The sequence below is a fragment of the Helianthus annuus genome, chromosome 15 (assembly GCF_002127325.2).
Source record: "Helianthus annuus cultivar XRQ/B chromosome 15, HanXRQr2.0-SUNRISE, whole genome shotgun sequence".
In the NCBI taxonomy this organism is placed as follows: Eukaryota; Viridiplantae; Streptophyta; class Magnoliopsida; order Asterales; family Asteraceae; genus Helianthus; species Helianthus annuus.
The window spans coordinates 2,760,026-2,832,114 of NC_035447.2; the positions used below are offsets into that span (position 1 = coordinate 2,760,026).

General features: G+C 36.6%; 2 protein-coding genes and 1 long non-coding RNA gene across 3 annotated transcripts; all 3 read right to left on the minus strand.

Moving 5' to 3' along the window:
* Positions 1-18,817: 18,817 nt before the first annotated feature.
* LOC110910058 (transcription factor MYB12) lies at positions 18,818-25,210 on the minus strand. The gene is made up of 3 exons (XM_022154779.2): positions 25,039-25,210; positions 24,812-24,941; positions 18,818-19,594 (listed from the first exon to the last, which is right to left on the minus strand). The coding sequence occupies exons 1-3, from the start codon at positions 25,169-25,171 to the stop codon at positions 18,964-18,966; spliced, it is 894 nt and encodes a 297-aa protein (XP_022010471.1). The 5' UTR covers positions 25,172-25,210; the 3' UTR covers positions 18,818-18,963.
* A 21,431-nt stretch (positions 25,211-46,641) lies between these two features.
* LOC110910059 (serine/threonine-protein kinase rio2) lies at positions 46,642-55,503 on the minus strand. The gene is made up of 14 exons (XM_022154780.2): positions 55,346-55,503; positions 54,912-55,049; positions 54,775-54,821; positions 54,024-54,094; positions 53,265-53,378; positions 53,010-53,185; positions 50,691-50,779; positions 50,494-50,611; positions 50,283-50,356; positions 49,717-49,764; positions 49,146-49,308; positions 48,511-48,648; positions 47,619-47,708; positions 46,642-47,024 (listed from the first exon to the last, which is right to left on the minus strand). The coding sequence occupies exons 2-14, from the start codon at positions 54,993-54,995 to the stop codon at positions 46,848-46,850; spliced, it is 1,389 nt and encodes a 462-aa protein (XP_022010472.1). The 5' UTR covers positions 54,996-55,049; positions 55,346-55,503; the 3' UTR covers positions 46,642-46,847.
* Positions 55,504-56,362: 859 nt separating this feature from the next.
* Positions 56,363-59,061, minus strand: LOC110913121. The gene is made up of 3 exons (XR_002578381.2): positions 58,950-59,061; positions 57,880-57,963; positions 56,363-56,405 (listed from the first exon to the last, which is right to left on the minus strand). It is a non-coding gene; the product is annotated as an uncharacterized LOC110913121 (long non-coding RNA).
* Positions 59,062-72,089: the final 13,028 nt, after the last annotated feature.

Consider the following 72,089-nt stretch of genomic DNA (forward strand, 5'->3'; position numbering starts at 1 on the left):
TTTGTGTCACACCCCGATTTCCACGTGTCTCACCGGTGGGCCCGGTGGGGGATTACCGTGACGATGTTGGCAACAATATAGTCAAACCACACAATTATATAATGCACAGCGGAAGCTTAAAGATAAATATATAAACTTCAACCTCTGGTTGTAATATCAATGTATTACAGAAGTTGAATAAATCCACAGCGGATCGTAAATAAACATAAAGTATTGTTCCATCAGATACTGCAATCAAGCTTGCGAGACTTATCACGACGCTAGGGAGCTAATACCAGCCAATTTACGTTTAGGTACCTGCACTTAATCTTTTTGGGGAAAATACGTCAGTTTACACTGGTAAATACATTCAACTGACACATTTGAAAATGTTTATTAAAATTGATTTGAATGCACAAGGCACAAACTCTTTTATAACTTGGGAAAATTATAATAAAATCTTGTGAACGTTTTACATGTTCTTTTATGCGTTCAGTAGCCCGGGTCGTGCCGGGTTAAAGATTTATAGACACACCACGTTTGCGTAAAACCGTAGTATAAAAACCAACGGCTACGTCTTTTAATTTAATGTCGACACTTTATACCGGGTGTACGCCTACACCGGGATGTCGATGGTCGTGGCCATTTCGTAAAATGATGCCAAGGATATCCGGGACAACGGTCATTAAACCCCCCAAAGGCTTATAAGCAACAAAACTGTTTAAATGAGCCGATCATATTTAATCAATTAACCACCTAAGCGATGGAATTATATAATGCTCAATCAAGCGGTATTAATATACCGTAACCCAAGCCCATATAGGGGAAATAAGTTAAAGTATTTACCTTTGCAAGTATATTTCCTTAATCGGATTAAATCACCGATAGCTTTTACTGGGGCTCCTAATCTGGAACGAAGGTTTTAATTAACCTCTTAGAATCCTAACAAGTCGTTATAATGGCCGTAGCCTAGACCGGTTGGTTCCGTTATATATAGATATGGTTTTAATCGCGTGAAAGGCGAAAACCGAGAATGGAGTGTGATTCTGACCCAACAAGTTCAGAGACTTGTTTTATACGGGTTTATGGTTCACACTCTGGATTTTGGGGTTCAAATAATATAGTTTGACCCGTATCGGCTAATTTATGAAAACTAGTTTCATAAGCCGAACCGTGCGCGCAATAGGCGAAACGGTTAACTATGAGAGTCGTACGCTTATTTCCTAAGTCAATATGCCTTAATTGGGTTGTGGTATCAGTAGGATACCTTCCGTGACGCCCGTAACGAGTTTAAGTTAATATTATGCCCCGTAGGGGCTTTTCGGTCATTTTAAAGACTTTAAAAAAAGGTTTTTCGAGTTCTACAGGAAATCTGAGTTTCCCGAACAGCTTATAAAGCTTAAAACACTTTATTTATTATTTAAAACCAGTAGCAACTGGAATCGGGTCAAAAGACCTTGTAGAACTCATGTTTTGGCCGAAAAGGGCATATTCGGTATTTACCGAACCGTAGCCATAACCGCAGGTTATGAGCGAGGTAAAAATTATTAAAAATCTTTAAAATTCCCAAAATATTATTTTAATACAGTGGGTAAAAGTTTTGGTGACGAAATTTTGGTTTAGATAGGTGTTATGCTAATTGCGCCGTTTATTACAAAAGTTTATTTAAATTGCGCTAATTAGCATAACTCTCATTCTAGACCTCGGATTGACGTGAAACTTTAAGGACATGCTTATAATTTAATAAGCAAGGTTTTGGTCCGTTCACGTGTCCGAAATACTCGTTTTAATTTCAAAAGGCCGTTACGGTCAACTTTTAGGCGAATGACGGAATTGCGCAAAAAACTCGGGTAACTCATGAACCGATCACAGAGGTTTATACCGACATGTGACCTGGTCCTAAGAGAGTCCTAAGGCATATCTATACCTCACTAAAACGGGTCAGAACTGAAGTCAAAGCAAAAGTCAAACTTTCGCGACATACGGCTCCGAACCGGTTCAATATAGCAAATGGTCGATTCAAACGAGCGCAAACAAGTTTATATACTTAATATCATGTTTTATAAGTGTCAAAACAGGTTTCATAACATATACATTACAGATTATGCATAAATCGCTAAAATAGCTTTCTGTTGACTTTTTAACCGCACGTTTGACTCGATATTTGACATAGTTAGAGTGGTGATCAGGGGGAACCTTTTTAGAGGTTTATTACCCACATAAATACCAACTCATAACCACTTTTGATCCGTCATAAGACTGAACCATTTGCAAGTTATTGTAACGACAACCGTTAGTTACGACGGTTGTGTTTATGAGCTATAACTATGGAAATGCAGGACCAAAATGAGTATGAACGACTTACAGCAGTTGTATCTTGCTTAGAGAGCAGAGATGGATGCTAGAGAGCTCTTGAAATGATCAGATGAATGTGTTTTGTGTTGTGTGAATGTTATGCACATAATGTGGCTATTTATAGCCAAAGAAAGCTCTCTAGATCACTACACAACAACCTACACTGATCATGATGATGGGTAGATGTCTCCTGAGTGATATGGGTCGAGTAGGGGGCGCCCATGCCTCATTTATTGGAGATTGATCGTTCATAATGCTCAAAAGTCAAGAAAACACCAACTTTCTGCATCTGGGCACTTTACGCGACCCGCATGGGAGTTCCCATGCACTTTTACGCGGGTCGCCTGAGTTTAAGAAATCAGACGCGTAATTGAGGTGGCTCGCGGCCCGCCTCAACTTAAGCTTAAACTTTACGCGGGTCGCGAGAGGTTTGTTTTTCAGATTTTTAAAATCTTTTGTCATGATTACGAAATCCGGGTAATTAATAACGAAATCTTTCGTAATGATTTACCTGACCTTTCGGGTTTGAAGGGGTAACTTTGCGGTTTGGCCCTCAGTTATTTACCGATAGGGGCCTCGTGTTATTTACCCGCGCTATTAAGTCCCCGGTTAGTTAATTTAATTATTTGGAAAGCCTTAACTTTCACTGTTGACGCTATTAACCCTTCTCATACGAATTTGAGTATAACTCTTTCGTTTTAAGACGGAACTTCGCGGAATTTATACGATATATTCTAGTGAGCGTATAATACTGTTACGAAGCCTTGGGAACGTTAAAGGGTCACTCAGAGGTATAATTAAACATGTTGACACAGTTAACCCCTGTAGTTCGTAATCTCTCACTTTCTTCCGCGTTTCGCTTCCGTACGATTTATGATTTATTCGTTTGAAGGTTCAAGCATTATTTAGGGTTACTATAAAGTATATTTACCCTTGTTGACATTTATAACCCTCGAATTTATATACTTTCAAGGTTTGTCAAAATCAGTCCTTTATTTAATATCAATGCCACGTGTAAACAAATGACGCGTGTTAACACATTATTGGACACAAAAATTCGAGGTGTTACATCCTCACCCCCTTAAAATAAATCTCGACCCGAGATTTACTCAAATAAATAGGGGTACTTTTCTTTCATTGTTTCTTCGACTTCCCACGTATATTCGGGACCTCTACGAGCATCCCATTTGACTTTTACAATCGGTACGTGCTTTCTGCGAAGCTTCTTTACCTGTCGATCCTCAATCGACAAAGGTTTTTCTATAAACTTTAAGCTCTCATCTATATGCACATCTGTGTGTGGAATCACCAACGATTCATCGGCGAAGCACTTTTTGAGATTGCAGATGTGGAACACGTTGTGAATTCCATTGAGCTCTTCAGGCAAGTTCAGTTTATAGGCAACTGATCCGACCCGTTCAATGACCTCAAAAGGTCCTATGTATCTCGGACTCAGTTTGCCTTTCTTGCCGAAACGCATCACCCCCTTCCAGGGTGACACCTTTAGCAATACCTTTTCACCCACTTCGAAGTGAAAGTCCTTACGCTTTGGATCAGCGTAGCTCTTCTGCCTATCGCGGGCAGCCTTGAGACGTTCCCGGATCTGAACAATCTTGTCCGTTGTCTGGAAAACAATCTCTGGTCCTGATAATTGGACCTCTCCTACTTCCGCCCAACAAACAGGCGATCTGCATTTCCTACCATATAATGCCTCGAAAGGCGCAGCCTTTATGCTGGTGTGGTAGCTATTATTGTAGGAGAACTCGATTAGGGGTAGGTTCTTATCCCAGTTACCACCTAAATCGATCGCACATGCACGAAGCATGTCTTCTAGCGTTTGGATAGTACGCTCACTTTGACCGTCCGTCTGTGGATGGTAAGCCGTACTAAAGTTTAAACGCGTGCCCAAAGATTGCTGGAAACTCTTCCAGAAGTGTGATGTGTATCTAGTATCCCTGTCGGAGATAATAGACACAGGTATGCCGTGTAAGGCTACAATCTTATCAACATAAAGTTGGGCTAACATATCGGAGCTATACGTCTCCTTGATGGGTAGAAAATGAGCTGATTTAGTCAGCCTATCGACTATGACCCATATTGTATCGTTTCCTTTCCTGGTTTTGGGTAACTTGGTTATGAAATCCATAGTTACGCATTCCCACTTCCACTCGGGAAGTTCAGGTTGTTGTAGCAAGCCAGACGGCTTTTGGTGCTCGGCTTTGACTTGAGCACAAGTCAAGCACTTTGCTACATGGGCGGCTACAGACTTTTTCAAGCCTATCCACCAATAATTTGCCTTTAAGTCTTGGTACATCTTGTCAGCACCAGGATGGACTGAGTATTTGGAACTATGGGCTTCCTGGAGAACAACATCTCGTAGTCCTCCATAAATCGGAACCCATATACGTCCGTTCAATCTAAGGATTCCATCCTTGCTAAGAGTCAACTGCTCCTCAGTTACTCCTAACTTTTCATTAGGATAATTAGCTTCCAACACAGCCTCTCGCTGTGCAGCCAAAATCCTTTCAATTAAATTGTTCTTGACCTCAATGCTCTTGGCATTGATTCGAATAGGTTTTACCCTTTCTTTTCTGCTCAAAGCATCGGCGACTACATTCGCCTTGCCGGGATGGTACCTGATCTCGCATTCATAGTCATTCAGGGTCTCAATCCAACGGCGCTGCCTCATGTTCAACTCTTTTTGGTTGAACAGGTGCTGGAGGCTTTTGTGATTAGAATAAATCACAAATTTAATACCATAAAGGTAGTGCCTCCACAACTTCAGTGCAAACACAACGGCACCCAGCTCCAAATCATGGGTGGTGTAATTCTTTTCGTGCACCTTTAATTGCCTTGAAGCATAGGCAATCACCTTGCCCTTCTGCATAAGCACACACCCCATGCCCGTGTGTGATGCATCGCAGTAAACTACGAATTCATCTGTACCTTCTGGCAATGTCAGCACAGGTGCGTTGCTTAGCTTTTGCTTCAGTATTTCGAAGGACTCTTGCTGCTTTGGGCCCCAAATGTACTTTTCTTTCTTCTTGGTCAAGGAAGTCAAGGGCGCAGCAATCCTCGAAAAATTTTCAATAAACCTCCGGTAGTATCCTGCTAACCCCAGGAAACTACGAATTTCGGTAGGCGTCTTTGGCTCTTGCCAGTTTATGACCGCCTCTACCTTAGCGGGATCCACTTGGATACCACGCTCACTCACAACGTGTCCTAAAAATTGAACCTCTCGTAACCAGAATTCACATTTCGAGAATTTGGCGTAGAGTTTCTCACGCTGTAGTAATTCGAGAATGCAACGGAGGTGCTTCTCGTGGTCAGCTTGATTCTTGGAATAGATAAGGATATCGTCGATGAAGACTATGACGAATTTGTCCAAGTACGGCTTGCAAACGCGATTCATGAGATCCATGAACGCAGCCGGTGCATTTGTGAGCCCAAAAGGCATCACTAGGAACTCGTAATGACCATAGCGAGTCCTAAATGCTGTCTTATGTACATCTTCATCTCTGACCCTTAGTTGATGATAGCCCGACCTTAAGTCGATCTTTGAGAAGTAGCTTGCTCCTTGCAGCTGATCGAATAGATCATCGATCCTTGGTAAAGGATATCTATTCTTTATGGTAACTTTATTCAGCTCACGGTAATCAATGCACAACCGCATTGATCCGTCCTTCTTCTTTACAAATAGGACTGGTGCTCCCCAGGGAGATGAACTGGGTCTGATAAAACCTTTCGCCAGCAGTTCATCCAACTGGGTCCTCAGTTCTTTCATTTCCGTCGGAGCTAATCTGTAAGGTGCTCTTTCTATCGGAGCCGCTCCAGGTATGATGTCTATTCTGAACTCCACTTGTCTATCTGGTGGCAAACCAGGTAGTTCTTCGGGAAAAACCTCGGGGTATTCAGAAATGACAGGAAGATCCTCGAACTTCGGCTTAGGTTCTTCAATTATAACCTGAGCCATGTAAATTACACAGCCTCTGTTCAAACACCTTGAAGCTTTCAGCATAGATACGTCTTCGGGCAATCCGTAATGCGTATCACCTCGAATGGTAAGAGATTCACCACTCGGAGTCTTTAAGACTATCTGCCTTTTGCCGCAAATGATTTGGGCCTGATTACGGGATAACCAGTCCATGCCTAGCACAATGTCAAAACCCGCTAATTTGAAGGGAAGTAGAGATAAAGGAAAAGAATGGTTCCTAATGGACATTTCACATCCTTCTAGAACAGTGGATACGGTTTCTATCGTGCCGTCTGCTAACTCTACTTCGTATTTCACGTCAAGGGTTTTGATTGGCATATTTAGTAGTTGGCAAAATTTCTGGTCTACGAAGGACTTATCAGCGCCAGAATCGAATAGTACTCTTGCAAATATATTATTTACGAGAAAAGTACCTGTAAGCACATTGTCGTCCTTAACCGCTTCCTTTGCATCCATGCGAAAAACTCTCGCATTTGACTTTTTTGTCTCTTCCGCCTTCTTGGCATACTTAGGGCAATTACTCTTTATGTGCCCCTTTTCGTTACAACCATAGCAGGTTGCATCCTTTATCTTTTTGCACTCCACGGTCTTATGATCCTTGGACTTGCATAGCCCACAGGATGGAGTCTTTTGTTGCGACTGTGAACCAGACGCAAACCTACACTTCCCGGAGTGAGGTTTCTTGCAGACCTTGCAGTGAGGTCTTCCATCAGCTTGCCCCTACTTCTTTGCCTCCGACCCTCTCTTGCCCTCACCGTTTCCACAGTGCTTTTTCCAAGACTTTCGTGAGGTATCATCCTCACGTTTTCGCTTTTCAGCCTCCTTGCTCCTTTGTGCCCTCAGACGGACAACATCAAGTGTAAGAGACAAGGAGAGGTCAGTAACTGACCTGAAGGTCGTCGGCCTAGAGGCCTTCACACTGGCTTTGATCGCCGGCTCTAAGCCCCCAATAAAGCGGGCAATTCTTCGAGGTTCTGGTGTCACAAGATATGGCACCAGGCGTGACATGGTGTTAAAGCTTGTCAGATATGCTTGACAATCCAGGTTTGTCATCACTAGTGAGACAAAATCCGCCTCAATCTTCTCAACCTCATGTTGAGGGCAGTAGTTTTCTTTAATGAGAGCAATAAATTCCTCCCATGTCATCTTGTACAAAGCAGACTTACCAGATGCCTGCACCAACGCCCTCCACCATGCCAGGGCCTCGCCCTTGAATGACTGTGACACATACTTCACCACATCCCTCGCTGCACACCCGCTGATGTCCACTATAGTGTCCATTTCATCTAGCCAGGTGATACAATCAACAGCACCTTTCTCCCCTGTAAATTCCCGGGGCTTACATGATACAAAGTATTTGTAGGTGCAACCCTTAGCACTGGATGCATCAGTATATTCTCTATCGCGATGAACGCTGTGCTCAGTGGACGAGTGTTTGTCGTCATCTTTCTTGGGTTCAGAGGGTGGTTTGGAGTGTGTCTTTGGTTTAGAGGGTGGCTTTGACACGGTTCTGCCTTGGGACTCAGTATATTGACGATCAATAGCTGCCTGAACAGCATTGTCAATCAGAGCCTTCAGTTGTGCGCCTGTCAAATGCACTGGCGTATTGTCATAGTCATCTTCATTTGTGTGGCTGTTCTCTCCATTGGGATCCGCCATTGTAACTCGAATCTGTTACAGAAGATAACAAAATTTTATTCAGGAGATTATTATATAATTGTCTTTTATGACAATTTGTCAACCATGGTACAAAGACCATATTTGGTTAACTTTTTATTTCATTACATACTAGGATTTGAATATATCCTATTTCAGCTATATAAATAGTATTGGCGGCATAAAGCCTAATCATGATGATGTTTTATAATATTAGCCGAGATTTCAGAGAATCAAAGGCATAGAGGTTTGAACCGTAGTTCTCTTACCTCTTTCTGACAGAGAGTCATAGACCACCACTATCTTTTGTCTTTATAAGACAATTACTACGGCCCATAGGCACTACACCTCTAATGGATGTTTTAATATGGTTGGCCCGTAGGCACTACATCTCTTAATGGATGTTTTTATAATACTGGCCCGTAGGCACTACATCACTAATGGATGTTTTAATATGGTTGGCCCGTAGGCACTACATCTCTAATGGATGTTTTAATAATACTGGCCCGTAGGCACTACATCACTAATGGATGTTTTAATAATATTGGCCCGTAGGCACTACATCACTAACGGATGTTTTAATAATATTGGCCCGTAGGCATTACATCACTAATGGATGTTTTAATAATACTGATCACCTTCATTGGTGATTTAACCCACGATTTATAAATCATTCAGTTGGGTTTTGAAATCCTTAAAGGATTATTGTATAAGAATGACGTGCGTGATTTTAACGAATCACATCTGCCATGATTGTTAACATGCGTACAGAGGTTAACAGGGAATCAGAATCTTTTCAATTAGGTCATACCATCTTGACTGGATCTTAAAAGACACCAAGCTAGGTTTCACCTTTCAAGATTCTTTATTTAGGCAGATCAATATAAAAGGAATGGTTTTGATTTATTTTATACATATTAAAACAAAACTCATAACATACATTCCAAAATCTCAAATACAATTACATATTGCCCTAAACGGGTCTTTCAAATAGTACATACATCCATAGAGGTTTTAAAAATAAGTGACAAGTTCACGCAGGGACTAATACAAGATAGATGTCCATGCAAGGACTAAAGATAAGTCCACGTAGGGACTGAAATACGATAAGTTGTCCACACAGAGACTTATTTCAAAGTAGAAATTACATTAGTACAACTATTAAGGGCTAATGGTCACGTTTCTTCTTTTTGCCCTTTAGTAGGTTCGCCAAGCCTTTGAGAAATCCTCGGTGGCTTTTCTTCTCTTCCTCGAACTCTCTCTCCACACGATCTAGTCGATGGAGTATTTCTTCCTGTTCAGGAGGAGAGAAACGTGGTTGCGGCGCTTGATGTGGAACTGGAGGTCTGGGAGGTATTGGATACCCATGAGCTGAGTAGTCCGGTGGTCCCATGTTTCCATGTGCTCCGTCAGGGTAGCGCGCATTATATCTTGCCGACACCACATATGGGTCGCGCTCATAGCCGTAGTTGTATTGTGCTTGTGACGGTTCGAACGGGTTGTAAGCCGTTGGTCCCGTGTAAGCAGGTATGGGTTGGTCATACCTAAATGGTGGCGAATTTTGTGCAGCTGGTGCGGAGTTCGCCTCCTGTATAGGACTTGAAGGTCCTTCTTCTTGTAGTGGCGGATAGTGGCTACTACTAGAATGTCGAGGAGTGCTGAAGTGAATACCCCCTCCTCCTCGTGTAGACATACGAGCATTTGTCCTCCTACGCCTTGGCGGATCAGGTATTACTGGTTGCGCCGGTGGCGGAGGTGGTGGCGTAACTGCCTCAAAGCGTGAATCCTCAGAGGGATCCTGTGGATGTCGCGGTTGTTGAGTTGTCTGTTGAGGTGGCGTGTAGTACCACTCATGTCGGTCAAATAACGCTTGGAAACTGTCTGGTCCTTGATAGGGCGTTCCATGGAAGGATGACCCATCAGAGACTTCTATCGGATGCGTGGGCGTACCACGAGCTGGTTCAGTAGGATCCTCATCTTCCTCCATGGGATCTTCAGAAAAGTGGTCTTGTGGCCCTAGTGGGACAAATCCTGAAGGTTCCTGTATGTAGTCAGCCGGATTAAACTGACCTATGTAGTATGGAGTAGGGTCGTCATAATTCCGGGTCGATACCGAACGTTGTAGAGGTATGAAGGAAGGTTGTGGGTTGTTGGGATCATTTTCTGAGTTTGGTCCAAAGGAGTGCCGGTAGGATGGCGTTGAGCTGTGCGAAGTGGAATGCCTCGCGGGTTCGTAGAGATCTCTTCGTCGTTGTGGTTCTTCGCTCCTTGTCATCGAAAGATGTCTTGTACCAGATGGTCCAGCTTCGTTATCGTGATGTGTCACGATTTCTCCTCGGCCTCTTCTTCCCCTTCCTCTTCCTCGGAATATAACGGGTGGCATTTTCCTGCTCCAAAACTTATTAAAAATTGAATTGAAAATAAAGACAAAAAGGAGTATTAATCCGAATTTGTCCTAAGTTCTTGTCTAGACTCAAGTATGTGCAATTGTGCCATTGAGATTAAACACAATAGGATAGTGTTTAATTCACTCAATGTTGGCTCTGATACCAACCTGTCACACCCCGATTTCCACGTGTCTCACCGGTGGGCCCGGTGGGGGATTACCGTGACGATGTTGGCAACAATATAGTCAAACCACACAATTATATAATGCACAGCGGAAGCTTAAAGATAAATATATAAACTTCAACCTCTGGTTGTAATATCAATGTATTACAGAAGTTGAATAAATCCACAGCGGATCGTAAATAAACATAAAGTATTGTTCCATCAGATACTGCAATCAAGCTTGCGAGACTTATCACGACGCTAGGGAGCTAATACCAGCCAATTTACGTTTAGGTACCTGCACTTAATCTTTTTGGGGAAAATACGTCAGTTTACACTGGTAAATACATTCAACTGACACATTTGAAAATGTTTATTAAAATTGATTTGAATGCACAAGGCACAAACTCTTTTATAACTTGGGAAAATTATAATAAAATCTTGTGAACGTTTTACATGTTCTTTTATGCGTTCAGTAGCCCGGGTCGTGCCGGGTTAAAGATTTATAGACACACCACGTTTGCGTAAAACCGTAGTATAAAAACCAACGGCTACGTCTTTTAATTTAATGTCGACACTTTATACCGGGTGTACGCCTACACCGGGATGTCGATGGTCGTGGCCATTTCGTAAAATGATGCCAAGGATATCCGGGACAACGGTCATTAAACCCCCCAAAGGCTTATAAGCAACAAAACTGTTTAAATGAGCCGATCATATTTAATCAATTAACCACCTAAGCGATGGAATTATATAATGCTCAATCAAGCGGTATTAATATACCGTAACCCAAGCCCATATAGGGGAAATAAGTTAAAGTATTTACCTTTGCAAGTATATTTCCTTAATCGGATTAAATCACCGATAGCTTTTACTGGGGCTCCTAATCTGGAACGAAGGTTTTAATTAACCTCTTAGAATCCTAACGAGTCGTTATAATGGCCGTAGCCTAGACCGGTTGGTTCCGTTATATATAGATATGGTTTTAATCGCGTGAAAGGCGAAAACCGAGAATGGAGTGTGATTCTGACCCAACAAGTTCAGAGACTTGTTTTATACGGGTTTATGGTTCACACTCTGGATTTTGGGGTTCAAATAATATAGTTTGACCCGTATCGGCTAATTTATGAAAACTAGTTTCATAAGCCGAACCGTGCGCGCAATAGGCGAAACGGTTAACTATGAGAGTCGTACGCTTATTTCCTAAGTCAATATGCCTTAATTGGGTTGTGGTATCAGTAGGATACCTTCCGTGACGCCCGTAACGAGTTTAAGTTAATATTATGCCCCGTAGGGGCTTTTCGGTCATTTTAAAGACTTTAAAAAAAGGTTTTTCGAGTTCTACAGGAAATCTGAGTTTCCCGAACAGCTTATAAAGCTTAAAACACTTTATTTATTATTTAAAACCAGTAGCAACTGGAATCGGGTCAAAAGACCTTGTAGAACTCATGTTTTGGCCGAAAAGGGCATATTCGGTATTTACCGAACCGTAGCCATAACCGCAGGTTATGAGCGAGGTAAAAATTATTAAAAATCTTTAAAATTCCCAAAATATTATTTTAATACAGTGGGTAAAAGTTTTGGTGACGAAATTTTGGTTTAGATAGGTGTTATGCTAATTGCGCCGTTTATTACAAAAGTTTATTTAAATTGCGCTAATTAGCATAACTCTCATTCTAGACCTCGGATTGACGTGAAACTTTAAGGACATGCTTATAATTTAATAAGCAAGGTTTTGGTCCGTTCACGTGTCCGAAATACTCGTTTTAATTTCAAAAGGCCGTTACGGTCAACTTTTAGGCGAATGACGGAATTGCGCAAAAAACTCGGGTAACTCATGAACCGATCACAGAGGTTTATACCGACATGTGACCTGGTCCTAAGAGAGTCCTAAGGCATATCTATACCTCACTAAAACGGGTCAGAACTGAAGTCAAAGCAAAAGTCAAACTTTCGCGACATACGGCTCCGAACCGGTTCAATATAGCAAATGGTCGATTCAAACGAGCGCAAACAAGTTTATATACTTAATATCATGTTTTATAAGTGTCAAAACAGGTTTCATAACATATACATTACAGATTATGCATAAATCGCTAAAATAGCTTTCTGTTGACTTTTTAACCGCACGTTTGACTCGATATTTGACATAGTTAGAGTGGTGATCAGGGGGAACCTTTTTAGAGGTTTATTACCCACATAAATACCAACTCATAACCACTTTTGATCCGTCATAAGACTGAACCATTTGCAAGTTATTGTAACGACAACCGTTAGTTACGACGGTTGTGTTTATGAGCTATAACTATGGAAATGCAGGACCAAAATGAGTATGAACGACTTACAGCAGTTGTATCTTGCTTAGAGAGCAGAGATGGATGCTAGAGAGCTCTTGAAATGATCAGATGAATGTGTTTTGTGTTGTGTGAATGTTATGCACATAATGTGGCTATTTATAGCCAAAGAAAGCTCTCTAGATCACTACACAACAACCTACACTGATCATGATGATGGGTAGATGTCTCCTGAGTGATATGGGTCGAGTAGGGGGCGCCCATGCCTCATTTATTGGAGATTGATCGTTCATAATGCTCAAAAGTCAAGAAAACACCAACTTTCTGCATCTGGGCACTTTACGCGACCCGCATGGGAGTTCCCATGCACTTTTACGCGGGTCGCCTGAGTTTAAGAAATCAGACGCGTAATTGAGGTGGCTCGCGGCCCGCCTCAACTTAAGCTTAAACTTTACGCGGGTCGCGAGAGGTTTGTTTTTCAGATTTTTAAAATCTTTTGTCATGATTACGAAATCCGGGTAATTAATAACGAAATCTTTCGTAATGATTTACCTGACCTTTCGGGTTTGAAGGGGTAACTTTGCGGTTTGGCCCTCGGTTATTTACCGATAGGGGCCTCGTGTTATTTACCCGCGCTATTAAGTCCCCGGTTAGTTAATTTAATTATTTGGAAAGCCTTAACTTTCACTGTTGACGCTTTTAACCCTTCTCATACGAATTTGAGTATAACTCTTTCGTTTTAAGACGGAACTTCGCGGAATTTATACGATATATTCTAGTGAGCGTATAATACTGTTACGAAGCCTTGGGAACGTTAAAGGGTCACTCAGCGGTATAATTAAACATGTTGACACAGTTAACCCCTGTAGTTCGTAATCTCTCACTTTCTTCCGCGTTTCGCTTCCGTACGATTTATGATTTATTCGTTTGAAGGTTCAAGCATTATTTAGGGTTACTATACAGTATATTTACCCTTGTTGACATTTATAACCCTCGAATTTATATACTTTCAAGGTTTGTCAAAATCAGTCCTTTATTTAATATCAATGCCACGTGTAAACAAATGACGCGTGTTAACACATTATTGGACACAAAAATTCGAGGTGTTACAATTTGATTCGCCTGTGGATCTGTTTCGACTGTTTTGTGATACTTAAACATTACAATTTATTCAGTTGAAATAAATCTATCTTTTGCTTCCACTATGCATTTATATGTTGTGTTGTTTGACTATGATGATATCAATTACGTCACGATACTCCCCACCGGTGACACGTGGAAATTAGGGGTGTGACAGGTTTACACTCCGGAGGTTCAAGCATCAGCTATACCTGTGGTTGGAATGCAATTTATCTCTATTGAACAAGCATATGCGTTTTACCAATCATATGCTAAGTTAGCTGGTTTTTCTATTCGGAAAGGTGGTGAAGTGCACAGTGGTGGTATAATCAAAACTAAGTATTTGTTTGTTCTAAAGAGGGACATAAGCCATTGTGTATTGACGATCGTTATTCGAAGTCAAAGAAGCAATTCAAAACAAGGAACAGGGGGACTATTAGAACGGGATGCAAAGCTCAACTTATGATTTGCACTGTGGATGGTAGATTATATACAGTAAAGAGATTTGTTGATGGGCATAATCATAAGTTTGTTTGTCAAGATGATATTCACATGCTGCCAGCTTACAGACAATTGTCAGATGTACAGGAGGAGATGGTATGGGAACTAGGCACTTTAAACCTTGGTCCTGTCAAAGCTTTCCATATAATGAGGAAACGTTATGGTGGTTTCAAGAACGTTGGTGCCACGGTTGATGATTGCAAAAATTTTAGGAAGCGAATTAACAACTATATAGGAGAATATGATGCTGATATGGTGATTAATATGATGACTGACAAAAAAAAGTATTTAGCTGATTATTCGTTTGAATATTCTGTTGATGATGACAAACGTTTAACTGGTTTGTTCTGGGCTGATGGTTTATGCAAGCTTAACTATATGGAATTTGGGGATGTGATATCCTTCGATGCAACTTTCAAGACAAACAGGTTAGTGTTTCAAGACAAACATGTTTTTTTTACTTTTTTCGTATGTTATATGTCTTCATGAGCTTGTTAAATCACATGTGTAAAAGTGGTGTTGACTATATCGCATGTTACAATTTTTGTTTTCGCATGTGGTTTTTTGTAATTCGCATGTTTTCAACGTGTTTTCGCATTTGTTGTTCAGGTACAAGATGGTGTTTGTTCCGTTCACTGGCATTGACAACCACTGTCGAAATCTTGGAGCTGGGTTGTTGTCATCGGAGAGCATTAAATCATATAAATGGCTTCTGAATTCATTCTTAAAGTCATTTGGTCAGCAGCCAAAGGTTGTAGTGACGGATCAAGACCCTGCTATGAAACAGGCTATTGAGGAGGTTTTCCCTATCAACAGACACAGATTGTGCATGTGGCACATAATGAAAAAAGTGGCAGATAAGGTATAGCATGCTATATTGTCTTCTGTTAGCGTTATTTTTTTATGTTATATATTTTTGTTATAGCCTGATATAAAAAGCATTTATTGTTATAGGTTGGACACGAGCTGTGCAATAACGATGAGTTTAAAAGGAGGATGTGCGACATTGTATGGACTGATTCGATTGAGCCCGAAGAATTCGAGAGTCAGTGGAAGTTGGTGATGATTGAGTTCGGTCTCACAGAAAACAAATGGATCGATGATATTTTTGTGATGAGATCCATGTGGATTCCGGCTTTTTACCGACACGAGCCAATGTCGGGACTTATGAGAACAACCTCAAGATCAGAGAGTGAGAACCATTTTTTCTGCCAGGTGGCTAATTCATAACTCACTCTCGTAGAGTTTATGAATCATTTCGACGGTGCAATGGATGTCCAACGTTTTAATCATAGAAAGAACGATCATATTTCAAGATATACTGAGCCTACTGATTGGAGCGAAACTACTTTGGAAAAGGATGCTGCTAAGAGATTCACCAGGTATATATTCTTTGATCAGCAAATAGAGATTTATGGTACAATTTCTGAATGTCTGCCGATGGACACCAAAATAGAGGGTCCACAGATCAGGATAATGTTGAAGGACTTTAAAGCCCATGGAGATGGTTTATTGGAGGTATTATAGCATATTTATTTCAAACATGCGATTTGTTGATAACATACATGCGGATTTCTTTTTTTTTTTTTCCAGATCATCATCTTGCAATATGCGATTTTGGTTTTTATCATGCGATTTTTAAAATTTATTCATTTGCATGATTTTTTTAGGCATACGAAACTGTTATGTTACACATGCGATTTTAATTGTTATTATATATATATATATATATATATATATTTGGTTTTTCCTAGGTGTGGTTCAAGAATCTTGAAGATGATGTAACTGCACAGTGTAGTTGTTTGCGTTTAGAGCAGTATGGGCTGCTATGCAAACACATTTATTTTCTTTTCAAGATGTTTGGTGTTAAAGAAATACCAAACAAATATGTTACGAAGAGATGGACGAAGGATGTGGTGCCGAATGAGTTAAATGTGAAGTACAATCTAAATGTGGGTGGCAAGGATGCGCAACACAAGGCGAAACGGATTGCTCGTGAAATCATCCACACAGGGGAGTATTTGGTTAGTAATTTGATTTCTGACCTTGATCAACTTGTTTTAGTGAGGGATCAAATGATGCAGCTTAAAGAGAGAGTTGATCAAAGTCGAATAACCAAGCAACTTGATCCAAAATTTGGCCGATTTTCAAAGTTGATTGGTTATTAACAACCAGTAACTAATGCTCCTCCTACTGTCCGTGTGTCGGCAGGTATAAGAAACAAAGGTCGCGGCTCGCATAAAAGGATTAAATCTAGGAAGGAATAAATGATCAGCCACAAAGGGAAAATGTCAAGGACATGTAGCGTATGTAATGAAAAAGGTCATGACATTCGGACTTGCGAGGAGCTGAAAGCCAAACAACAAGGTAAACAGCAAAAAAAAAAAAAAAGGCGTCCAGATCGAAAATGTTGCCAGAGACAAAGACAATGAGGTCGAAGACGATGAAGAGGAAGATGAGTTTGAAGATTACAGTAGTGATGATGGATCTGAAGAAGGAGGAGGTTTCGGAAGATGATGAGGATGAGTAGTTTTTTTATAAATGGACATGCGAATTTATACGAAACACATGCAATTTTATATTTATCTGTTTATATTAGTTTTTCATGCGATTATAGTTTTTAAACATGCGATTTTATAATCTTCAGTTTATAATCCTTCTTACAAGCGATTTCACTTTTATTACATGCGATTTTTGAGTTATCTTGTTTTGTTCTGTGACAATGATGGCTATATCGTTCATGCGATTTAATATTATAAGCAAACATAATATGTGTTCAAAACATGTACCCAAAATATAATAATAGTTATTGTCTAACACAATCACAACCACAAAACGATTAGAAAGAGATTTTAGTTACTTGAAGCAAATATTTTGTCACGTTCAGAAGAGCTGAACTCCATCTTCTCCTTCACAGTGTTCAGAGCATCTGTCAGGAAAGAGAAGGCTAAGTCATCAGCTCGAGATTGCTCTTTTATGTGATCCAAAGCTTTGTCTCTGAAGCTTGATGGTGGTTCTTGAAGTAGCTTTTCCCATACTACTTGATTTTTCTTGATTTGTTCAAGAATTTTGCCCTGCACATCAAGAACCAGATAAGAAGAGGTGACATCAGTGCTTATTTCTGTCAACGTGCAAGTTGACAGTAGCTCTTTGATTGCAATGTTTTTGATTTTTTCTAAATCTTCAGATGCCATTTTTGTTGGTCTGTGTTATTGTGTGTGTGTTTTTTTTGTCTTCTATGTCTTAATATGGAAGGTAGTTATATCTAGGTTTTTTATATTAATATAGTAAATTTATTATATAGGTAGGGTGGTAAGTTCAGTAGCATTTATTGTAAAATTGATCATTACATGCCAAATTACAGTCACATCGGTAATAAATTAAGTTTTTTTATATAAAATACTACTATTTTTTGTTTTTAAGATTCGTAATTTGTTTTCTTTTTCATTTTTAGGACAAAGTAATTTTAAAGTATTTTGCAGTGTTTTTATTCAAAATTGCATTTGAATCGGAAACAAATTCGCAAACTTTAAGAAACCTAAATATAATTATCTTTTTTTCTGATATCGCATGTGTAAAAGCATGAAATCGCACACTATATGAAATTTCAAAGAATACTTAACTTTTTACTGAAATCGCATGTGCATTATCATGAATTTACACACTATATGAAATTTCGAAAAATACTTAACTTTTTACTGAAATCGCATGTGCATTGTCATGAATTCGCTCACGATATGAAATTTCAAAGAATTCTTCTTTTTATTGAAATCGCATTTGCATTGTCCATGAATTCGCACATGATATCGCACCCTGCATCATCTTCTTCGATAGTCAGTCCATCGATTTGTTTCAGTTCTGAATTTCTAAATTCATCAGAAGTTCATTTCACAGAAGGATTTGGTGAATAGGAATCGATCGATTTTTGATTAATTGTTATAATTTCGATTTCGGTTTTGATTTAGAATCTTACGTTATGATTTTTGAGGTTTTGTTTGCTGATTATCAGGGGTTTTGATCTCGCATTTGACGATTTTAACCTTGGCGGCTTCTTTTTATTAATTTTAATTTGATAAATTTAATAGTAAAACACGCTGTTTAAGTAAAATGATCTGACGGTTGTGGATGAAGCGTACATAATGTATGATTAGGTTATTTGTATGATAACCGGCCTATATATATATATATATATATATATATATATATATATATATATATATATATATATATATGTATATATGTATATACATACATATATGTAGACATGTAGGAGAAAGTTTTATGCAGAACACTAAATATTGTGAGAATACGCAGAACAAAAAGAGTCACACATTTTTTAATTCTAAAAACCTAAAAAATAAATGAAAATGTTACAAATGTAAGATTTAGTGATTTAGAGTTTTTCTTTTTGTTTTGACAATAATTAGTGTTCTGTAATGAAGTTTATCTTATTCTATGTAGATATACAGGCATAATTAAGTTACTAGTAAACTAAAATGATAATGAATTGATTAATTAAGACTGAAACCATGCATCTACCCCTAGAAATTTGTCATCATCTATTGTAGTGTTCTCCCATGGCCATGACAACATGGTGTCATCTTCTTCACCCCCTAACCCTAACACACAATCTTCAACATCAAAATCCCAATCCCAGTTCCAATCATCAAATGAATCTGCATTTGATGAGCTTGTACCACCAACCTCCACTTGCTCAGTAACCGCTTTCACACCATCTTTTCCTTCGTTAACCACACTTGTCGCGGGCTCATTTGCCACACTACCCATGGAGCCACCATCCGTAGCCATAGTTAACATTTCTGGCTCCAAAATGTTAATAAAGCTAAGCATCTCATCTTCATAACTAGTGGCACATGGGTTTACATTGGTTTGTTTTGTTGTATGTTGTTCATGTGGTGCAGCCACTTTAGGGTTAGGAATAGTTGATTGTCTATAAGTCTTGTTGATCTTCATGGCGGACCGGCTGGTTCTGCCTTTGCGTTTGTTAACGTTCGTCAGGATGGTTATGTTCGGTGGATTCGACGGTCGTCTTGATGGGATGATTTTCCGACTTAGGTGTGAGTTCCAGTAGTTCTTGACTTCGTTGTCTGTTCGCCCGGGCAAGTGGGCGGCTATTTGAGACCACCTGACAAAATAACCAATGTTTTCATAATCAGACCAAATATATTTGTAACTATAGTAGTGTAACAACTCTCACCAAAACTATTAATTATTATTTTATTTGTCCAATAGGAAACCCTAATTGAGACCCCCAAGTGATCCTGCATAACCCTAAAATTTTCTGAACAATCGAAATCAGGATCAGGTCCCCTAAAACTCAGGGGGGGTAAACCCTAGTCGGTAATATCTAAATAGTTTTACGTGTATATTGAATTTAAGCGAACGACCAACTCAGCAAGCCTACAAACACACGGGGCTACCCTATGGTAGGGTAGCACCCCTCGCGCCACGCGAGGGCGCCCTTTTTCCAGTATAAATAGGGGAGGTTGGCACTTGCAATTCTGCGTTGGTTCGACGTACAAATTCGATTCAGGCACTGAGATATCGTCCAAATACTACAAAACACACACGAACACGAAACGCTGCCACGACAAACAGGGTAATAACTCGATCACTGCAATGATTCAATATCCGATCGATTGAAACTATCCAATGGATGTTTAAGTGCTGCCCGCATTAGGGTTATACTTTGTCATTCATCGTAAATTCGATGGATGTTTAGTATGGCACTTTGTTATTCGTTGTGAGGGTTGTATCTCGTGAGTTATCGTAAATGCTGTATTAGTTACTAACCTAGTTTTCGTGTACATTGTTATTTGAATTAGGTTATCAGGCTTAACAGTAGGCTAAACTCAGCCCGTATAAATCTGCAATGTGAGTCATTCTCTTTTTATCAAATTTGCTTTCAAAATCATGTTTGGTTTTAAAGTTATAATTACAGGGATTAAGTTTTTGTAATCTTCAATTACTGCCGGTATGTGGGGTTTTGTATACATAACTTGTTTCCCGTCACCATTGGACAACGAGTTAGCCAATGGGTGATCTGACCATAGTCACAGATACAGTCGAGTGACAAATACCGATTTGGGGTAATTGGTTGATAGAAGCATTGTAACAATGTGTCGTTTTGTGTAACTTGAATGACTCGCCAGTATTTCTTGTTGATAAAACCTTTTTAAAACATGTTTCAGGTGATCTGCTGTGAATTAAGGAAAAGTGTTGTGGAGCACTAACAAGCTTGAAGTAGTGGCTTAATAAAATAAATAAACATGTTTTGTAAACCAGGGGTTTCTCGGTGAAATTCCCTTATTGTAAATTAGGGGTTTTATCCCGAATTGTGAAATAAAATAAATCGGGCATTTCAAGTTTTTAAACGATCATGTTAAAACTTCCGTTGTCATAATAAATACCACGGATTTCTGTCCCGCATCTCCTGGACCGGATCAAACCGGGTCGGGGGCCGTGATAGAAAAGGGCACCCTTCTTTATACTTTATATAAAAAAAACTATGCTCGAAACCCATGTATTACATAGGTTTATATACACACATATATATATATATATATATATATATATATATATATATATATAATGTAAATATCTATAGAAAACCCACTTTAATTTAGAAAACCCGGGAAACTCAAAGCTCCCAATGTTTTTTTTTCTTGAAAAAATTTACACATGTTATATACATGTTTTTAAGGGTTTTAGGCAAAAAAAAAAATCAAAAAAGCGTCGAGTAGATATTTAAAAAAAAAATAAACAAGTTTTGGTGTAACACATGTTACAAATATGTCAGATGAATGTAACATGTGTTACACCAAAACTTGTTTATTTTTTTTTTAAATATCTACTCGGCGCTTTTTTGATTTTTTTTGCCCAAAATCCTTAAAAACATGTATATAACATGTGTAAATTTTTTCAAGAAAAAAAAAACATCGGAAGCTTTGAGTTTCCCGGGTTTTCTAAATTAAAGTGGGTTTTCTATACATTCTTCCCATATATATATATATATATATATATATATGGTTGGGCTATATAGAAAACCCTAAATATTTAAGAAACCCGGAAAACTCAAAGCTCCCGACTTTTTTTTTTTGAAAAAAATAACACATGTAATATAAATGTTTTTAAGAGTTTTGGGCCAAAAAAATCAAAAAAGCGCCGAAGGGTTTTTTTTTTTTTTTAAAAAACAAATTTCAGCAACTTTCAGCATTTTTGTCTAACACATGTTAGGCAACCGGACATTGCTGAAATTTGTTTATTTTTTTAAAAAAATCCCTTCGGCGCTTTTTTGTTTTTTTTTTTTTTTTTGCCCAAAACACTTTAAAACATGTATATTACATGTGTTATTTTTTTCAAAAAAAAAAAATGTCGGAGGTTGGGTAAAAATGGAGGGAGATTTGAGTTTCCAGAGTTTCCTAAGAATTTAAGGGTTTTCTGTCTAGTATTCCCCTATATATATATATATATATATATATATATATATATATATATATATATATATATATATATATATATATATATATATATATATATATATATATATATATATATATATATATATATATATATATATATATAAAGTAGTTAGTGATGAAGATTTATGAATTATACAAAATATTTCAAGATAAGATACGACTAGAATCACGTATAACTAACTAATAATGTGATTGTATCATAGTTTAATTTCTTAGACTAAGAAGAAGAATGAAATAAGATAGACAGGAAAATGAATCTTGTGCTCACAACGTGACGCAACTAGTTACTTATTTATTTGGTATAGAAAATTTATTTATAGCTATTTTATTGTTTATAAAAAAATATTTTTCTAACTTTTTATTATATACAAAAAAGTCGGTTTAGTATAATAACTTTTAGAGTAAATTTCTGTTTTCGTCCATGAGGTTTGTCAATTTTAACTAGTTTAGTCCAAAAATCTAATTTATAACAAATCCATCCCTGAAGTTTGCATTTCTTAACGCTTTTCATCCCTAGGGGTGCTTTTTCAATTAATTCTTAGGATGGAAATCGATAAGAAATGCGAACCTAAGGGATGAAAAGCGTTAAGAAATGCAAACCTTAGGGATGGTTTTGTTATAAATTACGTTTTTAGACTAAACTAGTTAAAATGGACAAACCTCAGGGACGAAAACAGAAATTTACTCTAACTTTTATTAGTAATAGATGAAATAATAGAATATTCTTGGTTCCTTTCAGTTTTTCTTGTGACGTACGCACCTTCTAGTTCGATTTAATTTTAAATTTTAATATTACAATAACAGATGAGGTGTCATTTTCGACAAACAGGACCTTAAAAAACATGCATTAAATTACATTAAAATGCATGGGCGTAAAGTCTATGCAAAATGTCTTACTTATGAACATAACAATTGAGACTCATCAACTTAACTGTTTAACTTAATATTTTTTAAATGTCAAATCATAAATATGCTTCATGAATATAACACATAAATAAACTGGAAAAATACATAAATAAAACAAGTATAACGCCCGGTTCTTAAGTTTCAACAACGGTTTAATTTATGTTGTTGATTATATAGATACATAAAAATCTACATATTCTAGAATTGGAGAAAAATATAAAAATAATAAAAGTTAAACAATCGGTTCGGTTTTCATAGCCAGTTCCATGTTCCGAATTATCTGAAATGAACTGTTTGGATCTTAAATTGGTCAGCTTGCTTAGTATGCGCGGTTTGATTGATTTCAAATAACATTATAGTCTATGTTGTAGGTATAAAGTCATGATCTATAATCCATGTCGTACATATGAAGTAACGATCTATGTTGTTGATATGATCGACGTCATGATCTATAGGCTCTAAAAAGTAAAAACACCTGTGTCTCCGAATGTTCCTTCAACATAAGTATCTTTTTTGAACAACAAAACACTATATAGCTGAATATATAGAGCCATCAAACCGCTGGAAACTTAAGTAATTCATCGTTTTTCTTATTATTTGATCTCATTAGTATTTATATTTATATAAATCACGTCAGTGCATGTCAAGGTTCTTTGAATACCGTATTACGTTAAACAAGTTGGTGTATAATGATTTGAAATTTTAGGGTTTTTTTTGGTACATATATACTTCTCCATGAAAAACATGAAAATCATTCTTGAAAGATATTTTTTATGTATATTTTGTAACGGAGGAACGAATAATGGTTTGAAAAAATAATTGAAAAATAAAATAACAAAGACAAACACAAGAAATAACCTTCGTATTTAGATTCAGGTCCACCAGACCAGGAACCAATTACACAACCTACTTATATACTCTTAAACCACCTTTATTTGACCCACCAGTTGAATCCACAAACCAGATCGATGGTTGGATCGTATTTTCAAAAAGAAATTTACTCTATATTAATTATCAATTTTTCTCAAACTCACTAAACTAGTATTCAATTTTATACAAACTTCTAATGCACTTCCTAATGATTTGTAATGCCATCTACTTCACATAGTGCTTTTTCCACATCACTTCTTTCACTAGCTTACAAATTTCATCACTCATTTACTCACCATTAATAATTAATAAACATTAAAATTGAATAACCAATCACAATATAAATCTCTTTTTTTACAACTTTCAAAGTATCATCTTTTATAAATTTCATTATTTACGGTTAACGTCGGGGGTTTACTTAAACGTTTTGATTATAAAGTTTACAGTACGTTAATTATTCTAATGGTTTGCGCAAAACAACGCACATGTGTCTATTATACTAGTTATTTTTACTTTTAATTTCACATTATTGATTATTTGCTAATTCAAAGTTTGTATTTATGGCTATTAAAGTTATACACAATGCTTCATCACTCTATGTATTGAAATAAAGTTTGGTGACATCACTTTATAATTTGAAATAAAGTTTCTGTGACACTTTGTCAATATATTTTATCACGGGTCCATAAAGTGACATGAAGAGGTGTGACCTTAACAAATGCGACCTATATGTCACATTGTTTGACAAAATGCTATAAAGTTTGAGAAGCAAATAAATATAATAGCATCACCATTTTACGCGTGATTATTTATCGATCTTGAGGTGATCGAACTATGTACACGACAAAAATGCGTTTTTTTTTTTTCTCTTTTTTATGTTGACGAGATTATACAAAGCGAACAACTGAAACCCTAGTTACAGATATCTTGTAATCAGTAATCCTAGATTCCTAGGTAGTAGGTACATTTGGTCGGACCATGCGTACTCTCAGTCGCTAATACCCATTTTTGTAGTAGAGTGAAATGTCGGGATAGGTTAACATATTTAAAAAATGCATGTAGATAGGAGATAAATGAGTACAAACCTGTTACCTATAGATGCATGGAGATAGGCTATGATATTTTCCTCTTCCTTAGATATATTACCTCTTCTCAAATCCGATCTTAAGTAGTTAATCCATCTCAATCTGCAACTCTTTCCGCATCTCATTAATCCTATATAATACCAAATATATCGTATATCATATAGGTACATGTTAAATGCGAAATGGTAGTAAAACTATATATGCAATCTATATACACATAAACGTACCAGCATTTTTTGGTAAAGATCTCCACGAGCCTTCGCCATGAGCCTGAATGTAGTCACTAAGTATCGCGTCTTCTTCAGCGGTCCACCTTCCTCTCTTCAACCCAACTTTTTCGCAACACGGGGTCCTTCCCATATTCAAAGAAAAATGTTATATGACTTGTGTACGTACAATATAGTTTGGGGGACGGTTTGATATTTATAGTACATAGGTAGTTTAAGGAATTAATACATATATCTATGTGTTTGCAACTTGAAAGATGTAAATATGTAATAAATGAAAAGAAAAGAGAGTGATGTAACAAGTGTGTTTGTGTGTGTGGTGTAATACTTTGCCACGATTAATATTGTACTTGTGACGACTAAATTTGTCGTGGCTTATTGAGTATCTAGGGCTAGTGACGGGGCATCCACTTCCCACGTACGTTAATTTTTTTTTATTTATTTAACTATTGAAAGTACAAGTCAATTAATCAACTTTGATATCCTTAAACCCTAACTTGAGAGGGGTGTTTTTGTAATTTTATTAAAAAAAGGGTTTTTATTGGTTAAATTAATCTTTTGACTATAAACGGGTCAATTCGTGCTTTTATTATGATAAAAATGTGTATGTCGATATGCTGTCGTAAATGGTTTTGTCGGAAACAACCACTCTGGATGATCATACAAAAGTTATCGTGATCCTTCGATAAATTCCGTCAATAATCCATCACAAATTAAAGGAATGTTTCTGTAGTGTTAAACCCTAATCTGAAAGGGGTGTTTTGTAATTTCATCCGACATATTTTTAGGGTTTTATCCAACAGATTAGTATTAAAATATATCAATCGTGTTATTATTATTTGTAACGGGTCAAATAGTTATTTAATAAAATTAGTTAGAATAGACAGAACATATAATATTTTATAAAAAAATGTACAAGAGGAGTAGGGGCCGGGTTCGTTGATCCTTGGTCGACTAAATGATGTATTAACAGGTTGAGATTTTCTGATATATAATAAAAAGTTGTTTTTTTTTTTTTTTTTTACTTATTTATTTATTGGGTAGGAGACATGCACGAGTATGATCTACCTTAACATATTCAATCAAATTTGAAGTATTTTTAATTTTGGTGTTTGTGTAGCAACTAGTACTAGAAATATCTGTACAAACAGATTTTGAGTTTCCTCAAATTAAACTAGAATTACTATAAATATGTGTACAAACAAACCGATATTGAGTTCCTCAAATTAAACTATTACCATAAATATGGCACTACACCTTTACGGCTTTACATCATATCAAATTTCAAAATCTAGGTCATAAATACAAACAACTTAGGGTATACGGGGCACCAGCGGGGAGGGGATCGGTGACCCAATTCCCCTAGCGGAAACACCGCCGCCATCCCTGCGGTGAGGCAAATCGGGGAGGGGGATCGGGGAGGAGTCACCGCACAAGAAGCACAAGGATCGATGATGTATACGTTGGGCAACGGTCATTTAAAAAAAAAATCAATTTTAACAATATAAATAACCAACTTAATCTAATTTTTTACCACACCCATTCTCAAACTCACTCTAAAAATCTATCAAATACAACACAAAATGAATTCCAAGTTCCCGTTTTTTTCTCCCCTACCCGACTTTCCCGACGATGAAGATTCATCGTCAAGCGATGGTAGTTTAATTTTCTTCCAAAATCTCATCCAACAAGCGGAGCTACTAGACACGGCATCGTCTAGTAAAAAAAAAATTGTCCGTCGAGATCATGTGGGAGGCCATGAAACACTCATGGCCGATTATTTTGTCGAAAATCCAAAATTTAATGCCGATATTTTTCGTCAGAGGTTTCGTATATCCAAGTCTTTGTTCCTAAAAATTGTTAGTGACGTGGAAGCGAATAACGAGTGGTTTCAAGAGGGCTTGGACGGGAGAATGAAGAAAAGTTTCACGCCGTTGCAAAAGGTTACTTCTGCGATTAAACAACTTGCAACCGGTAACCCACCAGACGAAAACGACGAGTATTTAAATATGGCTGAAAGGACATCTCGTGAGTGCCTTGAATATTTCTGCGAGACGGTCTGTACAATGTATGCCGGTGAATTCTTACGTAGACCAACGAGCCACGACGTTGCGCTATTGTATCAGGCTCATGAGGAGAGACATCACCTACCTGGTATGTTGGGTAGTCTGGATTGTACACACTTCGTCTGGAGAATGTGCCCCACAGAATTGCGTGGACAATATATGAGGGGCGATCATCAATACCCGACGGTTATGTTAGAGGCGGTGGCGTCTCAAGATTTGTGGATTTGACATGCTTTTTGTGGCCCGGCGTGTACACAAAACGACATCAACGTGTTGCAACAATCTCCGTTATTTCTTACTCAACGAAACGGAACGGCGCCAAATTGTCCATTTCAGGTGAACGACCACTTATACAAACGCGGGTATTATCTTACTGATGGGATCTACCCTAGCTGGTCCGTTTTGGTGAAGTCTTTTCCATATCCTCACATCCCGAATGAAAAAAAGTTCAAGAGGCAACACAAGGCCACAAGAAAAGATGTGGAACGGGCGTTTGGTGTGTTAAAGGCGAAGTGGGGAATACTAAATCGTCCAATGCGTTCCAAAACGGTGAAAAAGATAAGGTCCATCGTGTATACGTGCATTATTTTACATAACATGATTATAAAAGACGACGGAAGGGCGATAGCACCGGTACACATTCAAGATCCTCCAGTCGAACCCATGTTCGATGATACAGCTTATAGCGAGCTCATTGATGAAGAAACGCATTGGAGACTAAAACACGATCTCGTTGAGCATCTCAGACGTTTAGATCTACCTCACATTGAAGTGAGTTCCGACGACGAGTAGTTTGTTTTTATATTTTTCTAGTTTGAATGTAATTTTTGTTTTTCTAGTTTGAATGTAATTTTTATTTTTAATTTAATGAAATGTCTTTTATTAAATTTTATTTAATTTTTATTAATATTTTTTTTAATTTATAAACATGCATAATTACAACAAATAAAAAAACAAAATAAAAAATAAAAAGCAAGTCCCCTAAGAGAGGAGTGCCGCCATCAAATTGGGGTGTGAGGGGAGTTTAAGAGGGGAGTTGACGTGGCATAACCTGATTGGGTGTGCGTAAGAGAGGGGATTTCCCTAAGAGGGGAGTGCCCCTCTCACCCTTATAGATTGAAACATTTACAAAATACTAGATTTTTGTATGTTGTTTTGTTTGGAATCAAGGGTCTATTATCAGGGGCGTTTCAGAGAATTCATGTACTATATTCGAGCTTGAAAAAATATGCCCTTATGTCTTAACGATAAACAATGCAATTACTATTTAAACCATAAAAATGGGTTCAATAAACCTAATGGCAACGGACTAACTTCTAAACCATAAAATTGTTTTATAAATGGACCTATATTGGAATTGATATGTGTATACTATTTAAAAAATTAACACACACACACACATATATATACATAGGATTTTTTTTTTAAAAAAAAACGTGCCCCCCCCCCCCCCCAAAATCAACGGCACCGTGCGGTGGTCCTCCTCACACACCATAAAGGCAACCCATGTCTCCCCTGAAGTAGTCTTTCTATCACGAGGGATAGAGGTAAGCTTTGATAGGTTTGCTATTTGTACGAATTACAGGGTGTGGTGGATGTTGTTGTACAGATTACGATAATTCAAAAGATTTATGTTTCGAACCCACCTGAGACTTGAACCTTAACCTTCCCCATTTACCTGAAAGCATCCCTACTTTAGACGCTTATGCAATACGGCAAAAAATGAGGAGGGGAGTACCATACACCGAGCTTGTGATACCGGTGCTGAAAATATTGGTACCGAAATTTGCCAAATACGGGAAATTCGGTATCGATGCCAAATCCCGTATGCTCGTCCCTATGTCTAAGATCACACTCTTCAGCCATTTCATTATAAAATCACTAAGTTTTACCGTTTAGGAAATATGTCCTTTTTTAACCCTTAGACTACCCGTAGTGGGGCGTGATTTAAAAAAAAAATTGAAAAATAACGCCCCAAAACGCCCCCACTACCATTACATGGGGCGTTATTTAAAAAAAATCAAAAAAATGAAGTTTGGCGTTTTAATAATAGCGCTGAGTAGAGAGAGAGAGAGTACTGCACATGCTTCTTTAACCAATCACTTTGGCACATGTGTCTGACAACTTTTGGAGAACCCAATGCAACTTTGACTAGCCAATCACATTCATCTCTTTGCTTTTAATTTTTTTTTTTGTTTAATGATTGGAAGGGACATTATCAGGCATTATTCCCACTACGCCACTTTTGCTATAATGCCCCATCGCTGACTAGGACGCCACGTGTCGGATAATGCCCCATGATGAGGGCATTATAACACATTACCACTACACATACACATGTTCTTACTACTCTTCTTGTAAGGATTTATAAGAGTATGGAAGATTTACTTGTGTAATTTCAAAGGTGAGATAGATCTTTTCTTAGACTATAATTATATTAGTTTTATCCATTTTAACCACACTCGTGGTTTTTAAATATGTTGGGTTTTTCTTCTTATAAAAGATTCCACTAATCAAATTCAAATATTTATAAAGGTTTTCAACTTGTATAAATTTATTCTACTCTATGTTTTATAAAATTTTTTTACGGAAAAGACCTTTGTTTTATAAAATTTAAGCCATATAATGAAAACATATTATATTTGACCCGACTCGTTTCATTAAATTTGTTTAACTTGATTGATTTTTTGAGGTTATTGTTTTAGCTTATATTTAAGTGAATACATTATAATTTAATTTAAAAAAAAAAGATAAACCAAACTGAACGCGCGTTCACATACGGGTGTTTAGTGCTTAATTTTTTCCCTAACGAAATGGACACGTGTATATATACTTTTTGATATGATACGAGTTTGTTCTTTGTGTTTTATCTTTCAATTGTTGTAGCGTGTCTCGGTACCGTAAACCAATATCGATTATTATAATATGAGAATTATTTATTTGAAAAAAATACTTCCATGCTTACAACATTTTCCTATCGAATATGGGAAAATACTTGTATAATTCGTCATCATTAGATATAAATACCTATAATCAATAAGTCATCATTAAATGAACTAAAGAAAATACATTTAAATCCGGATTAAGTGTTAGAACCGACAATTGTGAAGGTTGATCCCGTGTCATAGTCTCAAAATTATGTTGAACAAAAAAGGAGTAACAAACATGATGATCTTCTACCAGTTTTGCTTTCAATTTCATCCTCTTTGTCTCATTTGCTTTATATTGATTGGTTGGTTTTTTTATGTTTATTCTTTTCTCCCAAACAAACCGGTGTTGTTATGCTTTCAAAACATTAATTAAAGAACCTTATATAACCTCTTTTAGACCATACGGAGTTGACGTAGAAATATGGCGTTGTGACATCTTCATGTTGGGCGCCGAACAACGTAGAGGACGACGGTGTTGTGTGTGGACAGCAACATCTGGTGTGGAGTGAAATGTGGTGATGAGGTTGTGTGGTTCAATTGGTTTGGCTTATAACCGTTGGACCCCAACGACTAATATAAAAAAAATTCAATTAAAAAAAAATAATTGAGTCACCTTATAAAAAACCCAATCTATTTTACATTTTACCATGACTAGGTTTAAAGATAAATTTGAAAAACGATAAAGAGTTGGCGGAAAAAAAAGCGAACGGATATGAAACTTGCTATGAAAGTCGTCACCTGGGAGGCTAGGACCCAAAGAATGAGAAAGCGAAGCAAGAAGTAATGGAAAAATATTGTTCTTAGTTTTGCTTTTTTAATTATTAGTTTCGGTCTATTTTTTTAACTTTCGGTTTTTTTAACTTATGTTGTTTTTTTAAATTATGTAAATTTTTATTAATGTTATTTATTATATTAAGATTAAGAGTAAACTGCTAAAATCGTCCCTGTGGTTTGACTCAAATTGCTAGATCAGTCCAAAATCAACTTTTTTTGCTAAAACAGTCCCTGAGCCTAGTTTCTGTTGCTATTTCAGTCCAATAAATTAACACCGTTAGAACCTCCGTTAATGAATGGGTAAAACTGCTAAATTTGTCCCTGAGGTTTGATTCAAGTTGCTAGATCAGTCCAAAATCAAGTTTTTTGAATTTGTTAATTATAAACTTATTTAGGTATATAATTTTTCTAGACTTGCATTAATTTTTTGAATTTGTTAATTATAAACTTATTTAGATTATAAACTTATTTAGGTATATAAATTTTCTAGACTTGCATTAATTTTTTGAATTTATTAATTATAAAATTATTTAGATTATAAACTTATTTAGGTATATAAATCATTAATATCACAAGAGAAAAAATCCTTTTGTTAGTTATTTTGAAAAATTATTTGTTAGTTATTTTGATTATTATTATTATTATTATTATCATTAAATGTTTACTAATTATATACTTAAGTATTTAAATAAGATAATACTTAATTTAATTTAAATAAAATTAGTTTTAAAAATATAAATGTAGCTTTTTTGAAGAGCGTAATTTAACCGGCCCAGCCTTAAATACTGATTTTATTTTGATGTTGTTGTTGTTGTTGTTACCATGTAAATATTTAGTATTTATTTAAGGATTTAAATAAGACAACAGTTAATTTAAACAATATTTAGTTATGAAAAATACAAACATTATATGTAAATTTAAATATTAAGAAATTAACATAATTTTTATTTGTTTTTATTTAAATCGTAATATTTAATGTTTAATATTTATCAATTATTTTAATTTAATATTTGTATTATAAAGTTCTTTTATTCATTTTTTCTACTTAATTAAGTGGTTTCTTATTTAATAATACTTATCATTCAGGTGAGGTCGGACAACATGTCGTGCCAGAACAAGTCTCATAAAAAGGATTATTTTGGTTTGAGTCAAAACAGGTTCGGGTCAAACAAGTGTTTAAGACAGGTCAAATAAAATTGCGCTCTCCAAAAGAGCTACATTCTGTTTATATTTTTATAACTAAACACAAATTTAAATTATATATTTAGGGTAGACTTGTAATTTATCTTAAATTTTAAGACATTTAAGAAAATATATAATGCATTTGGTACAAGTATGCATTAAGAACCTGTCATTTACCATTTTATTTTCTCTTGTGATATTAATGATTTATTCAACGAACATAAATATAACTGGACCCGTCTTAAATAAATTTATAATCTTGTGATATTAATGATTTATATACCTAAATAAGTTTATAATCTACATAAGTTTATAATTAACAAATTCAAAAAATTAATGCAAGTCTAGAAAAATTATATACCTAAATAAGTTTATAATCTACATAAGTTTATAATTAACAAATTCAAAAAATTAATGCAAGTCTAGAAAAATTATATACCTAAATAAGTTTATAATTAACAAATTCAAAAAACTTGATTTTGGACTGATCTAGCAACTTGAATCAAACCTCAGGGACGAATTTAGCAGTTTTACCCATTCATTAACGGAGGTTCTAACGGTGTTAATTTATTGGACTGTAATAGCAACATAAACTAGGCTCAGGGACTGTTTTAGCAAAAAAAGTTGATTTTGGACTGATCTAGCAATTTGAGTCAAACCTCAGGGATGATTTTAGCAGTTTACTCTAAGATTAATGATTTTCTTTTTAAAAATTAATAGATTTTATATAATTTTTAAATATAACATATTAATAAAAAAATGTGTGCCACGTGTCGGATAACGCCACTCTTTCACGTCCTATCCGACTGCTCCCTTTTTGACAGGTGTCGACTTAGCAGACACATGTCACTCTTTCATGCCTCCCTCCCCACGCACACTCCGAATAGTCTTAGTTCAAGGTGTAATAGGGTTGATAAGATATTAACATATACTTTACTTAAAAGAACTATATCACTTTTGATAACCTTCAAAAACGGCAAAAAAATAAGGTCATGTATTGTTAGGGTCCGCTTAAGCTTTTGGGAGCCCAAAACAGATAATAAAACTAGCACATTTTTCATAAAAATAAAACTTGTTTTTGTATTATGAAAGTTGTATTATTCATGTATATACATAACTAGTTTATAGACCCGCGTATTACGCGAGTTTTTACAATATAAATGATATACTTATATAATCTTTGAAAAACTTTATATTACTAACGACCTATGTTAATTAGTAACGAAACTTTATATAAACGAATTTCTATTACAATTTAATGGTTCACACAACTAACTTGAATTTATCACAAAAACTGGCCCATCTTAATTAGTAAAACTGAAAATACCATAATAGTTGTGTATTACAAAGGTTGAATACTAAAAAACATGTAATAAACAAATTTCTATATTATTAATATGAATGAAATTATGTATTACGTTACATATAACAATGTATAAATAATAATAATTTTTATCATTGTGTATCTTTTAAATATTGCTTTTATTTAAACTAAATCTCTAAAACCTCAATTCTGTTTACAAATTCATTATTTAAGTTGTTCTTTTTCTCTTTCTCGGTAAAAAGCCAATTTTATTGGTATGACATAGATTAGATTTGTTATTCTTAGTAATAATTGTTATGCGAATTTAATTAATAAATAGTGTTTGTAAAGTTATGATATAAGTTAAATTATATATGATTAATAAAATCTTTTCATTATTAATTAAAGGTTAATTGACTATGTCACAAATGAGTATGAAATGAAATTAATATATTTCTTAGCTATATTAAATTGAAAACACATCATAAATCAACGTAGCTACAAATCTTAATATTATCTCATCAAACCATAAGTTCTCTCCGTTTATCATTTTAAAACCAAGTTCAATAAAATTTTAGTCTTGTTGCGAGATAGTCATCTGGTTAGTTACTCTTTTTTAACTTATATTTATATGTTAGAAAAACTCATATATTGAATTTATAGATAATCTCAGATAAGGATAATAACTTTTGATTTTTTTTTATTTTGTAATTTAAACTATTTTATTTTAACAAGTACTAAATTCATAGTTTAAAAATTATAGATCATTTATGTATATTTTTAATCGTAAATTAGAAATAGATATTAATTATTATATATTATTAATTAATTATCATAAATTAGAATCAAATATTAATTATTATATATTATTATTAATAAATTAAATATGAAAATGCCATGTGGCATTAATTAGAAGTGATGTTAGTGGAGAAAATGCCATGTGGCATTAACGGGTTGAATAAAGACAATATGTTACATAAACTCGTGTAACGCATAGATTATAACCTAGTGACTTAGATAATAATAATAATTCATAATTATAATAATATAATAATTACGAATAGATAATAATAACAATAGCAATAACAATTTTTCTCATTTGTTCCTGAGTATTGCTTTCTTTTTTGTCATTTTCATCCAGCCCATTAACTTCATCAAAAAAAAAGTCAGTTTAATGAGGGGCATTTTTGTCTTTTTACTTATTTAATTTATTGTTTCTTTAATCCAAATAAAACCCACCCCACTAATTTATGTCATCGATTAAATATGAACTTAAAAAGCTATGTAAATACTTTCTATTTAACTTAATTATTGTTGATATTTAATTACAAAAATAAATTAAAATATAATCTAAATTATATAAAATATAATTTAAATTTTAAACTATATACCATATTCGTTTTTATCGGTTTATTAGCATGGTGGTATAAAATTCGTTGAATAAATTATATTCGCAATAATTAAAGTTTTTTTTTGTCGGACACCACATGTGTTATATATTAATAATAATTGAATATTAATCTAATATATTATTAATAAAATAATAATATTGCTAAACTAAGAGATACCTGTGTTTAGTTATTCACAAACAAAATATTTGGTTAGATTAGACAATCTAGGTCTACAAGTATATAACCTAATTTGGTTTGATCAGCAATGAGCAATGATGAAAAAACAAAATTTAATGTCACATATGAAAATAAAATTAAATAAATAAAATACTTCAATAGTATAAGATAAATATTTTTATGTATTACGTATTTATCTATACTTATGTATAGATTAATAAATTAGATATATTAATATGATATAATAACAATATCTATTTATTTGTTATTGTGTATAAATCAATAAATTGTATATTAATATGATATAATAATAATAAGAAGAATTAATAATAATAATAATAAAGGAGAGAAAATATAAATATATATTATTAGTGAATTGAATGAAAAAATGCCATGTGGCATCAATATTTATTTATTTTTTGTTGTGTACAAATCAATAAATTGTATATTAATATGATATAACAATAATAAGAATTAATAATAACAGTAAAGGAGAGAAAATATAAATATATATTATTAGTGAATTGAATGAGAAAATGTCATATGGCTTTTGTAGGACTTTTGAATGAGAAAATGCCATGTGGCATTAATAAGACTCTTTTATTAGAATTAGATTACAGACCACAAACCGAACCACCTCTCAATGCCTAAACTACATCTTATAATTTTTGAATATAGAATTTAAAGGGGGCTTATGAGTGCCCACAACCGTTGCTTTATTTCAGTCTCATTTTAAACCGTCCCTACACGATTCCTAAGTTTTTTTTTTTTTTTTTTCTAAATTGTGCTCTTCGTGCAATAAGTATGCTACATAGTTGGCTGCGATAGGGGACATTAGCAAATACACTAATGACATATAGTAAGTAAATAAGTCTTAAAAATGGACCATGATTTGAATGTCGCTCTTTTTAGGCTTTATGTTATGTGTATTACCAAAAAAAAAGATTTAGAGTTTATAAATCTTTGAATAATCAATACTAATATAACTCAATATATTAAATGTCATTCCTTCTTTATGAAAATGAAATCTCATCAGAAACTTGTGGAATATTATAAGGGTGAAGGGGGTGCTCACCTAATAGGTGAGTCCCCTCTCTTACGTCAAACCAATCCCCGTGTGCCACGTCAACTCCCCTCTTAAACTCCCCTAACACCCCCATTTGATGGCGCCACTCCCCTCTTAACTCCCCTTATTTTTTTATTCAAAAAAAAAAAAAACAAATAAAAGCTTTGATTGGATGGAATTTGGCTGGCCCCACCACCTTTCCCCTCTCTCCTTCGGTGAGCCGCCACCCCCTTGTCTACCTCTCTCTTGTTCACCGAAGCAATGGCGCCGCCCCCCTAATCGGGATTTCCCCTCCCCGAACCCCTCCCCGAATTACGCCCCTTACACCCTAAGTTTATTCATATTGCACTTATGGGAGATAGCGATGGTCGGGTTGGGTCGGGCATAATTAGGTCTAGACCGGAGATCTAAACCGCAATCGGCCAGAGAGAATTTTTGGTCATGTTTTCAATCTGGTTCACAGACTTTTTTTGATTTAGTTTGGTATGATTCATAGGGGTGTACCTAAGTTATGGTGGGTTGGGTGGGCCAACGCCCCCCTTAGAAAATTTCTTCTTTTGCTTTTCTGTTCAATAAAAAAAATAAACAATAATAATTCTATTATAATTCTATAGGGTTTAATAAAAATTAAATTCATCTTTTGATAAAATTGCTATGCTTAGTGTGTGACTCGTTGGTTTTTTGAGGGTTAGTATAAAAAAACAGCCTCATAGTATAAAATAACTATAGAAGTAAATTACTTTCAAGTAATAACCAACTCATCACTTCGTATTATCTGGATCCAAAGAACCAGTCAAGACATGATATATTGTTCATATTGTTGTAGCAACTGAAATCTTTTTTATTTAAAAATATGCTTATAAGTTGTCAATCAAAATAAAAAAGAAAGGGCATGGATAATTGGAAGGATAGAGAAAGAAAGAAAAAGAATATTGATGATGTATAATTCCAATATGTAAGGTCTATTAGTTCTCTTGGAAAAAATCTGTGTGATCAAGCCCCAATACGGATTCATCATTAAATGGGTCTGCTCGTTGAACAAAAAAATAAAGAGCTCCGAGCCAATAAAGACTAAGAATATTGACTCGAGAACTAATAGCTCCGTTGTAAAATTCAAACCTAACCATTAAGTAAGAAGCGATGGGAACGATGGAACCTATGGGTTAGTGAAAATGAATTCGAATGATTCATTGAATGGGGGGGGGGGACCGGCCAGAGACCAATTCATTTATTCGGAAAAGTTCCAGGACGGAGCCGTATGACGCGAGTCTCACGTACGGTTCCTTTAAGAAGGGTGTGATACCACCATCTATCAGGCCCGAAGAGCGGTCCACGGAGCTGCATCCCTACTCACCTGGTCCATGCACATCGCTCTTTCCAGGAGGTTGGCCGCCCATCCTAGATCTTCCCATTTCAAATAAGATCCCGGGCTTGATCCGGTGTAATATAGACAATTGAAGTGGTGTTTCCTTGTTCTGGGATCCTTTATCTTGGTTTTAAATCATTTGGTTTAGACATTACTTCAGTGCTTCGTAATCCTTTCAAAATGGTAGCAACATACCCCTTTTGTGATTTCTTTCTAACAAAGAATCATACTGATGGTTGATTCGTGCGCGATACAATGTGGATCGAAAGAGGCCCCGAAAACAAAGAGAAAATGTGTACAAACGAGATATACAGCAACAAGAAGAAGGAAAAGGATTGCATAGAGGAACTCCCAAACATTTTTCAGATGTGTCGATACCAATGGTGACTCATTATTTCGATGAATCATTTCTTCGGACAGAAGAAGATTATGGAAACACTTACTCGAAAGCGCACTTATCAGATTCCATTGTGGAAGACAAGATTTTTTCTGAAGAATTTGCCATGATATTTTTTATCCATGCATAATATCATGAAAAATGGATACAAAATTTTTGGCTGCTACTTAGTATCGGCAATAGGTCTGAAAAAATATCTAAAGTAACAACTTTAAATATATGTACCCTGTTGAAGTAAGGAACCATGGCATGTATGTTTTGTTTGGAATAGATTCCATTTTGAGAGAGTTGAATAAGCACTATCTCGTTGCAAAGTTCTATACATCTGCCCTTTCTCAACGCATTTCTTTAGACAAAGACTCCGTTTTTTCCTCTTTTCGAATGGTAAATATTTCTCAGAACATGGAGTGTGAATCAAACCAATGTTTGAATTGAAATTGAGATACTAATACAAGTTCTTCCATTCTGAATCAGATAGATTCATATCTGAAAGAGGTTGACAATAAGTTCTTTCAAAATTGCCTATTTGTCCCTCTGTTAGAGGTGTTCCAGAATTGTCTGCGATCGAGTAAATAGCTCTACGAACAAATGGATTAGATCGACTTGGAAAATGGAAAGATTTGTACAAGTTTTATCTGTCAATCTATTTAACGTTGGAATCTGACCCGCTATTAATGTGGGTATCTCTGTTTCCAGAGTGGGGTCTGCAGCTCAAATTAAAGCTATGAAACTAGTAGCCGGTAAATTAATTAAAACTGGAGCTGGCACAATTCGCGGAATTACAAGCTTTTGCACAATTTGCTTCTGACTTGAAAATTTGGTTAAACTCCTTGTTCACATCCCTAGAAAATAATTTATGGGTCCGCCATTGATGGTTAATTGAATTGAGCATTCAAAACATTTTTGGAGGATGAAGATTTTCACTTTTTAGCACACACTTTGTCACTTATATGCAGTGATGAAATTTGGAGTTTTGTTGTTGTTGAATGTTGAGGGAGAGATAAAACCTTTTTGTATTTTTGAAATGCCAAAACTGTTGTAAAACCTAGTTGGATCAACAATTGATAATGCTTACGCTTTTGCTATGCTTAATGGTTACAAAAAGATGAGTATGAGTTTATACATAACTATTAACTATGATGTGTAACCTTTAATTTTCATGCAGTTCAAAAAAAAAAAAAAAAAAAACTTCAACCTTCATTTTTCAATCTACTTTAGTGATGGAATGTTTTGTGGATTGTTATACGTTTTATACTATCATTTTAGCACTTTTAGAATGAAGTGCTACGGTGATTATATCATGTCAAATTATGGAGGCTGGTAAGTGGTTATTCCTTTCTATAACTTTAGAACCTAAACAAACAAATTATTTCAACAATTTAGTAACTATTATAACTTGACTACAAAAATAAATAAACAAATTTAGCATCTAACAATCAAAATAAAACAATATAAATAATAATAAACTAAACGAAAACAAAAACAAAAAAAACAATTTTTAGATGGAAAACAAAACAATTTAATAATGAGAGGGTAGTAGTAACGAGTGCTTCTACAAACTTGGAATGTTCTTTAGTGGTGTCCTTTAACCATGTACTTCTATTTCTATAAATAAAAAATTTTAATTGTTTCTTTAGTGGTGTCCCTCAACCATTTACTTCTATTTCTATAAACAGAAAAAACTCAATATTTATTAAATACTCGGGCATTATTTTTTTTCTTTGTTATTCTTCTTGGGTCGGGGCCTGTGCACCTCCTCTCCTCGAGCTCTATCCGGCAGTGCATATGATAAATGCAAAAAAAAAAAAAAAAAAAAACATGTTTCATGATCCATAAAAGCTTTAAGATCCGGGATTTACTTTTAAGAAAAACGACTTCTAATGTTTAAAAATGTAGTTTTCTCTATTTAAAGAAAACCGGTCTAGACCGATGAATAGCTTGGGCATACATCGTTGGTCCAATTTTCACACCAATCATTATGATCCTTAAGTAAACTGAATAGGGTGGCACAATCAGATGCCGTACTACAGATTATACGTCAACTCAATGCATGACTCAATTACAACAAAACGAGTACACATCACATGCATTTGATTAACACTCGTTCAAATGTTTAAACACAATTATCATTCAACCAAGTTAGATTGCTCCATATTAAGTCGACTTTACATATTATCATTCAATAGGTTGCATATATATATAACTAACATTGTTTGATTTACTATCTTTAGACACAAATCATACCAAACTGCACCAATGAGACATCTAGTACATGTCTAGAGTCTCTCTAGGGTGAAATATCACCATTATGAAATTTAACAATAATTCATTCAAGAATTAACGCACCCAAACAATATGACAAAAATAAATATGAACCTAATTGTTACAATTCAGAAATATTCAAATGTCGATACAAATACAATAGATATCAAAGTTAAATAGAGATAACCATAGTCTTGGTTGCAATCACAAGACTCAAATTAACCGACCATAATCACAAAGAAACTAAGATCGTCAATTGGAATGTTGATCTCTTTCTTTTGAAAACCGTCGTGAAAGAAAAAACTACATGGCCTCTCACAAAATAATTTGCCGACCTATTTCTTTTATTACTACTTTTTCTAGGATACTCAACAATTTCATTTTTAGGCTCGTGTATAGGTGAACAAAAAAACTGGTTTACGCAAAAAAAAAAAAGAAAAAAAAAAAGAAAAAAGATGTTCCAAAGCGACTGGAACCGATTATGAAACCGCTTTGGTGAAACATGTCCCAATTTCAAACCGAATCCCTAGTTTTATATTAAATTGAGAACTCCTTCGTTAAAATTGGTTTGAAACCAATTAAAACCGGACAAACTAAACCCGAACCAAACCAATTCTTTTCTACTTTAAAAAACCGATTCCAAACCCATTTCACCATTACTGCACGTCTAGCCTCCCGAGCTAGGAGCTAATTCTAGCTAATGGGCTGCTCTCATTTCTTCTTTCACATTTTTTGTGGGCCATGGGATCCAATAGTAGGCTTGTTATGTGAAGCCCACAACCATTTAATCAACCCAAAAGTCCAAAACCAATAAGAATTTCCGTCCATTATTCAAGTTATTTAATTTCAATATATTTCTATATCTTTTACACTAGAAAATAAAATAAATCAGCTTCATTTCATCTTACTTATTTCCTTTTAGCTCGTTTTCTACGTTCTACAAAAATAAAAGCAAATATAATATAAATGGATTAAAAGGGCCAACCAACCAACCTGCCGATGTTGACACGAACCTGATCCGTTTAGATAAAAGGATTCGTAGATTCAACCTGAAACGAAAAACAAGCAATAAGAGTTAAATTTAACTATACATCTTAATGTTATTAAAGCCCGTTTTACTAGAAAGAATAACATGTATCACTTTGGCTTGTATACAGTGAACCCAATGACCGAAGCTTAAAGTTTATATATTTAACTAGTTGATTTTCCGCCCATGTGTTGCGGCGGGGACCTAATGGTCTGGAAAACGCGTGTCGGCAACTGCAAGCAGATACCGAATATCAAAACATAAATAAAAATGACATGGTAACGATAGTCACTCCGTCCTAAAAAAACGATTTTAAAAAATCTAATATATAATAATAGGACCCACACGTCCTACACGTTGGAAATTCGTTTGTTTTCAATTTAGTTATTACGGTGCTAACACGTTAAAATATGGATGAGCTCGGTACCGGTACCGGTAACGGCACCGAAAGTACCGATCCGGAAAATCATCGAAATTAGGCACCGGCACCGAAAATGCTCGGTACGATGCGGTATGTTATGGTATTTGAAGGTAAAAATCAGTAAATACATGTATGGTGCTAGACCAGTGTCGAACCGAAAGTAACGGTTCTGAAAACGCCAAAAGGTGGGTACCAAATTGGTACTGAAAATGATTGGTATAGTAAATTTGGTACCGATACGATACCGGTTTGATTACAGGATTTGCTATGATTTGCTCATCAATAATCTAAATATCCAAGTTAATTTTACATGCTACAATTCATTTATTATAGAAAAAGACAAAAAAGAAAACAAAATAAGTTGTTATATATATAAAACCTCATTCAAACGAAATATAGTTTAATCACACAATCTAAACGGTGCAATTACTTGCGTTGCTACGTTGCGATAGGATTTGATGAGCTTGGTACCAACCGGTACCAAAAATACCGTGGCCGAAAATCCCCAAAAGTGGGTACTGGTCCCGAATATACCTAGTATGATACGGTTGGGTACCGGTCGGTACCGGTATTTGAGGGTAAAAACCGGTGAATACTGGTGCCGAACCGATACCGAAAATGTCAAAAGTCGGTACCGAAAATATACCCGGTTTGATAAATTTGATACCGGTACCCGATACCATTTGCTTATACCGTTGATGACGGTAAAAGCCGGTGCCGAACCGATACCGAAAATGTCTAAAGTTGGTACCAATTCGGTACCGAAAATATACCAGGTTTGATAAAGATACCGGTAACCGATACCATTTACTTATAACATTGATAATGTTATTCTGTTTGAATTTTAATATATAGAGAATTTTAATATATAGAGAATTTCTTGTTGTTTCAGTTTCACAATATTTAATTAGCATCCCCACAGCATAACATAACACAATACGACACAGCCAAAGGAATATTTGTACCCTCCTTGATTTAACCAAACAATCAACACTATTACTATTTTATTTCAAATACTAAATCTATTACTCTCTTTCAGTGTTACACAGCACACACATTCATGTACACGTTTAATACAAAAACATTATTATTAGAGATTGTGAAAAATGAAATGAAATAAGTATTTGTACGTAGAGTGTATCAAAGATAGATGGCATTGGTAATTCTTGCTATATTTTTTTATATATATGTTAGTAGAGTTAAAGTGAAGAAAAGAATATTACTATTCGTTGTTGGCAACACTCCCAATTTAAAAAATATCCATTGGCAGTCCCAACTATTAACATATTGGCCTCCAATGGACCCTGACTAACGGAACTCTAGCGCCGTTAGTTTCCAGTCGCCGGAAAAACATTTTTGGCCAGAAAAAGGTTCCTAAATATCCGATCTAAGGTTATAAAGAGGGTTTGTGATGAAAATGTTGGTTTTCCCGACCAAAAAGAAAATTTCCGGTGAAAAAGGAGTTTTCTGACAACCTCAATAATTGGGGTTTTTACTAGTAAAAGGTTTCTAAAAGTCCGTAATAAGGTTACAAAGAGGTTTGCGACGAAAATGTTGAGTTTTCCGGCTAAAAAGGAGTTTTCCGGCCAAAAACGTTTTTCCACGGCGTTAGGACAAGGTCTATTGGCGACCAATATGTTAATAGTTGGGACTCTCAGTGGTATTTTTGAAGTTGAAACTGTTAGGGCTAACGGCGAATAGTTAAGATTATTAAAATTCAATATTTATAGGTCATGTTTGTTATATAATATTCATTATAATAATACATTTAAAATCATTTTAATTGTTTGTCATCATTCAAAAAAATTGTTTTGAGTGTTTTCCAACTTACAATAAAGTTAATTGTTTGTCATCATTTAAAAACAATTTTGTTTTGAGTGTTTTCCAACTTGTAATAAAGAATGTAAAAACGAATGTACGGATCTTATGATATATGATAAGGGGAAAAGTAAATGGAAGGTTTTCTCACATGGTAACATGATTGTTAATCATGGTTAAGGATATTCTTTTGGATCGGTTGGTGTTGATTTGTACTTATGGATATGATCCATGGTTACTTTGATCTCTTGAACTCAACTAAAAGGACCCTTAAACTCACCAATAGTCCAATACTAAACTTAATTATCATTTTAATCCTACACTAAAATATGACAATATAATCTATGTAGTATCAAAATTATGCATTCAATCCTTAAATTATACATACATACATATATATATAGGGGATCGCTAAAATGAAAACCACCTCGAGTTGTAAGAACCGCGAGAACTACACCCCACGGAGGGGCGTTCGCCGCGATTTTTTTTTACAAGTAGATGTGTGCATTATAAACACGGCCGTAAAAAATCACGGCGAACGCCCCTCCGTGGGGTGTAGTTTTTTACACCTTAAGTTTGGTGTTTTTTAATTTTTTTTTCTTTTTTCTTTTTTTTTCACCAAACTTGAGGTGTAAAAAACTACACCCCACGGAGGGGCGTTCGCCGTGATTTTTTACGGCCGTGTCTATAATGCACACATCTACTTGTAAAAAAAAATCGCGGCGAACGCCCCTCCGTGGGTGTAGTTCTCGCGGTTCTTACAACTCGAGGTGGTTTTCATTCTAGCGGCTCCCTATATATATATATATATATATATACTGCCTTCTCTTTTATACCTGTAAAATCTGGCTCATCGTGTCCGTCTTGAAAATTATTCTCATCAAAATACGTTTAACTGTGAAATACATCTCTTATCAACAACTAACGGGCATAAAATATGTCAACGTTATTTAAAGTTCAACATTTCTTATGAACTCTTTATTTCATCTGTTTTTACTGTTGATATAGGATTTGCATACGATATCACATAACTTCTAAGAATACATTCTTTGTTTGAAACCTTAAACAACAAATGAATTATCTTTATATGAAACCTTGAAAGCGTTGACGAATGAAGAAGGATTATACGGGGTACTCCATCATTTGGATGGCCGGTTGTGTCGTTGACAACTGCATTTTTAAAACAACTCTTTCATTCTTTCTAAAATATTATTTACTAATTCATTAATAGTTAAAAACTAGTTTCAGGTTCTATATTTTGTTTACTCAAATATTTATCTTTTGTTAATATTGTAAATCCACGTTAAGACCACCCGTAATGGGCGTGTATTCATCAAAATTTCGCCCCAAAAACGCCTAATACCGCATTACCGCCGCACCCCCACCCCCTGGGGCGTGTTTTGGCATTTTTTGCGAAAAAAGCTTGTCCAGCGTGATTTAAAACGCGCCAAAATTGCAAATGGTTGGGCAATCAGGTTAGACCATGTGAGTTTAAAGAGATAGAGATGGAGATAACCGGATTTTTTGCCGGATTTGAGTGGGTTTGAGCTTTGTGGTCTGCTGGAATTCTTGCCGGATTTTGTTGCCGGTCAAATGAAGAAGAAGGGTGGGAGGCGGATTAGGCCCCTGTGGTTTTTAAGTTAAAAAGTGGCAAACTAGGCCCCTATGGTTTTATTTTAAGTTTAAAAATGGCAAATTAGGCCCCTGTGGTTTTTATTTGTTTTTTTATTTCCAGTTTTTTTTATTTCCGTTTTTTTTTTAAGTTTAGTCGGTTTTTATTTTTTTATTTCTAGTATTGTAATTTTTTTTAATTTAATGAAGTATTTTAAGTTTTTAATTTAAAAAAAATACATAATTGTGTAATGATTGGATGGGGCGTTATTATGCATTATTCCACTACGCCACTTTTGCAAAAACGCCCAATAATGCCCCATGCTGATTGGACTGCCACATAACAGAAAACGCCCAGAGTAAAAGAATTATTCATCAAACCACTACACTTGATCTTAAAATAAAATAGGTACATACCAACTTTTAGAATAGAGTTAAATATTAATAACTTCAAGCAACTTTTAAAACCACATGTAAAAACAAAAAGCAATTTCCTTTTATCTACGTATAGTCATTCAAGAGATATGATGTTTCTACTTTCTATGATACTAAACATGTAAAAACAACAATAATTGTTAGAAAAAGGTGGTAGAAATAAAAGTAAAAAGTAGATAAGGCTGAAAAGAGGAAATTTATTCATTCGTACCCACCCACATTAAGACACACATCTCAAACCAAATGTGTGTATCCACTTCCATTCACACACTTTTCGGGGTGATCGCATTCAATTCATCTCACCTACTTCAACTATTCAACTCTTCATTTTTTTATTAATTTATTATTTTAATCCTACATGTATTGACAATTTTGACCAAAGAGGCAAAGAAGCCATACATATTTATCATTCACATCCTTGGAATCAAAATATGTGTGAGGGTTTTAAAATATAAAGAGTATAAAAAGTGGTTGTAAGTGAAGGAGTGAGAAAATATTACTATTCATCTGTATATTTGAGGGGACGCTATTCACCTACTATAGTTTTTTAATATATATTGAAAATGGTTGTTAGTAAAGGAGAGAGAAAAATATAATGATAAAGGTATAAAAATATTTTTTAATTGAAAAGGGGAGATAAAAAGTATTTGTTTTTAGTGTAAATATATTGATATAGAAGTTGTTTTTAGTGGAATGTATGTATATTTTTAAGGAGCTGGATGTGAATGCTCTAAGAAAGATGTTATATTTAGGTTCAAGTATTCTTGCACCCTTAAAATCTTATTTTCATACTCCTTCATGTATACAACCCATATAAAGTTATACGGGCCATATAACTGATTGTTGCACAAAAAAATGTCAGATAATTTTTTTGTACATGTATACGGGCCGTAAAACATAATGACCCGTATAGGATGTTATACGACCCATATAATGTTATACGACCTAATATTTTCTCTATTTATACGAGTCGTACAACATCATACGAGCCGTGTAACATTATACAGCCTAATATTTTTCATGTCAAATTATTTTATACGGGTCGTATAACGTTATACGACCCATATACAGGGTGTGAAATTAAGATTTTGGGGTGTGGAATTATTAGGACCCTATATTTATTATATTTATAAAATTAGTTACATTTATTTATTGTGAAAATTATTTGTGTGGACATGTTTGCAGGGTAGTTAAGTGGAGATAATTAAACCTCTATATGCAATGTTTGTTTAAACAATCAACTCATCTAAACATACGCAAATGGAGATGTTAATATGAATCATTGATGGACTTCAAAATGGCCTTTGGTGGATTTCAAATAGAAAGGTTTTTACTATTTAGGGTGTATATATATTACATATAGATAAAACTAAAAAATACATGTAAAAATTCCGATCCAATTAATCGTGAGTCGGTACACCACCAGCCAACTTGCGCCTAGCGAGTTCTACAATACTTTTTTCTTAGATGGCATCTTTAGTAAAAATATAAATATATATTATTATAATTAAATGTGAAAATGGCTTAACTAACATAAACAAAACTCAGATATCATGGTACCCACAGTATATAAAAAGATGAGATCACCAATTACTCTTCTGAATCTTTGAATTATGGGAGGATTTGCCTCCTTTGTCTTTATAAGAATTTCTTGAAGCATTCGTCTTTCTTCCAGCACGAGCCGCTTGGATGGCACGTCTTCGCTGCTTGGCTAAACGTTGTTCAAGTTCAGGATTATCATCCTGCTCGTCGTCTTCCGCCTGAAAATTCAATTTTTTTGTCATTAAATGACACACGAAACAAAGACTACACGTGCACAATGAGGGCTAGACGGGTTGTGTAACAGGTCCGGCTTTTTCTACAAAGGGTAGTTAAGATAGTTGACGATAGTTAAAGATAGAGTAAATTACAAAAATCGTCATTTATGTATGTCACTTATTGCAAATTGTGTCCTTTATCTTCAATAATTACAGAAAACGTACTCGATGTTTGCAAACCCTTGCAAGTTATGTCCTTTAGCACTAACTCAGTTAATTTTTTGTGGTTAAATCTGACCAAATGGACCCCACATGAGGGTATTTTGGTCATTTTATTCTCATGTGTGGTCTATTTGGTCAGATTTAACCACAAAAATACCGTCATGTGGGGTCCATTTGTTCAGATTTAACCACAAAAAATTAACTGAGTTAGGGCTAAAGGGCATAATTTGCAAGGGTTTGCAAACATCGAGTACGTTTTCCGTAATTATTGAAGACAAAGGACACAATTTGCAATAAGCGACATACATAAAGGACGATTTTTGAAATTTACTCTTAAAGATACTATGACCACCAAACATGAAAGGAAACATATACCTTATCGCTTCCATCTTCATGCTTCTCTTCGGAGTTTTGTTGATCCTCTACTACATCACCAATATTGCCAGATTGCTCATCGTCTTCATCCTTCATAACGTGATAAACATATTAAATGATGCACAATTGCATTATTTTCCAACACTAACAAATAAACATAAGCATATAAGGCTTTCAATAACCTCCTCACACGACCATTCGACGATAGGCTTAAAAACCGACAATATTTTGACATGTATTCAGATGCTTACATGTCCTAAAAACCCTTTTTATATAATTTATTGAGTAAACTTCCATTTTGCTCCCTGTGATTTGGTCATTTTAACGGTTTTGCCCCAATAGTTTAAAAATAGCCATTTTCCTCCCTGATTTTTCTAACTTATCGTCATTTTGCTCCCCGCCTCTAACTCCATCCAAAAAATCCATTAACTAGAAGGGTATTTTGGTAATTTTATAGATAAAAGCAAGGGTATGTAAGTTTTTTCACCTAAATAAACCTATAACTTGTTTATTTACATGTATATAAGTAATTCTTTTCTGATCCCCCATCTTTCCAACCACTCTTTCTACCGGCCACCACCGGCCACCACCATCCACCACCACCTGCAACTACCACCTACCGACCACGACTACCACGACTTTTAACTAAACGTTTTAATTGAGTTAGAGCCAGGGAGTAAACTACCGAAATACCCCTACTTTTAATTGAACGTTTTAACTGAGTTAGAGCCAGGGAGAAAATTGGCAACAAACTCGAAAGATCAGGGAGGAAAATGGCTATTTTTAAACTATTGGAGCAAAACCGTTAAAATGACTAAACCACAGGGAGCAAAACGGAAGTTAACTCTAATTTATATATAACGTGTAAAATATACAAAATTATGTCACGTACCTTGGTCAACGAACATAAAGTATCGAAATTTTGGATATCTGATGCATTTAATTTAGAAGAATCGTGATCTTCATCATCTTCTGTTTCTTCATCATCTTCTATTTCTTCATCATCAGAACCATGTATCTTCTCAGTGAACTACAATATATAAAAATTGCAACCCTTTAGACAAATAATAAAAAGGAAAAATTACAAGTTTTGTCCTTTATCTTTATACCACTTTTCAGGCGGTGTCCTTTTTAACGAATGTTGACAGGCGGTGTCCTTTACTAGGTATTTTGTTGCAAGTTTAGTCCTTTACACCCAACCCAGTTAAAAAACCCAGTTAAAAAACCCAGTTAATTGTTGACAGGCGGTGTCCTTTACTAGGTATTTTGTTGCAAGTTTAGTCCTTTACCTAGGTATTTTGTTGCAAGTTTAGTCCTTTACACCCAACATTTAACAGGGTTTTTTAACTGGGTTAGGTGTAAAGGACTAAACTTGCAACAAAATACCTAGTAAAGGACACCGCCTGTCAACATTCGTTAAAAAGGACACCGCCTGAAAAGTGGTATAAAGATAAAGGACAAAACTTGTAATTTTTCCTAATAAAAATATGAACACAAGTATTTAAAATTATAAACAATGCTTCATACTTTTTCGATATCATCTTGTTCTTTCCTGCTGAAACCACTCGCATAAAGTTCCTTATCAAGGAAACCAGAAGCTTTCTTTATTGAAGAAAACCGAGGCTTTACGGCATCTGATTCGGCATCTGAATCTGAATCATCAGCATTTGCTTCAAAAGAGAGGTTAAACCTGAACCACAAGATATCTATTTAATTAAATCTTACGATTACATTATTTCCTAATTGAAAGAATTTCATATCAACAGTTGTATAGTAGTGTGTCATAATAGTATGAAGAATAAACTTCCGTTTTGCTCCCTGTGGTTTGGTCACTTTAGCGATTTTGCCCCAAACCTTTAAAAATAGCCATTTTCCTCCAATAGTTTGCTATGGTTTTTCCATTTTGCTCCTTGCGGGGAGCAAAATGGAAAAACAGACAATTTGGATGGAGTTAGAGGCGGGGAGCAAAATGGAAAAACCATAGCAAACTATTGGAGGAAAATGGCTATTTTTAAAGGTTTGGGGCAAAACCGTTAAAGTGACCAAACCACAGGGAGCAAAATGGAAGTTTACTCTAGTATGAATTTAGAAAAAGAACCTCTTGCTGAAAAACTTGATAATACATTCAACATCACGATCAAAGTACCTAAAATCAAGTTTTAAATCAAAGTTACTTCAAATGAAAATAAATTAGAACATAGTCAAAAAAATAAATGAGTAAACTATAAAAATCGTCCTTTATGTATGTCACTTATTGCAAACTGTTGCAAACTGTGTCCTTTGTCTTCAATAATTACAGAAAACGTACCTGATGTTTGCAAACCCTTGCAAGTTATGTCCTTTAGCCCTAACTCAGTTATTTTTTGTGGTTAAATCTGACCAAATGGACCCCACATGAGGGTATTTTGGTCATTTTACTCTCATTTGAGGTCCATTTGTTCAGATTTAAGCACAAAAATACCCTCATGTGGGGTCCATTTGGTCAGATTTAACCATTAAAATTAACTGAGTTAGGGCTAAAGGACATAACTTGCAAGGGTTTGCAAACATCGAGTACGTTTTCTGTAATTATTGAAGACAAAGGACACAGTTTGCAATAAGTGACATACATAAAGGACGATTTTTGTAATTTACTCAAAAATAAATTATAAGATTTAACCATACATTTCTGCATTTCGATGAGATACAGATACCATTTGAGGAAAATCAATGATCGTGATATTTTCATCATCGTCTATCTGCAACAATAATATATGAATAATAAACCACCATAAAAAGTTTTCTAATGATGAGATACAAAAATCAGAAGCGAGTTATAACGTTAAAAGAAAAATAAAAAGGGATGTTGAAAACTGAAGTGATTCGAAACGCATACCATTATGTTAAATTCGTTAAAGTCACAGTGAATAAGCCCGTGTTCCGCAAAACGAACAACGATTCCTATGATCTTTTCAAAGACGGTTTCGGGATTTTGCAGCTGCTTCACCTGCACACTATTAATATGATATTCAAATGCTTATATGCCTAAAAAGCAAGTAGTACATTCAAATGCGTTTGTAACAGCATACTTACAATGGATAGCCTTGTACAAGTGACATAATTACACAATGGCGATTACAATCCACAGCGTTAGGGACCGGAAACCCATGTTCTTGCAAGGCCTACGCAACAAAAAAAAATGAGATCTATAACCGAGAACAAGATCCTTACCATAGTTGTTGATAGCGAATAGCGACAAATAGCGACAAGACACCTATAGGCACGTAGCGAATAGCGACAAATAGCGACGGCTATTTTATAAATAGCGACTACACTAGAAAAAGAATTTTGAAAATTTTTATATGTATACTACATCAAAATACCCTTGTATATATGCTATTTTACATGTATATTTAACAAAAACCTATAAATCCAGCTATTTTATAGCCATATCTAATTGCTATTTAGATCCAAAAAAAAACCTAACTGTCGCTAAATACGCTATTGGTCGCTATGACCCATGTAGCGACACTTGGTCGCATGGCTACATAGCGCGCTATAGCGGTCGCTATAGCCGCTATTGACAACTATGATCCTTACTCAGTACTTAACAATCTCAACCAGAATACTTACGAATTAAACTTATCTTACCTAAAACAGTTCAAACAAATGTATTAGCTGAGTACGTAACTAACTACCAATTAAAAATTTGAAGTAATTTTTATTAATAAAAAGAAGAGTAAAATGTCATTTTCGTCTTGGTTTTAAAAGCGAGAGGCGCACAAAAGCGACGAGGTCTAAAATTGAGGCGCGAAGCGCAAAGCGCAAAAGCGGTGGGCTTTTCGTACCCGAGGTGCAAGATGTTTATATAATTTTTTTATATATCCCATAGGTTTTTAGCTTCTTTTAACAAAAATATAGCTATAAGTAAGGCTTTTATACCATTTTACTTACATGTACAAGTCAAAAAAGCCAAGGTACAACATTTTTATGCAGAAAAACGCCTAAGATACATGAGGCGCGCGCCTCAGGCCAAAAAGCCCACAAAAAACATCAAAAATGTGCTTTTTGGTCGCTTCCTGTAATTACACAAGGCGGTGAGCAAAAAAGCCCCAAGCCCTGCGCCTTGCGCCTAGGCGCGCCTAGGGCACGCTTTTTAAAACCAAGATTTTCGTCCCTGAGGTTTGGACAGTTTTGCGACTATCCATAGTTGTCGATGGCGAATAGCGACAAATAGCGACAAGGCACCTATAGGCTACGTAGCGAATAGCCACAAATAGCGACGGCTATTTTATAAATAGCGATTACACTAGAAAAAAAATTTGAAAATTTTTATATGTATATTACATCAAAATACCCTTGTATATATGATATTTTACGTGTATATTTAACAAAAACCTATAAATCCAGCTATTTTATAGCTATATCTAATTGATATTAACATAAAAAAAAAACCCAAACTGTCGCTAAGCTCGCTATTCATCGCCATAACCAACATAGCGACACATAGTCGCATCGCCATAAAGCGCGCTATAGCGACCGCTATGGTCGCTATCGACAACTATGCGACTATCGTCCAAAGGTTTGGACCGAATTGCTCTTTAAGTTAACAAAAGACATGGAAATACCCCTGACTTATCGGAGAAAAATGGATGGAGTTAACGAGCCGGATGAAAATGGCAAAATTTCAGACCTTTTAGATCCAGATGTGGAAAAACAAACCTTTGGACGAAAGTCACAAAACTAGCCAAACCTTTGGAACGAAAACGCCAATTTACTCTAAAATGAAACAAAAAACATTCACAGTCAACCCAATCCGGGCCATTTTGGCCCATACTAAAAATCATAGTTATTAAAGGCGTTAGGCGCACTCAAGGCGCATAGGTCTCGCCTGTGGCCTAGGCGCCAGGCGCAAAAAAAGCTCGGGCCTGAGAAAAAAAAAGCGCACAAAAAAAGAAAAAATTTAAAATATTTTTATATAATAGAAAGTTAATACTATTCTTCAAATAAAATAAAACTAAAGCTATTATATAACATTTTATCTCGTCTATTTAGTACCAAAAGTTATAAATGCTTGTTTATAAGTGTAGAAGAATAGTTTTCGTTAGATAAAAGTAGGAAATCTAGCTGGAATCTTGCCAGAATTTAAAGAATTTGGCCGAAAACTCTCTAGAATCTAGGAATCTCACTGGAATATGCGCATGAACCATCACTTGGAGAATTAAAGCACAACTGCCTTGACTTAAGGCGCAATTGCCTTGCCTTGCTAGGAAATTGGGCCTAGGCGCAAGAGGCGATGGCTTTTAACAACTATGCTAAAAATGACCTGTTCCAACCCGAACTTGTTACCCGTCCCATCCCAACTTGCCACATCTACTTACAAAAGTCAAAATTGTGGATTTACACAGATACCTTCATGAAAGCAAATTCTTTAAGAGCAGCAAGGCGAGACAAATACAGCCAACTGAAGCTGCTTCGGTGCTTTAAGTAGTCACGCTTAGACTTGACGGCTCGGAATGAGGTTCTACCCAGTCTATGTAACTTCATAGCCATGATTGTACCGTCTTCATTTGCAACCTCAAAAATATCTTCAAAACGTAGGCCAGGTTAGAACGTTCGATAAGGAAAAGAAGTATCAAATATTCAAATCAAATAAAAAAGTATTACCAGATTCTTTTCCCACACCAATTTGACGTCCCACAGATGAAAATACACCACGGTTAACCAAAGTCTTTATAGCAAGAAAATCATAACCAAGGTATGTAAGTCGAAAACCATCATCTACACCAAAAATAATAATATTAATAATAATAAATAAATAAATAAATAAGGAGAAATTGGCCTGTAATAATCCCACCTAGACCTTATTGGCCATTAATAATCCCACCTCAGGATATTCCCCCCATCAGTCCCACCTTTCACCTATTTCCTACAATGGTCCCCCGTTAAAAAAACTTAACGGAGTTAAACTTTTTTCCAAATTACAAACAGATTTTTAGGGCTCTTGATTAGAACGACGATACGAGTCCATTGATGTAAAACTTGCCTCGAAACGGTACTCCAAACGATGAAAACAACGCTTCAATTCGGGTGTTTAAATTTCCAATTAACCAAAATCAAGTCACTTGGAGCACCATTGCGAAGTAAGTTTTACATCAATGGACTCGTATCATCGTTCTGATCTTCTGGTCAAAAGCCCAAAAAAATCTGTTTGTAATTTGGAAAAAAGCTTAACTCCGTTAAGTTTTTTTTAACGGGGGACCATTAGGAAAAATAGGTGAAAGATGGGACTGGTGGGGGGAATATTCTGAGGTGGGATTATTAATGGCCAATAAGGTCTAGGTGGGATTATTACAGGCCAATTCCCCATAAATAAATAAAGCCCCTCAGATAAAAGCTCTGGCCACCGTGTTCTAAACTACTCACACTTTGAGGAGTCGTGATGCAACAACTTGTGCTTGAGCAAATTTTTCAACACCTTATAAGTCCCTCCATGCCTATATACAACCAAAAAACATATGTAACAAAAACTATAGATAACTGCTTAAATAACTCATACGGGTAGGGATAGTGTACATTAATTCAGAAGTGTGAGAAGTGTATTATAACACTATATAACACCATATAAACACCGTATAACATTATGTAACACCATATAACACCATATAATACTATGTAACACTATATGACACAATATAACAATATATAACACTATACATCTATCATAGACATTGGCGAAGGATAAAAGGGGCGGGGAGGGGCGCCCGACCCCCGAACTTTTCGCTTAGTAGTGTTATATATGTAGTTTTCGTATAGAAAGTTTTGGATATATACGTTTTCGACCCCCTGGTTCTATAGAAATTTTTTGATATATACGTTTTCGACCCCCCGGACATTCGGGTCAAGCTTCGCCACTGATCATAGACATGCTATCAGACAAAATATAGTGTTATATTTGTTATATAATGTTATATAGTGTTACATAGTGTTATATGGTGTTATATGGTGTTACATAGTGTTATACGGTGTTTATACGGTGTTATATAGTGTTATAATACAATTCTCACACTTCTGGATTAATGTACATCATCCTCTACCTAACTCATACTATAGTAAAGTGTTTGCAAGTAAGAAACAAAAGATAAATATATATTAAGCTGTAGCGGTAGAGGTGAACCTGAGTGAAGCAATCCGTTCGATGAGCTCTGCGGGTACAATTTCGTGCTGGAAAGAAGGCAAGACATGTTTTTATGAGCGACTGGCAGCATAAGTAATAAAGTTAATAATAATGTGATAACACATTGACTGACTTACATTGCGCATTCCCATCTCGACTGCGGTCAAAACCCTAAAGTCGTCTTTGGAGAGGTACCGCAAAACATTCACATCAAGCTTCATTACTCCTCAGCTTTTCTTTACGTTGTGTGCTTACAGATTGTAAATAGTAATACCCTTAAAAAGAAAACAATAATAATAATACCCTTAAAAGACTAGACTTCATCATCCATCATATGAAAGTAAGTAGTATAGTTCAGCTTGCAGTTTAAGTACAAAAATTTAACTGCCAAATGAACCATAAACCGAAAGCCGTTCCCCTATATCATCATAATCAATGAACAAACAAGAACACTTTATGATTCAAAGTCTTTGCAATAACGATTCAAATGGCAAGGGATCGCGTTTCCGACGAACATAATGGCAACAATTCAAATGTAATAGAGAAGAAATGGTGGCTAATCGAAGCTTACCTGCTTGCTTGCTGGCTGATTGAACCTTACCTCCCTGCTGAATCGTAGAATGAAAGAAAGAAAGAAGATCGCTCAGTCGGCTGTTTGTTTTTTAGGTTTAGAAGTGGAGGAGCGAACAGGGAGATAGACAAGAGGAGGACGGCTGCTTTAGTTAGTTTAGGGTTGTTTTAATTTTAACTAGTTTTTTACTATCGCCGCCTTTCGACGAAACTTTTTGTTGTTTAGTGTGTGTTTACATGTGTTTTGAAATCATTACAAGCGCGTTGTATACGGAACTGCTGACAATAATGAAAAGAAAATATAGAAAAAAATACTAAAAGATAACCAAAAGAAAATCAACCAAAAAAGTTGTATGGTAATGATGTTGTTCGTACGAAACCTGTGGTCAGAGATAAGCAAGTGATACTGGGTACCGGTACCGAATTTCCTAAACCGAAAGATCTTAAGTACCAATTCGATATGACTTTTGGCGTTTCTAGTACCGGTTTTTACCTTCATATACCGATACCGTAACTGGTATTTTCGGTACCAGTACCGATAGGTTCGCCTTCTAACGTTTGCAACTTATACGCACCTTTCCCTGGGCGTTCAGCATTAAATGCTTCGTTATCACGGAGGACGTAGTCTCCCGGGTTGAAAGTACAAACGCGGACGCATGAATTGTAGTACTTTTCAAGCTTGGATTTGTACTTGGCCTCGTTGATGGCAGCGTTTTCACGCCTTTCTTCCAAGAGGTCCAAGTCAAGTCTGCGTGCCTCATTGTTGGCTGTTTTGTTGATAGCCAACATTCGAGGTGAGGGGTGTAAGACCCTAATACGTATTTGACTAAAAGTCGCAGCGGAAGTTCAAGCCATAAACTTTCTTTCATTATAAACACCTTAACTTATTTAAGGATTAACTTTAACATAACTCTTTCACATAAATCCATCAATCGACTTATTTACTAAGTAGAAACATAGCTTATGTTTACTACATTACATACATCAACGTTCCCGTACAATCTCACTAGTGACTCGATCCTCGATCTCTGTTCCTTGATGATCCTCATGACTCGTACTACCTGCGCTCACCACATTAAATTCATAACATTAGTACGCATTATAAACATACAAGATTTATTCACGTTTACTTCTTGTTCCGTTAATTCTTTACATCCCAGCTTTCCATCTGATCGTACATTCCGTGGTGAGACTTTCTCATTGTACCTGCGTTACACTTCGTTCACAAGGCACACTATTATTATCGTCAATACTCAATTTCATTGAATACATGCGTATATACTTTCATACATACTTACATATGTGCATCCGTTCACACATAACTACTTACAAACCTACGTACCTACATTCATACGTACGTTCCTACATACGTGCATACCTACATACATACATACATACATTCATTCATACATACCACTTATATTCACACATACATACATACATACATACCTTCATACGTATCTACTTAAGGAAATTCTTAACTTAGAATCCCACATTTAGGTACCATATTACTACATATTCTTTAGGATCCCACCTTTGGGTACCATATTACTACATATTCTTTAGGATCCCACCTTTGGGTACCATATTACTACATATTCTTTAGGATCCCACCTTTGGGTACCATATTACTACATATTCTTTAGGATCCCACCTTTGGGTACCATATTACTACATATTCTTTAGGATCCCACCTTTGGGTACCATATTACTACATATTCTTTAGGATCCCACCTTTGGGTACCATATTACTACATATTCTTTAGGATCCCACCTTTGGGTACCATATTACTACATATTCTTTAGGATCCCACCTTTGGGTACCATATTACTACATATTCTTTAGGATCCCACCTTTGGGTACCATATTACTACATATTCTTTAGGATCCCACCTTTGGGTACCATATTACTACATATTCTTTAGGATCCCACCTTTGGGTACCATATTACTACATATTCTTTAGGATCCCACCTTTGGGTACCATATTACTACATATTCTTTAGGATCCCACCTTTGGGTCCCCTACCCGTCGGCGACGCCCTCTAGTTTTTGCAGTTTTCTGCAGGTTCGTTTCGTCGTCCGTACGCACTAAAACGCACGTAGCTTTTGAACCGTTTACCCGTTTGACCTCCCGTTTCTTCCTACATGCTTGTAAATTCACATTCTATCATATGAACTTAAAATTTTACCTCCGGATTACGGAAATCCTTAACTTACATACATTCGACTTAACTATTTTCTAACTATTTGACCCGTTAAGGGTATTCGCGCATTAATTGGTCTATGACTGACCAAACCATCATCCCCACTTCCATACTTGTCCAAAACATTACTCTAATCGAATAACTTGCTTCTAAACCACTTTTAAGTTCGTTTACCCCAAAATACCCATCATGGGCATTTTGGTCAACCTTAAACCCATCATTTACGACGAAAGACTTTAACACATATTTGACCTCAAACATCATATTTAATTCATTACAACACTTTATTACTTACTTGTACTACGAAGTGATTACGGAAATCGCTTACCTTGTGCATCCGGGTTTGTATCCGATTCCTTGCCTCCTCTTGACCCGTTAGCCTTTCATGCTTGAGTCCGTCTTGACATGACTCCTTACTTTCATGTCACCAAATTACATTTTCATTAGCATACATCATTGTACATGTTAATGATCATATCAACCGCATATTTCACATTTGACTTCCTTTAGTCACAACTAACAAGCATGAGACATATAATCAATTTCATATCCTTTCAAACTAACGTAATTCATCATGTCATCTCAAATAATGCGTATTAACATAACACGTACCATACGACTTCCTATGAACCTACCTGTACGACAACAATTCAAGTCATGCTTCTTATGTGTAGACGCATAATTGACTTCCAGAAGTCAACGGTTTAACATATAACTTACGACATAACCTCATATTGTATGACATCTACAACTACATGATCACTTACTTGTATACATATACACATATACATACATAATCCATTCCACCCACGCTAGCATTCTCATATTTTCACAACTAACGCTTTAACCCATACTAAGCTAACCCAACATCATTTCAACATAATATCCACACGAACAATATCCAAACACACTTCTCATGTTAGTTTACTATCAAATACATCATTTTCACATCCCACATATATTCATCTTTTACTTACATACAATTTCCTCTATTAAGCTCACCTAGGCATTTCATCAAACACTTGGTGTGCGTACCACTATCTTAGTACAATGTACAACCCATTCATGCATGATCCTCCATGTTGTATTCTTCATTCATCAAATGAAACTAGAATAAACTAAATTACATACCATACTCAACCTATCTAGCAATAGTCCATTACATACAACATACACATTGATGATTCAAGCAAGGATTTGACATGGGTGAAACACCTATGTCATCATCTTCACCATAGAAGTGGGTTTCACTTCTAATCATCAAATTACTTAAAATCCTTCCCAACACAAGTTCTATTTGGTGATTCTAATACACAATCATGCTCAATTTCATATAAATTCACGGATTAATCATAACCCACTTCATACAACTTCACCAAATTACAAATTTCAACATACCTTATGTAGAGAACTCTTAGATGATCAAGAATCTAAGTCCATGCATCAGATTAGGGCTTATTTCCCCCTTCAATTTGAAGGTTTTCTTGAATTAGGGTTTCACCCCTCTCTTTCTTTTCTCCTGATCGATCTCACGCACACACACTCCTTGTGTGTGTGTGATTTTTGTTTTAATTAAATTCAGTTTCAAATTTGGCAAATCTAGTCCCTCAAGTTTATCATACCATCATAGTTGCCACAAGTTTCATTCCTTTACTTATTTTGTTAGGCTTTTAACTAAGTTTAATAACCTAGTTATTGTATTTCATTTAATTAACATGGCAACGTACCTACGTATTAATAATACGAGTTTTGGGGTGTTACAAGTCTACCCCCCTTAAAGAAGGTTTCGTCCCCGAAACCTTTCTCATTTCCATTAAACACAACTATTCTTTCACTTTGCCCCATACGACCTCTAGCCCATCTTAGTGACAATCTTCTGCTTTCAAGAACCCATCTCGGAGTTCTTATTGGTGTCACTTTCACTAATAGCGCTAGTTTTTAACCCATTTCATAGCTAATGGTTCCTTCCCCATTCTAATACTCGTATATCATGTACAATACACCGTTTTGTTTACTTGAAACAATTTCAACATCCTATTAATAACATTCCCTCTTTTCTTTTTTTTTATTCATTTCCAATATTCGTATTATTCTTATCGAGGTTACGCTCTTACTTCGTAATTTATACATACACCTCTATGCTTAACTTTGATGGATACATCGTAATACTAAGTAACTATCCATTCCCGCTTCATGACTATTCATACAATTGACTTCTTTCTAACAAGTCCATATTTTTCATACTTTATCTTTACACACATTCTCAATTCCTTGGCCTGTTAATAACAGGTCAATATTCATACTACTTCAACTTGTAGTCATACATACATTCATATGATCCGTTCGTAACGGATCTAATACGTTCATCTTATTTCTTAAAATTGCATTCTCTACATGCACTGTATAATATTTACTATTGTTTTGTTACCACAACAAAACTACTATTTCATAGTCACTACTACGTGCCTAGTTCTCATGTTAACGTCACTCTACGTTTTCCAGAGTTACTTGTACTTTGCATACCTTCATATTGCCTTCAATCGCTTCATGCATTTCATATTACTATGACTTTCACTTCCTGCATTACTTAATCTACCTAAGCAAACATGTCGTGCAATTTCATCATACGAAAGTTTAATAAATACTCAAAATTCCTCAAACTTTTGAAGTTTACCTTTTTAGTGACATACTTTCTTCTTATGTCAATTGTAAAAAAAATTGAACATTCCATACCATACCATACATATCCTATCGGTCATTTCGTAGGTCTTTCTCAACCTACCAATTCATACATGTCCAACATGAATTACACATTTTACTAACCTCGATTTCTTTGCATAATTCAACGGTCCGCAAACCAGATCTATTCACTTCTTCACGAGTACTAGCCATACCAGGCCAGATTTCCTTCATCCGTGAAGTGTGCTTCCGCTCGTGCACATCCTTCCACCAATTCAATTGGTTTCATCACACTAAGAATTCTAACATCACCACCTACAAAATTGGTGGTTAGCACATCTCATTCAAATACTGAGTCTACTAGGTGATTAGTCACCTAAAATTCTTTTTACATATTTCCTATGTACATGCTATATCATATCTTACATTCCATTTCTTACACGCAATTCTTTCATTTTAGTTACTTATTCCGTCAACCTTTGCAGTTTGACCCTTTAAAGTTAAACTGACCTTTCTTACTTATCATATGTCACACCCCCAATTTCCACGTGTCACCGGTGGGCCCGGTGTGGGGTACAGTGACGTAGTTGGCATCGTCATAGACAATCAACACAATATAATAATGCACAGCGGAAGCAGAATAGAAACATTTCAACTTTTAAATAAAGTGTAATAGTAAATATCACAGTAGTTGAAATGGATCCACAGGCGGATCAAATAAAATAGAAATAAATAGTTCAACAGATAAATGTCGTCCGAGTTTGCGAGACTATTGTGGACGCTCTCTAGGAAACAGCCAGCCTATTTCCGTATAGTACCTGCACTTAATCTTTTGGGAAAAATACGTCAGTTTACACTGGTAAATACAAATCGACTGACTCATTTTGAAAATGATTGAAAATTTATTTAAATGCACAAGGCATAAATATTTTATTAACTTGGGATAATTATAAAATATAAACTTGTGAACGATTTACATGCACTTATATCTCTGGTGGCCCGGGATCTACTGTCCGGGCTAGAGATTTAATTGACACACCACATCAAAGAGTTATACACGACGGGTGTACGCCTACACCCCGTGCTCTGGTCGTGGCCATCTCGTAAGAAAATGCCAAGGATATCCGGGACATGGTCAATAACCCCCCAAAGCCTTAAAGTAAGACAAGACTGTTTAAACGAAATCACACAAGCTATTCAAGACTGAACACCCATAGGGAGCAGGACTTGTGCGCCCGATCAAGCGGTATTTTAAATACCGTACCCCAAGCCCGTATAGGGAAAATAAGTCAAAATGTATTTACCTGAGCAAGTATAAGTCACAAACGATAAGTGGTGGTAGCTTTTACCGGGCTTCCTAATCTGGAACAAAGGTTTATAATTAACCTATTAGATTCCTAACGGCCTTTTATTTAAGCCTAAGCTTTGACCGGTTAGTTTTAGGAATGATACGGTTTACGCACGATTAAGCGAAAGACCGGATAGAATGTGATTTAGACCCGACAAGTTTGAATACTTGTATAATATGGGTATACTAAATACATTCTGGATTTTTGAAGTAAAAACGATATCGTTTGACCCGTTTCGGTCAATTTACGCAAACTAGTTACGTAAACCGAACCGAACGCGAAAAGGGCGATACGGGTAGCCAAAAGATTCAAATGCAAGTTCCCTGAATTAATATGCTTAAAATATGATATTATATCAGTAAGTTATGTCCTATATTGCCCGGGATAATTTTAAACTCAATTAATGCCTTAGAAGGGCATTTTGGTCATTTAAAAGATAATAAAAGGGGTAAAATTAGAAATCTGAGTTTCGGGTCTGGTTCATACAGTAAATACACTTAATATAACATATTATATCAGTAGGGTATGACCCATATGTCAAATATATCATCTAAAACCAAACTATGCACCATAGGGGTAATTTAGTAATTTCACAAGGGCTAAAAATGCCAAAACTGGAAACCTGAGTTTAAAATATCATACTTACTGTTATTATATGAAAATATGTGATTTACATCAGTAGGTATAAGTTTTATAGGTTTAAAACAAGTACGACGCTTACTATGCGCTTAAAACGCTAAAAATACAATTTAAGGGCGTTTTCGGGTTTTCACAGTAAATCTGAGATTTTTATATTTCCAGAAGTCTTATAATAATTTATTCATCATACAAAATCAGTAGAAAAAGGTTTCGGGTCAAAAGGATGTGTAAAACTCATTTTATGGCTAAAACGGTCAAAACCGACATAAGTCGAAATGGCTAGGTGATCGAGGATCCGTTCAGCCAAAAATTAATTAAAAATCACCAAAATTCCCAGAATATTATATATAATCAGTTGGTAAAAAGTTTTGTACCAAAACGTGGCCAGAAACGGGTTCTACGCAAAAAGGACCGTTTATGTAAATTTACTATATAGTTTTACGCTAATGGCCATAACTCATAATCTGGACCACCAACTGATTTGAAACTTTCGGTGCAAGTTTATATAATAAAAATAAAGATTTCTATCCTTTCACTTTTCCAAAAATCCCGTTTTAAATCAAAAAGGGCAAAATAGTCAACTTTATGCATAAACCGGAAACAAGCATTCGAATAGGCTAAGTATAGACTCAATCAACGAAAATTCCAGAAAGTTTAACTAAAATAAAAGTAGTCAAAAATACTTTCCAATACAGATCTTGTACATGCATGTACGAATCCGAATCGATAGTCTACAAAATAATCGTTTTACAAGACTTTCGGTTCCGATTCGTGGCTATACTATAGATTGTCGAGTGGATGCTGATTAAAACACATTCTTATATATATTACAAGTCATTTTTAATGATCAATCAGGTTGCATGTCCTCTATATCATTAATCATGTTATTTTTCACAAAGATTGCTTCTGTTGACTTTTTAGAACCATGTTTGACTCGACATTAAGCATGCATGTAGTGGAAATCAGTTAGTACCCTTTAGAGGGTTTGTTTCCCACATAAATACCAATCTATAACAAGTTTCAATTCGAGAAATTACTGAATGAAATCCGTTTAATCAGAAAGTCAAAGGTTATGAACACCCAGTTTGACTTTTACTAATAATCACAACAAGAATGGATTAGAGAACGAATTGAATGCTTACAATGGTCCTATAGATGTTAAATGATCACTAGGAGTCGGCCTTGTTGGTCAGAATCCCTCCAGAAAGCTTGCTTGAAGTGTTCTTGAGAGCTCTTGAGAGAATGCTCCTTGTTCTTCACTTGCAAATGATCAAAATGAGATCAATTCTTGTTTTAAATCAGTATTTTCGAGCTTCCTGTAGTTGTAGGCATGCAAGGCATGCTATTGGGTCGATTGGAGGTGCAAGTGAGCTGGATTCCACTCAAAATCGGAGCCAAAACAGCCCAATTCGCGACTGTTGTCGCTGGGCACTGGGTCGCGGCCCGCGTGGCACCTCAGGCGGGGCGCCTGGGGGTCAGCTGGTCAAACTTGGCTCATTTGTTGCACGTTTGGTCCTTGAACTTTAGATGCGATGGTTTGGCTACTTATCTTGATCCGTAAACCCCCAAATTTGGTTTTTATGAACCTTAGGACTTTTACCAACATGGTAATGCCCTCGGATAACTTTGCGCTCAACCGAAAAGCCCTGAATTCGACGTTGACGCTTTTAGTCCCTTAAGTACGGTTTTGGCCATAACTTTCTCATACGTTGACGAAACTTCATGAAATTTTTACCACATATTCTAGTGAGTATATTTTAGCTATACAAAGCTTCGGGTCTGCCAAAAGTTCACTCAGAGGTATAAATTAAACATGTTGACACTTTTGGCCCCTATAGTTTATAATACTTCACTTTTGGGCAATTTCCGCGTCGTATGATCCATGAACCATCCGTTAAAGGTTATAAACATTATGTGGGGTTATCATAGAGCCTATTTATCCATTGTTGACACTTTGGACCCTTACGTTCCATAGTTTTCACTGTTTGTCACTTTTAGTCCCTCTAAAGTATGTTTTCACATAACGGAACTTTATGACACGTGTCAAGACATTATTGGACGAAATTTTTCGAGGTGTTACATCCTCACCCCCTTAAAAGAAATCTCGACCCCGAGATTTATTCAAACAAATGGGGATATTTTTCTTGCATCGTGGATTCCACTTCCCACGTGTATTCGGGACCTCTACGGGCATCCCATTTGACCTTGACAATAGGCACGTGCTTCCTTCGAAGCTTCTTTACCTGTCGATCCTCGATCGACAAAGGTTTTTCGACAAACTTTAGACTTTCGTCTATGTGTATATCTGTATGCGGTATAACCAGTGAATCGTCAGCGAAACACTTCTTCAAATTACAGATATGGAACACATTATGAATGGCACTAAGCTCTTCAGGCAAGTTTAACTTGTAAGCGACTGCCCCGACACGTTCGATTATCTCGAAAGGTCCTATGTATCTCGGGCTCAGCTTGCCTTTCTTTCCAAATCTCATCACACCTTTCCAAGGTGATACTTTGAGCAATACTTTTTCACCCACATCGAAGTGAAAATCTTTGCGCTTAGGATCCGCATAACTTTTCTGCCTATCCCTGGCAGCTTTCAAACGATCACGGATCTGAACGATCTTGTCTGTCGTCTCAAAGACGATATCTGGTCCAGACAATTGGACATCTCCAACTTCTGCCCAACAAATGGGCGATCTACACTTTCTACCGTATAGGGCCTCAAAAGGCGCAGCCTTTATGCTGGAATGGTAGCTGTTGTTGTAGGAGAATTCAATCAGTGGTAGGTGCTTATCCCAACTACCACCTAAGTCGATCGCACATGCACGAAGCATGTCTTCCAAGGTTTGAATAGTACGCTCACTCTGACCATCGGTCTGAGGATGATAGGCCGTACTAAAATTCAAACGAGTGCCCAACGACTGTTGGAAACTCTTCCAAAAATGTGACGTATATCTAGTATCTCTATCAGAGATAATAGATATAGGTATACCATGTAGCGCTACTATCTTATCGACGTATAATTGTGCTAACATATCTGAGCTATACGTCTCTTTGATGGGTAGAAAATGAGCTGACTTAGTCAGTCTGTCAACTATGACCCATATGGTATCATTTCCCTTTTTCGTCTTCGGCAACTTGGTGATGAAATCCATTGTCACCATTTCCCATTTCCATTTGGGAATTTCAGGTTGTTGAAGCAAACCTGACGGTTTCTGATGCTCAGCCTTGACTTGCGCACAAGTCAAACATTTGGCCACATACTCGGCCACGGACTTTTTCAAACCAATCCACCAGTAGTTTGATTTCAAATCCTGGTACATCTTATCAGCTCCAGGATGAACTGAGTATTTAGAGCTGTGGGCTTCCTGGAGGATAACATCCCGAAGTCCTCCATATACCGGAACCCATATTCGTCCGTTTAGACGTAGCATTCCATCCTTGTCGTGGGATAACTGCTCCTCAGTTACTCCCAACTTTTCTGCAGGATAGTTAGCTTCCAGCACAGCTTCCTTTTGTGCAGCTAACACCCTTTCATTCAGACTATTTCTTATCTCAATGCGCTTGGCATTGATTCTGATCGGTTTAACCCTTTCCTTTCTACTTAAGGCGTCGGCAACCACATTTGCCTTGCCTGGATGGTATCGTATCTCACAATCATAGTCATTGAGAGTTTCCATCCATCGCCTTTGACGCATGTTCAACTCCTTCTGATTGAACAGATGCTGAAGACTCTTGTGATCCGAATAAATGATACACTTGGTTCCATACAAGTAGTGTCTCCATAGCTTCAATGCAAATACCACCGCACCCAATTCCAAATCGTGGGTGGTGTAGTTCTTTTCGTGCACTTTGAGCTGTCGAGAAGCGTAGGCAATGACTTTGCCTTTCTGCATGAGTACGCAGCCCATGCCAGTATGTGATGCATCACAATACACCACAAATTCATCTATACCATCGGGCAATGTTAATACCGGCGCATTGCTCAGCTTCTGCTTCAGTATGTCAAAGGATTCCTGCTGCTTAGGGCCCCAATCAAACTTAATCTTCTTACGAGTCAACGAAGTTAGGGGCGCAGCAATCCTTGAGAAGTTCTCGATGAATCGCCTATAATATCCTGCCAATCCGAGGAAACTACGAATCTCGGTAGGCGTCTTCGGCTCCTGCCAATTCATGACTGCTTCGACTTTAGCGGGGTCTACTTGGATACCACGCTCGCTTACTACATGTCCAAGGAACTGGACTTCTCAAAGCCAAAATTCACACTTCGAGAATTTGGCATAAAGCTTCTCTTGATTCAAAAGTTTGAGAATACAACGAAGGTGTTTCTCATGGTCAGCTTGGCTCTTCGAGTAGATAAGAATGTCATCAATAAAGACTATGACGAACTTATCTAAATAAGGTTTGCAGACGCGATTCATGAGATCCATGAACGCGGCTGGTGCGTTAGTGAGCCCAAACGGCATCACTAGGAACTCGTAATGTCCATAACGAGTCCTAAACGCGGTCTTGTGTACGTCTTCCTCCTTGACCTTCAACTGATGATAACCTGACCTCAGGTCAATCTTGGAGAAGTAACTTGCTCCTTGCAACTGATCGAACAGATCGTCGATCCTGGGTAACGGATACCGATTCTTGATAGTGACCTTATTAAGCTCACGGTAATCGATGCACAGACGCATCGAACCATCCTTCTTTTTAACGAACAAGATTGGCGCTCCCCAAGGAGATGAGCTAGGTCTAATAAAACCCTTAGCTAATAGATCGTCCAACTGCGTCCTCAACTCCTTCATCTCCGTTGGTGCCAATCTGTATGGTGCTCTTGCTACGGGCGCAGTGCCTGGAATGATATCTATCCGAAACTCTACTTGTCTATCCGGTGGCAATCCGGGTAGTTCTTCAGGAAATACTTCAGGATATTCCGAGATAACAGGAATATCTTCAATCTTCGGCTTCGGCTCATCAATGGTAACTTGTGCCATATAAATGACACATCCCTTCTGCATGCACCTGGATGCCTTGAGCATGGACACTTGCTCCGGCAATCCATGCTGGGTATCTCCTTGAATAGTGAGCGACTCACCAGACGGAGTCTTCACTATCACCTGCTTTCTATTGCACAGAATCTGGGCTTGGTTACTCGACAACCAATCCATGCCTATCACTATGTCGAATCCAGCTAACTTAAAGGGAAGCAAGGATAGCGGGAAAGAATGATTCCTAATGGATATAACACATCCATCTAAAACAGTTGAGGCGGTTTCTAAGGTTCCATCGGCTAATTCCACCTCATATTTCACGCTTAAGGTTTTAACAGGAAGGTTCAACAGTTTACAAAACTTATTATCTACAAAGGACTTATCAGCCCCCGAATCAAACAAAACTCTAGCAAAAATATCGTTTACAAGAAACGTACCGATAATGACGTTATCATCGAGGACTGCTTCCTTTGCGTCCATTTTGAAGACTCTCGCATTAGTCTTCTTCCCTTCCTCGGCTTTCTTTGCAAATTTTGGACAGTTGGGCCGAATGTGCCCTTTCTCGTTGCAACCAAAACACGTTGCATCTTTCATTTTCTTGCAATCCACAGCCTTATGATCTGTGGACTTGCAGATTCCACATCGCTTCTCCGAAGACTGGGATTTTGTTTCAAACCGACACCTCCCAAAGTGGTGTCTCCTACAAAACTTGCATCTGGGTTTTTCACCCGACTGATGATCACTTTTCCTAGACCCCGACCCTTTCCTGTGGTCGTTGTTCCCCCTATGTCGCTTTTCAGATCTCCGTGAGGTGTCATCCTCACGTTTTCGTTTGTTCTCCTCAGAGCTCTTCATGGCTCTCAATCTAACCGCATCCTGAGTGAGGGAGAGGGATAGATCTGCTACAGATCTAAATGTAGTGGGTCTTGAAGCTTTAACACTCGCCTTTATTTCCGGTGCCAGACCCCCGATAAATCGAGCAATCCTACGCGGCTCCGGGGTCACCAAGTAAGGCACTAAACGAGACAGCGTGTTGAACGTAGTGAGATACGTTTGACAGTCGAGGTTCTTCATGACTAAGGATACGAAATCCGATTCGATTCGCTCGACCTCGTGCTGCGGACAGAAGTTCTCTTTAATCAGGGCCACAAACTGTTCCCATGACAAACCGTACAGTGTGGCCTTACCGGCAGCTTGTAGGAGTGACCTCCACCATGCTAACGCATCTCCTTTGAATGATTGGGACACGTACTTAACGACGTCCCTATCAGCACACCCGCTGATATCAACTACAGTGTCCATCTCGTCGATCCACGTCATGCAGTCGACGGCTCCTTTTTCCCCAGTGAAGTCTCTGGGCTTGCAAGATACAAAGTATTTGTACGTACAGGACCTGCTGCACGTGTCACGTTTCAGCTCAATCTCCTGCTTCGGGACGCTGCTGTGGTTGGAGGAATGATTATCACCCTCAACTTTCTTTGGCTCACTCTTTTTAGACGGCGGCTTACTATGAGCCCCAGAATGAGTCTTAGCCTTGACATGCGTCACTGAGCGGGTTCTACTCTGAGTACCACTAGATTCTCTGAACTGCCTATCCATAGCCTTGGCGACAGCATTATCAATCAGTGCTTGCAATTCTGCACCGGTAACGTGAATCTTTGCATTATCTGAGCGTTCCCCAGAATGACTGTTGGTTTCTTCCGATTTGGCCATCGTAGCTTTAAGCTACAATAAAGGACAAGGTCTTATTTAGAACCTAACAGTTTTATCGTCCTAGACGATTTATTAACCATGGTATCAAAAACCTTAGCAGTTAATTTAATAAATTTCATTCAGGCTCTTATTAGCAATCAAGGAATGAAACTACATATATATTGGCACCGTAGGCCTAGTCACAACGGACAATTACTAAATTATAAATTTAGATTTTTATAGGACTATAAATTGTATAATTAAACAAATAATCCTTTACTAGACAGAGAGTCATAAACCACAACTGTCATTATATAACATAGTTATAACCCGTAGGTATCAAGCCATTAATAGACTTGTGTACAGATAAAATCTGTAGGTATTTCTTTACTAGGCAGGGAGTCATAGACCACAACTGCCACTATATGACATAGTCATAACCCGTAGGTATCAAGTCATTAATAGACTTGTATACAGATAAAATCTGTAGATAATTTTTAAAAAAATGGGTCGTGTGATTCTATAGATCACGCTTAGCCCAGAATGTTAACATGTTCTCAGATGTTAACAGGGAGTTGAATCCTTTCAACCAGGTTTTACCATCAGGGCCAGGCCTGTTAATAAGGCATTCAGGCTAGGTTATACCTTACTAAGATTCTTATAAAATGGCAAATCAAATAAAAATTGATATTTTCCATTATTTTAATATTATATTCATGCATATAAATAAAATGATAAATTCAAATTAACCATTTAAATTTCCAATAAAATACCAGTACATAATTGCCCTAAACGGGACTTTGAAATAACATAACTAGCATGAATAACATGCCCGCGCAGGGGCTAAACAAGTACATCAATAACAAAATAAAATAAAACAAACCCACGCAGGGGTCAACAGAATAACACACCCACACAGGGGTAGAGAAAGATAGATATACCCACGCAGGGGTAGAGTACTGGAATAAATGTCCACGCAGGGACATGAGTACATGAAATGATAATCGAAGGATTCAACGATCCTTCTTGCTCTTACCTTTGAGCAAATCGAATACCTTCTTAAACATGCCACTGGTGCGTCGGCGATCCTCCCGCATATTGTGCTGAAACTCGCGTCGCATGCTATCAATCCCCTGCAGGATTTCCTGGACCTGCGGCGGCGACATCATAGGCGCCGGTGGTGGTGGCTGGTAGTGCTGCGGCTGCGGCGGCTGGTAAGGCTGCGGCTGCGGTGGCTGCTGGTAACCCGGAGGGTAACCAAAAGTAGATGGGCCAGCAGCCCAAGGGTCTCCAAGTGGACCACTATGTGGGAGTGAGCTGTAGTTCACAGCTTGCCAATAAGGGTCTCCCGTGTAGTCATAACCCTGAGGGAATACCTGCTCGAACGGGTTGAACTGAGCGGCACTAGCATAAGCCGGAATCGGCTCTCCAAAATTCTGCGGCGGCAGAGGCGGGATCGGAACAGAAGTAACCTCCGATACGGGATGCTGAGACTCCCCTGTCTCAGACTCCCCGGGTAGCGACGTGTAGCGGCTGCTACTAACACGTGGAGGGGTGCCTATGCGAATCCCTCCGCGCGTAGACATGCGCGCGTTCCTCCTCGGCCTCTGAGGTGGAGGAGGTAAAACTGGCGGCGGCGGTGGTGACGGAGTGATCATGTCACGCCACAGGGCCTCAGATAGGTCCTGCGGTAGAGGCGGCTGCTGCTGGAGCTGCTGCTGCTGCGAGTGGTGCTGTGAGTGCACCGGCGAACCATGGAGCGATTGAAGCATCGGAGTACCATGGAGTGATTGAAGCATAGGAGAGTTGTGGCTAGGGGTGAAGTACCAATCATGCTGCTTGAACCTCTCCTGGAAGCTGTCCACACCATTAAATGGTGATCCTGTGTATGGCGACCCATCCGATATCTCAATCGGGTGGTTTGGTGTACCTGATGGTGGGAGCGAAGGGTCCGTCTCCTCGTCTACGTCCATCTCCTGTCCAAGTGGGTTATGGCCCACTGGCTCCTCCACATAAGCATTAGGGTTATACAAACCCTGGTAGGCTGGCGCTGGATGCTGGTGCGGTGACTGGTGCAACGGTATGTATGATCCAAGCGAATCATGGGGCCCGTTCTCCGAATGGGGCCCAAACGAGTGGGGTAATGACGGAGAAGTGCTCGCGGAAACCGAATGCCTAGCAGGCTCGGCAAAAGACCTCCAAAGGTCGTTAGCGGCTGTGTGGTGTGTAGCAGATGGGGCCCGCCTATGCGAGGGACCAGCCTCATGATCGTGCGATGTAGGAAATCCTCCACGACCTCTCATCCTTGGCGGCATCCTGATCCTGTCAAAAGTCAAACAAGTTGCACAACAAAATATATAAGACAATGCAATGATAAATAAAAATAAATTAAACGAAATGTTGAACATTTCCTAAGTTCCTTGTCTAGACTCGAAAATCGAGGAATGTGCAATTGTGTAACTGAGATTAAACACATTAGGATAGTGTTTAATTCACTCAGCGTTGGCTCTGATACCAACCTGTCACACCCCCAATTTCCACGTGTCACCGGTGGGCCCGGTGTGGGGTACAGTGACGTAGTTGGCATCGTCATAGACAATCAACACAATATAATAATGCACAGCGGAAGCAGAATAGAAACATTTCAACTTTTAAATAAAGTGTAATAGTAAATATCACAGTAGTTGAAATGGATCCACAGGCGGATCAAATAAAATAGAAATAAATAGTTCAACAGATAAATGTCGTCCGAGTTTGCGAGACTATTGTGGACGCTCTCTAGGAAACAGCCAGCCTATTTCCGTATAGTACCTGCACTTAATCTTTTGGGAAAAATACGTCAGTTTACACTGGTAAATACAAATCGACTGACTCATTTTGAAAATGATTGAAAATTTATTTAAATGCACAAGGCATAAATATTTTATTAACTTGGGATAATTATAAAATATAAACTTGTGAACGATTTACATGCACTTATATCTCTGGTGGCCCGGGATCTACTGTCCGGGCTAGAGATTTAATTGACACACCACATCAAAGAGTTATACACGACGGGTGTACGCCTACACCCCGTGCTCTGGTCGTGGCCATCTCGTAAGAAAATGCCAAGGATATCCGGGACATGGTCAATAACCCCCCAAAGCCTTAAAGTAAGACAAGACTGTTTAAACGAAATCACACAAGCTATTCAAGAC

Excerpts from the sequence above, each read along its gene's own strand:
- LOC110910058 (XM_022154779.2), bottom strand. The coding sequence starts at position 25,171 with ATGGGAAGGACCCCGTGTTGCGAAAAAGTTGGGTTGAAGAGAGGAAGG. Across the intron at positions 24,942-25,038 it reads ATCTTTACCAAAAAATGCTG|GATTAATGAGATGCGGAAAG; the intron begins GTACGTTTATGT and ends GGTATTATATAG. Across the intron at positions 19,595-24,811 it reads CATGCATCTATAGGTAACAG|GTGGTCTCAAATAGCCGCCC; the intron begins GTTTGTACTCAT and ends TTATTTTGTCAG.
- LOC110910059 (XM_022154780.2), bottom strand. The coding sequence starts at position 54,995 with ATGAAGCTTGATGTGAATGTTTTGCGGTACCTCTCCAAAGACGACTTT. Across the intron at positions 50,780-53,009 it reads AAGAATTTGCTTTCATGAAG|GCCTTGCAAGAACATGGGTT; the intron begins GTATCTGTGTAA and ends TTTGTTGCGTAG. Across the intron at positions 49,309-49,716 it reads ATCAAGTTTTTCAGCAAGAG|GTTTAACCTCTCTTTTGAAG; the intron begins GTTCTTTTTCTA and ends CTTGTGGTTCAG.